Source organism: Ixodes scapularis, unplaced genomic scaffold, assembly GCF_016920785.2.
Source record: "Ixodes scapularis isolate PalLabHiFi unplaced genomic scaffold, ASM1692078v2 PGA_scaffold2__306_contigs__length_199485367, whole genome shotgun sequence".
Classification (NCBI taxonomy): domain Eukaryota; kingdom Metazoa; phylum Arthropoda; class Arachnida; order Ixodida; family Ixodidae; genus Ixodes; species Ixodes scapularis.
This window is the reverse complement of record NW_024609857.1, coordinates 145,752,674-145,824,762: the sequence shown is the minus strand read 5'-3', so window position 1 is coordinate 145,824,762 and position 72,089 is coordinate 145,752,674. Positions and strand designations below refer to the sequence as shown.

Below are 72,089 nucleotides of genomic sequence, written 5' to 3'. Positions count from 1 at the left end.
TTGACGGCGGTAGAGGTGACAGAGGAAAACTCACTCGATGAGTCACCGGAGGGCGTGTCACTTGGGGCCAGTGGACGATCCCGCAGACGGATGGAGGTGTCCAAATTGTCACCGAGCTCCTCAGAAACAGGGGGGCTCTTGCCTGCGGCACCCTGCGATGGCTGGTGGGGTCGAGAGGCTCCCGCTGGGTGGGCCACAGCGGCGTATGACCTACGCTGGGTACAGTCCGCTGTTGCGTGGGCGTGACCGCACCGCAAACAAGGGGCGGTGCAGCCCGCTGTTGGATGCCCGAAAACGGCGCAACGTTCGCAGCGTGCGGTCTTGCAGGCTGGCCCGATGTGCCCTTCCTGTCCGCAACGGCTGCACACACGTCGCAGTCCACGATAATCCACCATTACACGGTGCCCTTGGATGGTGATGAAGTTTGGTATGGGCTTCGCCATTTCCACCTTGACCACCCTCGTTCCTGTGAGAATGTCGGGACGGTCTCGGTACGACACGTACGTGATGGACTTTACTTTTCCGAACGGGGCGATGGCTTGCACGACGGCTTCCTCCGTGACATACGGCGGGAGACGATAAATGGAGACATGAAGGACGTGGACGCCGACTGCTTCGAGTGGCACCGCAACGTCACGGAGCACCAAGTTCCCTTGGGCTACAGGGCGGTTCGCTGCACCGATGCTGGTCACCGACGACATAAACCTTGTTCCACCTTGGTGTTGCAGGAACTTCAAACCTCCGGAACCGGCGGTTACTTGGAAAGCGTCCATAATCTCGTCGACGGCGGTGTCGGCAGGGACGCTGAACGAGAAACACATACCCTTGGCTGGTAGTACCGTGGACGCCATGGTTGGAAAACCGACAACCCCGGGGACCACGAACAAACGCGGTCCCGGGGATGCAGCAGAGGGCGACGAACTGGGCGAAACCGCGAGGCGGCGAGACAGCGAGACAGCGAGGCAGCGAGGCAGCGAGACAGCCAAAAGGCCGAGACACATACGATCTTAGCCAAAAGGCCGAGAAGCGATACAGCGGTAGAGGTTACAGGAGTGCCACTCCCGTCTCCCCAGCGGACGCGCCGCGTTCAACTACCGAAGTTAAAATGCACCTAGAGCAGCAGGCGCTACCTGAAAGGCCCGCTGAGGCATGGTTGTATAAAAACAATATTAATTGTGCCGCAAGACCCTGCAAACTAAAGATTTTAAAAACATAACGCGCCCCTCTTTTTGTACTAAACTCCAATAAATTTCATACAAAAAGAGTCTTTTTCGTTTGTTTTTACGCAAAAACAGGCTTTCAAGAAGCTCAAGGTGACCACAGTACAGACAAATGGTAAAGAGTGGCGCTGTTGTCGCATTTAGCTCGGTCTCGGTGGACGCCAGCGGTCCAGGTTTCGACGGCGAGTTTCCCAACTGAGTGTTTCATAGCATTTTCGATCAACTCGCACCGGAATCGCCCTGAAACCAGCACAGTGCACAGCGCTCCTCGGTCGTGCAGCGCGATGTTGGTGCAACATCGAGGACAAACTGCGCCGCGCCGGTGCACCGCGGCAAGCTCCATCTTGCGTCACTTCGCGTTTTGTTCGTTTTTTCTTGCGTAGGTCAGCGCACGGTGCCCGTCTCCTGTCAATTTCTTCTATTTTTTTTACTCGCGGATTTGACGGTCCCACTGAAATAAACATCGTGGACGTGATTGTCGATGGGGTCACGAAGCGGGTGACAATTCCACATGTATATGTTGGCCATCATTATTGGTTCAAGAAAACGAAACACCAGATAATAGCCGTACCTCGCTGTCATCGAAACGCCTCGCGCCGCTTTCCACGAAGTTCGTGCTTTTCGGGCGCTCCTTGCCACCGCAGCAATCGCCAGTAATCGCGGCGATGGTGAGAAGCTCGTCGTCTCGCCGTCAGAAGACCCGAGGAAATTATCTAGTGCAGCTGCGAGGCGTGTTCGTTTTTGCAAGATCGCCATCTCGATAGTCTGCGCGTCTGCTACTCCCGCCATCTTCTCGATTCCCGCTTCTGGCCGCAATGCCTGATGGGACTGCCCCCCGGCGCACCGCCGATTTTCTTGGTGCGCGTTGGGGCAACGAAAAGCCGCACCGGGAGGGTGCGCTTCGTTGATCGAGGACGTCCGGTGCGCACCGGTGCACTTGACCGAAGATGAAGGGGCGCACCTCAGTGCCCCGGTGCGCACCGGTGCGGATGATCGAGGATGCTATTAGTAACGTTGGCGTGTGGTAATCGCAAACCACGTGATCGAGGGCCTTGTGTGAATAAAAATACATTTTAGAACTAAAATCATTACATATTACTCACACAATATAAATTATATTGATAACCTAATAATTAAAAAAGAGCGAAAGTTCCTTAAACAATTATTTAAACTCGTAAAAGCGTCCTCTCACCACGGATGGGGTAACTAACCACATTTTATGCTTCGTTTTTATTGTTTTGCTTTTCAAGATGGCGGCCCCCATGGCATTTTGTGTACCCGGTTCTCGCGTCCGCTTGCGTTGCGCTTTCGCTTTATTGTGACGTGCGCACCACTGGACGACAATCACAGGTAATTTATTCACACGAGTTATTTCAAGCAGGCAAATGTTTATTTTCGCTCTACATAGTACAATTTATAAGAAAATGTTACAAACAGCACGTGCAATGATGCGGTTGCAGGCGGGTATTATCGAACATACACGGTAGTACAAACAGTTTGAATGTTAGCCTTCAAGCTATGTGCATAAACAATGATAAACCTAAGATCAACAAACAGTCTAAACACGTAGAAGTAAAGTCGCGGTAAAGGTATTTCAAAACAGCTATTCATAAGCCATGCAAAAAAAAAAAAAAACTGCACAGACGCGACAGTTTTACATAACGAGTGCGATTACAAACCAGTTGCTTTAACAGTAACTACAGGCTAATGTGGTAAAGAATAAACCTGTGCTTGGAGGTGCATTTGACCTGCCTGTCCTTTCCCCCCAAGATGAATGTTCAACACACCTGGGGGCTATGTTCGACGACAAATGTTTCGTTTCTCCTAAAAAGAAATGGAAGTGATGGAAGTGAAGATATTGCGTCTGATTGGTTAGAGGCTCAAATGATGAAAGTTCCCGCTTTCGTCATTTGAGCCTCTAACTAATCAGACGCGATATCGTCGCTTCCATCACTTCCCTTTCTTCTTAGGAGAAACAAGACATTTGTCGAACATTGCCCCCCTGGTCAGTTTTCTATGAGATATGTTGGATCTAGCTAGTCAATTTTTTCAGCACAATGTTTAGCTGTTAGGTTCGATGACAGCGCGCCTTTACAACTCTCCGTCTCCTGATCTGCCTAACGGGGCTACTGGCCCTTCGACAAAAATATCACCTATCATCGACAAACCGTAAGCACCTAGAATGCCACTTTCTGACTGCAGCATCACCATTGACCATTGTCGTCCATGGAAGCAACCTCCTGGCTCAGCATTCTTCACTTATCGCCCTCGCCAACCTCGCCTAATCTCGTTATTGCTGATCACTGGTGAAGCACACCCGCCGGCAATATGAAAGTGAACACCTTACCTGGATTCTTGCCCGTTTTACGGCTCTCTAAAGCTATATTAACTCTCAACGTCTCAAATAGTATGTGGCTTGGGGTCTAAACTTTGCGTTCTAGCCCTCTTCTGGAACAGAGCTTGTTCCAAAACTTGCAGGAGCGTCAAAAACAAGAAGAGGGCTGTTCACCTTCATATCGCTCACGGGTGTATCTTCAAACTCCGGCTCACGTCCCACCTGCCCCTGCTGCTTCCTGTCTGTCGACAATGTCGCCACTCTCCAATGCGAACATTTATGATTTGTGGTTCCACCAGAAATGTGAAAATGTATCTCTCGCTTTGTAATAGACGCCTCTCGTGATTATCAACCGAGTGGCTCTGTGCGGCGTGCCAGCTCCCACCCCTGGCCGATGACCTCTTTCCATCCCCTAAGTAGCACGGAGCCCCTGTGTACCCCACCATCATCGCCAACTCTACCAAGTAGTTCTCCGACCGGCCTCCGGCGAGCGACATCGGCAGCATTCACCGTTCGCATGACAACTCCGCGTTTGGCATAGTTGTCGTGTGAAAAGTGCGCGATCGGAGTCTACAGACTCCAATCCCGTTTGGTTTTCCAACATTTGCTTCCTAAAAAACAACCTTCCTGACTTTAAAGCGCTGAAGTAATCTTCCCGAATACAATATTCGCTGTGTGCGAGACATGGCTGGACGCCTGTCTTTGGTGGGCAATTAATGGGGAATTAATCAATCTCGCACAATTCTCTTTATTCCAGCAAAACGGCCCCTCCTTGGGGCGAAGGAGTCCGTCCTCGCCATGCCATAACACCTGCCCTGCCAACGTCTCGACAACCTAACCCCTCCGGGTCTAGAAGCCATCATTGTCGAGGTATTTTGTAAACATGGAAAGCTTCTTCTGGAGTCTACCTACTGCCCACCCTCCCTCCGTGAAAAATCGTACGCCCTCCTCCAAGAGTGCCTACAGCGCGTCGACCCCAGCAAGTTCTCTGCACTATTCATCTGAGACACTTGATGACATGCTGTAAGACGTATTGGAAACTGCTGGCCTCACCCAACTTCATGATGCCTCATTCTACATTTCTCAAAACAGCAACGCTACATTCCTCGACCTCGTGTGCACCAATAATCCCAGCTTATCCTACCGCTGCACAGTGAAATCCAGCCTACCAGGCAGTCCTCACCAATATCCATTGCCCTAAGCAAGGTCATCAAGCCAAGAAGTTCCAGCAGTTCTAAAAAACCGATTTCCCTCAACTCAGTCAGCTCATCCACCTCGCTCCCTGGTTCATCGTGTTTCATCACCCGTCGGCTGATGAGGCCGACGACCTCTCACTCAACATATCAGCAATTCAGCACAAATGTGTTCACCCTAAGGATCAACAGGAGGCACGGCAGCCTTCCATGGATGACAAAGGAGATTGCAGTCTTAATCAGACGTAAACACCGACTATTCAAAAAAGTGCCTCTAAATCCCACTCATCTTAACTAAGCCCACCAGGCACGTACCAAAGTCAAGCATCTCATTCATATCTCCCATAACGATTACCTACCAACTAAGAGCAAAAGCAACCTGCCAGCCCAAACTCTTGGGCATGTTTTCACTATAAAAAAAAAAATGTTCCACGCGCCGGTCTTCACACGTCACGGCAGGCCCTATTCTAATCTTGACGACATAGCAGAGCTCTTCTCTTACCACTTTTCTCGGGCTGTAGCATTACTTGACCCTACTGCACCTAACCTTTGTCCCACCCAACCCACAACTCAGCCAATCAAGGCCACACCAGCAATCACACTCTCTTCCATAGTTATTCTTCAAAGTGAAACCTACGAAGCCCTCGCCTGTGTCAACTCCTCTCAACGCCCTGGACCAGACAGCCTCCACCCTGCATTGCTTAAATCCTGTGCTGGCTGTATCTCCCCCGTCCTCACTCGGCTCTTCAACGATTTTCTCTCCCACAGCTCTGTTCCTAAATCCTGGAAAGTCGAGTCAGTAACGCCTCTCAAAAAGAAACACGGTGCCCCCTCAAGTCTAACATCCACTTGTGACGGAGTGTATTACCGACTCATTCGGTGCTGTGCGTGCGGGCACGTGTGTGTGTGTGTCCCACCGTGGCGCTCGCCCCAGATTACAAAGAATCCTCGCCTCGCGGCCAGGGGAGGAAAAGAGGACAAAGAAGAGGGACAGCAAAAAAAGGGCGGTTTAGCCATCGCAAGCCTTCGGACGGAGAACGTAGTAGCAGTTGTCTGTGTCGCGAACTCAAGCCGAGTTTAGATAAAGTTATATGTGCCGGAACTAGTGCTGGGTACTGTCTCTCCTCAACGTCGGGGCCCGACGTTGAGGAGAGACAGTACCCAGGACTAGTTCCGGCACATACAACTTTATCTAAACTCGGCTTGAGTTTGCGACACAGACAACTGCTACGACGTTCTCCGTCCGAAGGCTTGCGATGGCTAAACCAAACAATGGAGCCCCCGCCAATATGGTTTCCGCCCGGCAGGAGCTGCGAATCTGCCCTTGCAGCTTTCACTTATGCACTCAGCACCAGCCTCGACAACCGAACTTCATGCGAGATCGTCCAGTTAGACTTCAGAAAGGCTTTTAACAGCGCAGACCACAGCTTGTTTCTATCCAAACTCCAACAGATGCATGAGGAATTAAAAATTTACTTTTTAACACTACCTTATTCTTCAAGGGCTGTTTTCGTGATTTAGCATAAACTGGAAACACTACTGACAGGTAGGGTGTCCACTGGGTTATGTGTGCCATTGCGTGTCAAAGGGGCTTTGAGAAAACTAATTGAAGAACACTTTGTCCAAGCTCAAGAGAAAAAATCTTGTTCTTGACCACTGGCTAACACAACATGATGGCAGCAACTGGTTATTGTTGTTTTCTTCCGGTGACTTCAGAACGAGGTCTACTGGCACGACAACCAGCTGTGGTTGTCGTGCTGACCCCTAAGACAGATCGTGATGAGGAAGAGCTAGAGCCCTCCCAGCCACTGTTTTTTCCCAGATATGCAGAACCACCTTTACTGCACTTACCCAACCATTTACGCAGTTTGTCATATGACGAGTTGCAGAATATTGTCAAGTGACCACTTGTGGCTGCGACATTCATAATTGCATAAGAGATCATAGAATAGATGCCAGAAGCCTCATGAGGAATGTTATGCCGCAATGTCAATTTCGGTGGCCCTATTACAGCTATAATCTCTTTCAGCCTAATTTTACAAAGAAAAGCACTGCCGCCCTTTGGAGCTAATCAGAGCAACGAATCAAGTTTTGTGAGAGCTCTCCGTAGGAGGGGTACACTCCCACAATATGTTGTCCCGTACCTCAGCCAAATGTTCCGGTTGTCTCGTTGGTGCCGTAGCTTTGGTAATGCCCTGTAAGCTGCAGAAGGATGAGTCAACCTAGTTCCAGTAACAGTTCACCTCACGTACGAATATGACCAGAAAATGCTCATGCCACCCAAGGATGAGGGTCGACAAATTTCCCAGCGTACGGTCTCCGATTTTCTTCTTGTGGCCCAGATGATGAGCTGCCTCTTGAGTTTTCTCACTTCATCCCCCTGGTTACTGGTGGTCCTTGTCTCTGGTGTCCGGCCCTTGCAGCTTGCCTCCACACCTTTGTCGTCCTCGTGGTATTCTCTGTGATTCTCCGAGGAACCATCGTACTGGAACAAGAAAGTAACAGCATACAGTGAATGGACGAAGTGAGACACACCTTATACTCAGGGGCAGATCCAGAACTCCGCTTGGGGGGGGGGGGGGGGGGGGGGGGAGGGCAGAAAGTTTGTAAGGATGCTATTCTCCCCTTCTTTCGTGTGCACCGGGGGGTCCAGCGATGTCAAATTGCCCTCCGAGATGGGGGGAGGGGGGGGGGGGTCGACTTTGTTTGGGGGAGGGGGGGGGGGGGGCGGCCGCCCCCGTCGCCCCTTCTTGGATCTCCCCCTTGGATCTGTCCCTGCTTATACTTCTAAATTAGATAAGTACTGTGGGTCTTACTGCATGACATGCCAAGCAGATATAAATAATGTCTGGAGCTTGACGGGGGGAGGAGGGGTCTCGACACATGCTGGAAGACAGGTGCCAGATGCTGCCATACCCACAGGGTATCCTGACGAGAGAGAGAAGACAGGTGTGAGTCCAGGAAATTGGCATGTTTGAGCAACACTTTTTTTTAGAGGTGCCTTTTGTTAATTCCCTTGAAGGGACATCCATTTGACTATTTAATTCAGAATTATGTTCAATGTGCCCAGTCAACTTGCTTAGCCTGTTTGCAAATATATAACAACTGGTAAATTCACTTTTTATAATGTTGCGTTTTTTTTTCTTTTATCTTAAGCTATGATGCCATCTTCTCTTTTATGATTTTACAGATTAGCAAAAGCAAATCCCAGGTTCGGTCCTGATCCGCGTCATTTGCCACGATATTTATATTTTTCCAGTAAAGTGGTGTGCAAGCTTCGATACGTGGAGTTTGCGCGTGAACAAGCAATGGACCTTTTCCACATACCGACGGCACCAGGTTGTGGCTGCACGAACTAAAAATCGAGGAAGCGACCTACCTGCGCTACCAATCGATAATGGGAGCTACGCTACCAGTTTGTTCGCTCTCTGAGCAGCGGCGCCTGCCCAACGCGACTTTAAAGCGGGGCATCTGTGGCGTCCACCGAAACGTCGTGTTTTCCTTTCCGTCGATGTTCTTTTTTTGTGTAACACAATTATATATATGCTGCAGTTACGTGTTCTACTCGCTGATATACAGCCTCCTTCCGAATTTCCTCGATTTTTCGTCCCGGCTTCCACCGCTTGGCATCGAGCGCTCGCGCGTGCGCAGAACGCTTCTCGGAAAAGGTCCATTCATTACGTTCGACCGTTTTACAAGTCACGTCCGACGTACATACGACTAAGAAATTAACCGAGTCACATACACTGCATTGGAGAAAAGACGATCGTGCCATGGCCTGACGCGAAGGACAGCACGAGCACTTTAAAATGTTTGCACTCACCAGCAACGAACTTGAAGCGGAATCCCGGAATCTCGAACGGCGAAGTGAGTCCCCGGCTTTATGGCTTCTTGCCTGAGAAGGCCCATTTAGAACACATTCATAGCGTGATTCGGTAACTTACGTGACATTAAAACGCCCAGCGAGGATCCAACCGAAAGGGAAATGTACTGGGAAAGAGAAATTCGCAGAACAGCGACACCGACAACGCCGACAATGCGACCGGCGACATGGCTTCGGTTAGGGCAATGAACGTTTTGAAGCTAACGGTAACTGCTCGATTTTTTCTTTCCATGTTGGTTTATCATTATTACCTAGCTTATTATGTTTTCTAAAAATATTAACATTAACGCACTCAATTTAGTCAATTGCGACTCTTTTTGATCCTGTTTTTTTTGTTTGTTTTTGTTTTACAACTTCAGTTGTGTCCATCCGGCTTGAGGAGCGCTGTGTATGCGCGATTACCGGAAGTGGCCTTGAGTGGGACCACTGGTTATGATTCCACATTCCACTGTGGGTCGGGCCGTCGAGTTGGATCTGTGTGGGTGCGTCGGCTGTTTACGCGGGATTGTGACGGCTCGAACGCTTCTACCTCACCTAGATCAGGGATACAAAGCCGGGACTGTGGAGCGTGGTAAATCGTAAGCGCTGACATCTGTGATCGTGAGAAGAACAATGACAGAAGAGCCGGAGGCAGACGCAAGGTTAGGCCTGTTCATTCTGCAGCCATGATTGTATACCTTTTTAGACTGCATTCCGCCGGCGTTTTCCCGTGAAATAAAGCAAGAAGAGATTAGGCAACGACCGTGCAAGTGGTTGTTTGTTACCTCTGTGTTTATTAAAGTCGTACCAGAAATCTGAACTCCACCGCTGGCAATCGCTGTCCATGCCCCACCGCTTCGAGGCGGCCGAAAGGTATGTGACGTTGCCGAACGCGGACGTATTCGTGATTTATGACATGGGCGCCGTGGTACGTATAATTTCGCCCGGCCTGTGTCGCGTGTTATTTCTGCAACTAAGCAGTGACATTCGTCACTGGTCATCGGAAAGGTCAATCAGTCGGTTGAGGCGTTGGTGGGCTTGTGTTGGCTTGTCAAGTTCGAGCAGCGGCCGTTTTGAACGGCGGAGGGGGAAGCCGGGAAGCGGTGGGGAGGGGTGTGGGGGAGGGGTCTAGGACATTTTGGTGCATGGACTTTTAGGTGTACGGACGTTTCGGTGCACGGACGTTTCGGTGCGCGGACTTTTCGGTGCACGGTTTTTTCTGAAACATATATTTTATAACACCTAAACGAAGCGTGCACACTTTTTCCAAGGCACCGACAGTGAATTGGTCAAAATCGTTTCAAGCCATTAGCAACTTTGAACCCTTAAGGCTCGTTCATACTCTTGCGATCGAGTACGACCGAGAGAGACCAGACCGGTTTTTAAGCCTCTTACGATCTCTTAGGAACGGATGCGCTGCAGCGGGGCTGGTCCTAAGAGATCGCAAGAGGCTTAAAAACCGGTCTGGTCTCTTTCGGTCGTACTCGGTTGCAAGAGTGTGAACGGGCCTTTACACTAGGGAACACAGAAGGGCAAAATCCTTTCAAGTCACTGGAAAGTTTCAAGAATTAAACTAGGAAACAAAAAAGAAGGGCAACGGGGACACACAAAGGACAATAAGGATCATGTTTCTAAACTACCCGAGACTAGTGTGAAATAGAGTGGGTTGAAATTAAAGCCGAGAAGATAAGGTAGTAAAACAGTGACGTGTCGATCACAGCTACCTCGTTTGTTTTTCCGAACATTATGCAGTTACAGAAACAGTGATAAGCACGAATCTTTTGTTCACTTCTAAGTACATCGTACCAACCCCAAACTACACACTTTTGTTATCTACAAGGTCGTCTTAGAAAAAATAGCCTTCACAAAAACCCTTAGAAGTAGCACTAAATCCATAAACTAAAGATACACCCGGAACACAATCTTTTGTTCCCTTCCAAGAACCTCACACCAACCCCAAACCACAGACTTCGTTATCTAGAACGTCCGCTTAGAAAGAAAACCTACTGGTGCCGCAGGAACGTTGGTACAGCGCTAACTACTGTCCAAAAACAAAGATAAAAGCGCGGCATCTGCATGTCATCGTCCTATTTCATTTGATGTTGGTTGAGTCGAGGTGGTAGCTTTAGTATGGCGGTCTACTTGCGAAGTAAACGTGGAGGGTCCAAACTTCTGCACGAAGGGTTCGAATACGACAAGGAGCTATGCTTCGAAAGAAGCTGAGTGCTGTTGCCTAAAGCATTAAATAGCGATATGTTTCCAAATGTGTAAGAAAGACTGCAAAGCCAATCAATTTGTTTAGCTTATTTTAGCGTATTTTGTGGCCTAATCGTATATGGAATAGAATAATATCACTATGATGGGATATGACTCTTAGTTAATTATTAATGAAGAAAACTGAAGCGGTTTTGTATTTGAGGGAAAACACATAAATCGTCTTCATTTCGCCTCCAGGATCACAAATATCGAGATTCTTTTTCAATGTGGTTCATGGAGGCTGCAGAAATTATTTCTTAAAGTACGACTGAAGCCCCCCTTCCCGGGGCGTGGCGTCATATTAGGAGATTTCGGAACCTCCGCTCTCGCGTATCTACAGCGCCTGTCAAAGCTATGCACGCGCACTCTTGTTATATATTTTTTTTAAGTCAGAAAGAGACGTCATGACTGGTATCAGTGCGGGGAATGTACCTGGCAAGCTTGCAATGGCACACGCTGCCCACACGAGCGACACGCGCTTGGCTGCCAAAATATCCTAGTATGACGTCACGACTGGTCGGCGGTTTTTCGTGTTTTCTCGCGTTTAGTTACATCTTTAGTTACAAAGAAAAATGTTGTGGGAGAGTGCCAGAAACGATAAAGATAAAGGCGCCCGTGTTTATCTATTTAATGATAAGCTTCACGTGAATGACGATGTATTTGTATGGGACGAAAACAAAAATACACGCGCAAGTATTTCAACCCAGATGAAAACCACCCGTTCTGACTGACTTGTACCTAATCGTAAACAGTTTCGACTTTTGAACTTAAATGCACAAAGTGTCGTCAACAAATCACACGCACTTGAATCTATCCTTCTTACGCATGACCCGCATGTTTGTGTTATAACCGAAACCTGGCTTACTGATTACATTAGTGACGGAGAGGTATTTCCGGATCAGTACAATGTATTTCGCAGGGATCGTGATGGAAGGGGTGGCGGACTGGCTGTTTTACTTAAACCAGGCATTGAAGCGGTCCTGGAAACCCAAATAGAAAATCATGAAAGCTTGTTTCTACGCCTTAACTGTTGGGGCAACACTGTTATCCTTGGAACTGTTTATCGACCCCCCTCTGCTACTCCTGACTACTTGTGCAGGTTATTTGACCACTTGTTTAAATTTAGCAGCCATAAAATAATCCTGGCTGGTGACTTTAATACCCCGTCCGTTGACTGGCCGAATATGTGTGGTTCTTCTTCTGCAACTGAAATTATTTTTGATATGATGTTCGCCTTTGATCTGACGCAGTTAGTTCAGGATCCAACCAGAGTACATGGTACAAGTCACTCAATTCTTGATCTTGTTTTCGTAAACAATTCGCTTAGTGATTGCACCATATCTGTTGAACAGGGTATATCTGATCACTATTTGGTCCTCTTGACTTGTTTACTTGAGCGCTTTTCAGCTACAAAAAGAGTTATATATTCACCTTTCAAAGACTACTCGCGAGCTGACGATACTAGCATACTCGATTATCTTGACATAAATCTTGATAATTTCACTGATACAAATGTTGATACCCTTTGGCTAAAATTTAAGAACTTATGTGAATACTGCCTTGACAAATTTGTACCTACAAAATACAAGCGTATTAATCGTAATAATCCGTGGATTAACAGAAAAATCATACATCTCAAACGCAGGATAAAACGAGCGAAGAAATCAAGGTCAGTTAACTGTGATGTCACCAATCAGCAGAGCGATCTTCGTAGCCTAATTGCAGTGGCTAGAAACAACTACTTCTCCGGTACGCTTCTAAACTATCTTAAACATGACCCCCAAAAGTTTTGGCGCTACTTGACTGAAACAAATAAGCCTGTTGAGCAAATCGTGGTGAATGACACTGTCTCAACTGATCCTGGTGTTATAGCGTGCCATTTCAATGAGTATTTTCAGTCGGTTTTTTCCGATATCCGTAACCATGATTATGTGATTTCCACCACATCAAACTATCACTCTGAGTTCATAACTTATTACGGCATAGTTTCTTTGCTGTTGTCACTGAAAACGAAAACAAGTGCTGGTCCCGATAAGATTCCAAACACGTTTTTACGACGGTACGCTGAGTCCCTAGCCCATTATCTTCTCATTATTTTTCGTGCATCATACTCAAACAGCTCGCTGCCAGATGATTGGCGAACTGCCATAGTGGTACCTGTGCACAAAAAAGGGGACCGCCTAGCAGTTGAGAACTACCGTCCAATTTCCTTGACTTCTTCTTCGTGTAAATTAATAGAGCATATCATCTGCAGCCAAATCAATGAACTGCTGGACAGTCGTAATTTTCTAACAGAATTTCAACATGGCTTTCGCAAAGGCTTGTCAACTACGACCCAACTCGTCACTACCATCCATGAGTTTGCGCAAATCCTCGATAGGGGAGGTCAAATCGATGTGCTTTTCCTGGACTTCAGCAAAGCTTTCGATAAGGTGCCTCATGAACAACTGCTTTATAAACTTGAACAGCTTGGTCTTCCACATGGTTTTGTTAACTGGATTGCTGCATACTTGTCACATCGCACACAGTCTGTTTCCGTCGGAGGTTGCATCTCTCCAGTTCTGCCTGTAACGTCAGGGGTCCCCCAAGGGAGCGTTTTAGGTCCTCTTTTGTTCTTGGTGTACATAAATGATATTGTTTCAATCATTGACGCAGGTGTCCATATACGTCTTTTTGCCGACGATTGCATTATTTTTAAAGAAATAACTTCGAGCTCGGATCAGTTATTGCTAGATCATAGTTTGCATTCCGTTGTATCATGGTGCGATACGTGGAAAATGAAGCTTAACTCTGCTAAATCAACACTTTTACGTATTACAAAAAAGAAGCAACCCTTTGAATACGTTTATAATATCGCGGACACCCCGGTTACTGTGGAGCGAGAATGTAAATATCTTGGTTTAATTATATCGGACACACTTTCTTGGTCTCCTCATATAAAACATATCTGTACTTCGGCATCCAGGAAGTTGGGTTTCATTAAAAGAAAGTTGAACGACGCTCCGATTCAGGTTAAGCTACATGCGTATTATTCATTAGTCAGATCCAACTTGGAGTATGCAAATATCGTTTGGGATCCATTCACTCAGAAAGATATCCGGAAGTTGGAGATGGTGCAACGTCGAGCGGTTCGGTTTATTTACGGAAAGTATAGAAGGCTGGATTCACCATCTCAACTTATGCAGGCTAACGGAATACAGACTCTTCAGGCCAGAAGGAAACTAGCGCGGTTGAAATTCTTGTTTCATCTTCAGCAAGGACAGACTCGCATAGACCCATTGCAATATATTTCCCCTTTAGCGTCAAGAGCTACGCGGCACAGACATCAGTTTTCACTAACACCCATTTTTGCGCGTACTAATATGTTTAAGTTTAGCTTTTTCCCTCGCACTATTAGCGACTGGAACGGTTTACCTCTCGAACTATTTATCGACACCAACTTTGTAGAAGGTCTCGAGCGTCTTGATAACTAACATGTTTTGCTTTGTACATTGCTGCACCTTCATCTTTTTCGCATGGACATTAGGATTGTATAAACCTTCATACTACATCTGGATAGGTCATTTTGTATTAGTGCATGATGGAATTACATACTGCTTGATGCTTGCTTTCCCCCCCTCCCCTTTTTTTTAAATAATATATCCTGTATATTTGCTAGTTAGTTGTAAACCTTTTAATGTCGTGTTATTTGCTTTCGTTTTATGTGTGAATGTATATGTTGTATCCCACACCTACTTGGGCCTTCGATGGCTTGTAGTATCCTCTAAATAAAATAAAAATCTTCGGAAACAAACGAACCTGATATTCAGATTCAAGGGATAAAGATACGCCAAATTTCACATCTCACTCTTTTTTTTTTCTCTTAGGAAGTGTTTCAGCTTAAGGCTGATTCACACTGCCCCATTTTTTTACGTTAAGTTACGTTACGACCGAAACATTCCTGCCTCAAATGTCGCGTGTCACGCTTTCTCCTTCAACTGGTAGCCTCACTTAATATGAAGCACAGAAGTCCCGGTGACTTCAACGTAATATTTTGTAACGTAACTTAACGTAAGAAAATGGGGCAGTGTGGACGGTCCTTAAGGGTGAAGCTTTAAACGACTTCGATTTAATTCACCTTTTATTCCTCGCAGACATATTGGAAATGCAGCAGGAAGCTCGAATGCAAGGCAAGAGCACATACCATTGATGGAGAAGTCGTGCAACTCATCAACGAACATACTCATGCCACCTGCCAAATGAAACAAGAAGCCAAGTTGGCTTACTCCTCGATGAAGGAGAGGGCCAAAACAACAGAAGAATGCAACCAAGCCGTTGTCGGACACCTCATCACCGAGATGACGCCGGAAGCGTGTAGCTACCTGCCACCTCAAGATACCATAAGGAGAACATTGAGGTAAGCATTTAGGCTACTATAATTGCTAGCCAGTTTGCAAATATAGACCTTAATAATATATTTTGGGAGGAGAAAGTTTAGAAGAGGTATGGAAAATGGCAGTGGGAAAATACTTACTATACTTTCGTTATTGTTACAGTTAAAAAAGGTATTTAAACGCGTCCCTGTGCAAACGACTAGGAAAATAAGAGGGGAACAGGAAAGGGCGCTTAAATGCATGGCGCTCCGCATAAAAAATAGAATAAGTAACAAGGCGCGCGCTACAGTTCACGACTATGAGCAGTCTAGACCCCCTCTTACTTCCCTAGTAGTTTGCTATTTTTATTTCACAGTCCAGAGGTGTTTAGGGCGTAGCCCCTCGTAGTGTTTAAAATCGTACATTGCACACATTTCTGATTCACATGTGTCACTGTTTTGAACCGTGATGCCAACGATATCCCAACTTTTTTACATGCAGGAGAGTTCGTGCAAAGGAGCAAAGGCCCATACCCCTACCCTTGAGGTTAGAAGACGTTGCCATTCCAGCTAACTACGCGTCAAAGAAAGACGGCTCGACAGATGATTGAAGTTCTTCAAACACCCAAGAAATGGATTGCCGACGGTACATTCAAAGTTGCACCAGAACTGTTTTTTCAAGTCTACAGCCTACATTGTGAAGTTGGCGGATCTGTTCTGCCCGCGGCTTGTATGCTGCTAACCCGTAAAAACTGTCCTACGTACACGCGAGCTCTGAGCGCCCTTATTGGCGAGTGTGGATCGAGGGGTCTGCGAGCCAAGCACTATAATAGTAGACTACGAACTTGCAGCCATTAACGCTTTCAAGACGGTCTTGCCAACATCCGACGTGCGTGGGTGCTTCTTTCATCTATCGCAGTGGGTTTATCGCAAGGTTCAATCTGAAGGACTGCAAGAACTATGTGCCTGTGATACTCAAATCAACTTGGAGTCCCGCATGATACCTGCTCTTTCCATGGTACCCCGGAGTGATGTGGAGGATATCTTCACCGAACTGGCGTCCAGCGTACACTCAGATCTGCAACCAGTGATGAATTACTTTGAAAATACCATCATAGGACGGCCAACGGCTGGGGGAAGGCGAGTCGCAGTTTCCTGTGGAACTCTGGAATCACCATCGTGCTCCACTGCGACTCCAAGACCACCAACTCGGTGGAGGCATGGCACAGGGGCCTCCAGGCTCATGTGCAGTGCTCTCACCCGTCACTTTGGAAGTTCCTGGAGGTTCTACAAAGAGAGGACTGCATGTAGCTTCACCAGCTCACGCAACTTGAAATGGGGCAGCGATTCAAGCCGGCAACAAAATATGTGAAGGTTTCCCAGCGCCTGCAGACACTCGCTAGAGAGTATGACCGCAACCATGCTCTTCGATTTCTCAGAGGTGTTGCTCGTAACGTACCCTTCTAAATTTTTGATTGCACGTGTTTTTGAATAAACGATGTTTCAAGTTAAAATCTTGGGTCTGGCCTCAGATGTTATGCTTGCTTCCGTCACCGAAAAGTCAGTGCACCGAAAAGACCGTGCACCGAAAAGTCTGTGCACCGAAAAATCTGTGCACCGAAAAGTCCGTGCACCGAAAAGTCCGTGCACCGCGAAAAGTCCGTGCACCGAAAAGTCCGTACACCGAAAAGTCCGTGCACCGAAACGTCCGTGCACCGAAAAGTCCGCACCGAAAAGTCCTACACCGAAACGCCCTGCACGAAATGTCCGGATCCCCGTCGAATGTCGTGTACTTATTCGAGTGTACGGTATGCAAAATGCAATACATAGGGCAGACTAGAACGGCATTTAGACTGCGCTTTAATAATCACAAATCTCACGCCATAAATCTTCCGACACTGCCTCTATCCAAACATCTAGCTCTCCCAGAACACTCGTTTGATAAATTGTCAGTGACGCTCCTAGAATCTGGATTTAAATCAAATCGCGAACGTGAACAGCGTGAATCCTACGTAATTTACCGATTCAACGCTATTAAACGAGAGCCCCGGTACTCTGGAATCGATTAAAATGCTAACAGACGAATAGAAACAGCGATCAGGGGACATATTTTCGAATCCCGGACAAAAGCTCACCGGACAAAAGCTCACCCATTTTTTCACAGACCCGGACAAAAGCTCACTCATATTTTCACAGACCCGGACAAAAGCTCACCACGAGAAAATTTCATGTTGGTCTTAACACCAGTGCGGACAACTTAGGTGCATGCGTGCGACACAAAAAGGCAACGATAAATTAAATCTGACAGGCATATGGTTTTTTGATTTTAGTAGAAACGAGTTTATTTATCGATTGGTTAGAAGCGAATTCAGTCCCCCACTAGCTCCAGCAGTCTTGGTAGATCTCGATGTACATGCAAGCCCTCGCAAATATTTCTAAAACGATTCTGCAGGTGCAGAGTAATTTTTCGCACCCGCTTTACGGTGGGCTCACCTCTCCGGGCTTTTGTCAATGCCGTGGCAACGACCGCCTGATTTTGCTGTAGGCATTCAATCAGCCTCAAGAAGCTTGGATGGGCGTGGCCGACGAGCTTCTGGAACCCGGTACTCTATCTTTCGCAGGTGTTGCTCATCCGGTCTTTATCTTGAAGAGTGGTGTCGTACACATTCCACCGTACCGGGGGAAACTCCGGTCGCCATCGGCGGAGAGTCAGGCGAAGGGAAGAATTCGCTCTGGGTGCCGCCGCAGATGGAACAGAAGCATAACGGAAGCGGCCGTTGAAATACGTGCAATCAAAATAGTCCAGCAGGCAGCCGATGTCACCGGTAGACTTTTCCCTAGTGGTTAGTTCTTGTGGAACAAGCTGTGGTGGAAGGAACCCGAGCTTATCTAAAATCCCGCACAATTTTTTTTTAAATTGGTCATCTTCTTGTACTTTTTCAGAAGGCCGAACTCCCGCTCTTTCAAAGTATTTTTTTAAAAAAAATTGCAACTGAATGGTGGATGAGGTATAAGTTCTCCTAAAAATGGTCCAATGTCCATGCGTCCGCACTTTATTTCAGCCCGTGTTTCGCCCGGGTAGGAAAAAAAAAAAATCCAGGTGAGCTTTTGCCCGGGTCTGTCAAAAAAAAGGGGTGAGCTTTTGTCCGGGTCTGTCAAAAAACGGGTGAGCTTTTGTCCGGTTACCGTTTTGGGGAGAGCTACCTTTTTTCACAACCGCACCAAGGTAAAGGAACGAAAGGGACTGACCCGTTTGAATTTCCCACCCCAACCCGGACAACTATTTTTGGAGAGGACTGAGAATTCTACGCGGATTATCTGTACGAGGGGGGAGAACAATGTTCGCAAAATCGCGTCGAGGGTCGTTGGACGTCCTTCACCTCCTTCGTTTCCCGTGAATGTAAAGCTGAAAAACTTGAACGGCAGGCACTTACCAGCCTTATTTCTCACAATGGAAGATAACACAGGAAGGGTACGCAGCACGCATAAAAAAAATTAAGTGGAAACTTTAAAGAGGGGCGAGAAAACGTCGAATGCAAAACCGCAAAAACGTAGGTAGAGAACCGCGCTGAGCAGGTCTTCACAGTCCAAAATGCCCTCCCCCTCTCACCCGCTTGTCGTCTGCTCCGCCGAATGGGCAGTACCTAGCATACGGCTGGCGTACAAACTCTGTTTAAAATCGCGTCATTTTGCAAATTTCAAGCGCAGATGCGCAGATTTTGGTATGCCAGTTGTCGTGTATTACTATGCTAGATAAAAAGACTAACAGAGTCCAATTGCGCTGTTATCTGCGTGCAAATAAAAAAAAGATAGGGAAATCTGTGTCTGACTGGCCGGTCTCTCCGGCGAAAAGTGAATCCGGTGGCTGAACCTTTTTTACTATACAGAGTTCATACTAGTGTAGGCCTTTAGCGACCATCAGTGGATGTCTGAAATAATAAATAAAAACGTGCTCGCCTGCCGCAATACACGCAGTAGTTGAGGGTAGTACTGCCGGCTGACTCAACTGCCATTTAAGTAACGGAAAAGAGATATGTCAGTTGATCATTTACCGAAGTAGAACAACAGAGAGCTCTAGGCTGATTTTGGAGTAGCCATAACTATTCTAAGAACGCGAACCACTTCACAACGGCAGCCACGAGCGAAGGTTCGATGTTCCGTACAGCCCGCCGATACAGCCCAAAGATGGAAAATGGCAACCTCCCGTTTTGTCGTCTGCTAGCGGAGTCGGGCGCGTGCCCTCTCTCTCGTTTTACCCCGCCGAACCCGCCGAATTTCCCGGATGTATGGAGAGGGCGCTGCTGTCGAATAAAATGGTGCCGCCCAGAGAGCGCTAAATGGAATGGTCTATAGCGTCAACGCGTTACAGCCGAGCCGTTCGAAGTACCCGTGGGGTGACGAGCGTGTGTCTGGCCCAAGGAGCACGTAGCTTCCACAACACTGTCAGGTATGGGCTCAACGGGGTGGGGAAAGCAACTATTGTTCACCTTTCGAGCGACGGGCTAATCGGGGAGAATGGCTGAGTCTGGTGGCGCGAACGAGGGTCCGAGAACGAGGGGAGTCCTTTCTTTCCGTTTTCTTGGACCGTTTGGTACAATGCGCGATTTGTGAGTTGAGCTAGGAGCAAAGCTAAGAAGGCAAATGATGATATTCCAAAAAGCGGCGCTGCTCCGAAGGACTCTGCTACGTCATGATTATGTAGGAAGTTCTCCAACGTTGGTAGACTACCTCCCAAATACGCTCCACATGCATCCACCAGGTGCACATTGAAAGATCATTTATTTAGCTTTAAAATTCGTTTTCTTGTTCCTTTGAACGGAAGACTGGTGTTTTTGAGGTTAGGGTGCAACATGCAACACATTCAAGCTAGAAAATGAGCGCTGGAATTTTGTTTCCCTACCCCAAGGTTCCGAATAAACGGAAGAAACAAATACCTCAATTAAACCATCACTTGAGGAATCTAAAGGTTAATCGATGTCGTGGTCCCGATATGTTTTAGGTGAGGGCGGAGGGTGATCGGAAAATCTCGTGAGAGTCGCTAGCCCTCATTAATTAAAGGGTGTCGCTGCGGCGGATGCCGTCTGTGTCGTGGTGCAAGTTGTTTGTTGGAGTTACAGAGTCTACTATGTTTGCATAGAAGATTATTTCGCCAGAAATTTACAATATTAGCCTCTTAACATCCGCGGCCCTCATGGAGAAAATAGAAGCGGGTGAACTCACAATACCAAGAAAAACATCTAATAACACGCACGCTGCTGCGATGCTCAGTTACTCTCGTGTGTGCCACTCACGGCAGGTATATTAGGATAGTTTGTTTTTCTTTTCTGTTGTCCTGTCAATGAACCGTTTCCGGATCGTGACTAGTGGAGGCACATCTCTCCACATTGCAACGTGGTAGAATTGTCTCGACTCCGAAAACGTACCCACTCCATGGCACAGACATTGGCTGCCGTGTAACTCAATAGCACGGTAATTTACAATACAACACAAACTTCTCCTAATGCTAAATATTTGTAGTACTGCAAAAACTAAAAATTACAAAAAACAAACATGGATAGAACCTGCGATTTCGGAGCCCACAGTACCTCTATTATGTTATCCGGGTTAAAATTCATTGCTTTGTTGAATTCCCACGCTGGTGAACCAGTCCATGCCTTTTTAAAAGATACAAATATTCAACATAAATAGTGCAGTCTTCCCGGAGACAGGCATCCGTTATGGTGATCCATACTTCCCAACGTCTGCACAGAGCAGATGATGCATTTACACAAGCGATTGTTTAAATTTAGGGCCGTACGTTGGTAACACGATTCAATCTTCACTGAAGCACCGGACAGTGCCGCACCATTTTCCGCTAAAATTGTTTTCTTACCAATAATATGTGACAGAATAAACGCAATAATCCACACCGTCTCGCGCGCGTGCGTGGAGAGCCTATGGGGCGGCCATGCTTCTTTCCCCGCTTTGATGATGATGGTAGTGCGACCGTATCGCCACCTCTAGCATTCTCACTCATGAGTGCGATCACTCACGATCACTCACGATCACCGTCAGATTTGAGGTGATCGTGAGTGAGGCCGCGAGTCTCAAAAAATTGTGAGTGTGAGTGTGAGCGTGATCGTGAGTTACGTGAACTCATGAGTGTGAGTGTGAGTCCTCTGAACTCATGAGCGCTGAGTTTGATCGTGAGTGTGATCGTGAGGTTTGAAAACTCTTGAGTGTAAGTTTGAGTCCTGAGAACTCATGACTTTGAGTGTGAGCTCTGAAAACTGATGAGCGTGAGTGCGAGCGTGAGTTTTGAGGACTCACGAGTGTGAGTGTGAGCTTGAGCTCTGAGTGAAGTACTCATGAGTGTGAGTCTTGAGATCTCTTGAGTATGATTGTGAGTTTCGAGGCTCATGAGCATGAGCCTGAATCAAGACGTGAGTCGTTGGGTGGATCTGAGTCCGGTCATTGCATTAGTCTGCGTGATGACGTGGATCTGAGGACCATGGCCATGATGAGTCGCCGTGAGTGTTGGTATTGTGTTAGATCGGTTGATCACGTGAGCTCCTGGGCCATCTTAGTGGGCGAGGAGTCTCTCGCTTCGCAACTAGTACGTGAAGTTCAGGGTTGGTTTGGGTGTCGCTCGCCTGCTCCTCCGCCATGTAAACGCACTGGGTCCTGTGGAGGGCGGAGGAGGAGTGTGTATGTGTGTGTGTGTTGGGGGGGGGGGGGTTGTTCTTGCAGGCTCCTCCTTATCAGCGCCCTCCGCAATGCCTCAACCTGCTGTGGAGGGCAGAGGGAGTATAGGGGGCTCAACCGTCCTCTTCTTCTCCCAACGCCTCCACGCACTAGAATAAAATGTGGGTAATTAGAACCAATCTCTGCATGCTGTACACAAGCCTTGTGTAGAAAGGCGACATGCAACAAAGTGTACGTGTGAGAAGAATATTTACGCTTCGCATGAGCTTTTTTTTAAAGAAAAACTTTTGCATCCTGTTTTCTGCACGCCGTCACATTTGTTACCAGACTCAGCATTAAATTTAGTAGCCAACGGGCTAACAAAAATTTGTTCTTCGAAAATCTACTATTTGAAAACTCGCAGGCTTGGAAGGTTCTGGTTGCGACCGCGGGTGCCGAACGGCACGCGCAATCGCAACAAAATGCACGCTTACAACAAGCGAGTGCCGGAACGGGCCGACGGGCATCTCGCTTGAAGACCTGATCGCCTGATTCTCGACGTCCCTGCGAAGCAACAATCGACCCGATTTTTCCTACCGTATTTTTCTACGTGGCTGTCTGAGAGACTCGTAAAACAACTTGTATAATAGGTTATTTTGCCGAGTAGCTTGCAAAGCGAGTTTGTCAGACCACTTTCCGAACCTGCACATTCATTTGTGTTCACTTCAAGAATTAATGTAAAATTCCCTTACTTGATGCGTCGCACTGCAGTAATCCGCTTTGTCGCCGTGTCGCTTCCCAAGATCTTGAAGGGAAGCGGTAACGTTTGACGCTTGAGTCACCTTCGTGACTGTGGCAGTTTTTCACGCAGCAGTGGCGATGTTTATTTTTGTATGAAACTCTACAAGTAGGCGAGATGTCACACGAACCCGGTGAGGTCAAGAGACGTGAAGTTGAGGCTTACTTTTACGAAAAACGGTTCCAAAAAGGCTCACGCCGGTCCGAAATGCCACGCTCACACGTGGTTTCTAAATGCGGGGACTGTGGTTTCCACAGTCCCCGCGACCCGGGCCGCCCAGGCCTACCCAATTCGTTTTTTTACGGCCGCTAGATGGGGCAACGTGTAATTCCAAACTGCATTGCTGAAACCCGTTTCAGTATGACTTAGCAAACTGTGGAAGCTACGACTCAGTGGGCCAATTAGAGCGTCGCATAAAGAGAGGTGGCATATCTAGAATGGACGCCTGTGAGACGCTGGCACGTGTCTCATTGAAATACTATCCGAATCCAGCAAAGGTGTATATAAAAAAATGTTCCTTACTTCTTTGCTTTGTCCCTGTACCTGCATTCTCGCACTTGTGATTCTCTCTTTATAGCCCATACTATATTTAACATGTTGCTGGAGCAGCAAGCAGCTTTGCTGCTTCGGCGTTTTTTTTAAAAACATAGATAAAAAAAACGAAATAACATACATAACCTGTTAATTCATTCACACCATCAGCAGCATTGATTGTGTGAGATCTAAATATATAGTGATGCTCCTGCAATTCTGGCCATATTTTTTCATTTTCATATACCAGCTGCGATTTATGCGTTGCCTGCCCTGTCAACAGTGCCTGACATGTTGGTTGAAGTTTCGCCTACAGATGTAGGCCATACCTCCATAAAGCCACATTACAAAATTTACGCGTCCTACGAAAAACGCGCACAAAAAATTAAACAGAAACGAGCGCGCCGACAGCTAACGTCGTCACTGCCTCCACAGGGCGAACGGGTTGAGTCGGGGTAAAATTCCGTCCTCGCCGTGACGTCACTCCAGTTCGCCGTAAGGGGGCGCCACGCAAACTTCTCATGGCTGGATATCAGGGGTGCCTATGACAATGTGAACCAAAGGAACCTGCGGGACATAGTGGAGAGCTTAGACTTAGATAAAGGGCTAACAGCAATATTAAGGAACATTTACAAAGATAATAAGGTGATTATAACATGGGAAGGAAAGGCGACGGGGAAAATAGAGATAAGACGAGGCATTAGGCAGGGGTGCCCGTTATCGCCTTTGTTGTTTATGTTGTATCTGATAGGACAGGAGGATAGACTAGAAAGAGTGGGCTTGGATTCGACCTTTCGTACAGTAAGCTAGGCCAAAAAATTCAGCAATCCTTACCGGGATTGATGTATGCGGATGATATTGCCGCGCGCCAAGTAGGCAGCGCGGCCGTAGCCTAGACATTCCACTTCCGGACGCGATAGCGAACGGACGTGTCATCATGTGCTCCGTCGGAGCGGTATCAGCGGCCAACGGCCGCGGTAACAGGAACACGGAATTTGATGCCCAGGAGTATCAAGTTATTTTGCCACAACTTCCTACAGGTACGACAGTTTTGAATACCGTTTTTTTACACGCTGACGTGAGAGGAAGGCCCTACCACCTGGAACATTTCCGCGACGCCCTGGATGGTGTGGGGCTGTTTTCCGAGGTAATTGCCCTGGGGGCCTACCAATACAACCATGTGTGGGCGGTCACCTTCAGGAATGTCGAAGGGAAAAAGAAGCTGCTCGCTGCAGGTGAGCTCCGCGTCAAGGAGGGCCGGTGCATCGTGGTCGACCCGAGCAACCAGGATACACGACTGAAGCTCCACTGGCTGCTTCACTTCGTTCCTGACGACGAGGTGCATTTGGCCCTGGCGCCCTATGGAAAGGTCACAGAAGTCACCAGGGACCGGTGGCGCGCTCAAGGTTGCGCCGGCGTGTCGTCGACGACGCGGTCGGTGTCTCTGAGGCTCAAGGCAGGAGTCACGGTGGACGCCCTCCCTCACCAACTGCGAGTCGCCGGGGACCTGGCTCTTGTGGTAGTTCCGGGCAGGGCGCCGCTTTGTCTACGGTGCCGTGGTAAAGGCCACATACGGCGTGAGTGTCGTGTGCCGCGCTGTGCACTCTGCCGACGATTTGGCCACGAGGAAAGTCAGTGCGTCAGGACTTACGCGACCGTTACGGGGCCCGTGGAGAATGAGGACGCGTCCGAGCACCTGATGGACGCGACCGAGTCCGAAGACGCTGCCGACGGAGCTGGGGGACCACCACTCCCAGAGGCACTGACCCCGCACAGTGCCGAGGACAGGAATGGCATCCGGAGCGTCGTCGAGAACCGTCCTCTACCTCAAGCGCGGGCTGCGGGTGACGTGTCTGCAGCGGAAGACGTATCCATGACCAACAGCTCGGTTCCTGTGGCGACGCCCAACAAGGAGCCGGAGGACTGGAGCGGCGACGAGGCAAGATCCAGCGGCGCAGTCGCCAAGCGGGCTCGCGAGGAAGGCGTCTTCAAAGGACTGAACACCAACGCGGTTCTCCCCGAGGAGCCACCTCCAAAAGCGGCGTCGGTGCGACGAGTGAGCTTCAAGCCCAAACCGAACATTCCGACAGAGCGACGTCCAACGGCGACATCACCACCTTAGATGTGATGGCCCGGGCTCCGAGCGGCAACTCGTTTCGAGCTCGAGACGGACGGCACTGGAGAGGACGAGAGCCTCGAGTTTGTTCGTTGAGGACCTGGCAGAAGCGGTCGGTGGGTTCTTTGGGATATCCTGACTACCGGCGAGTCACCCGGTTCATTAGTACTTCGTCTTTGCAGCAAAGCCAAGTTAGGCACCATGCGGCCCGTTTGATCTAATTCATGGCAGTAAGGCTTGAAACAGCTCTTCGTGTAGCCACGCTGAACGTGAGAGGTCTGTCAGCAAGGCGCCGACAGTATCAACTCAGTCGCCTCCTCCTGGAAGACGACTTGGACGTAGTTGCTGTTCAAGAAACAAAGGTGGAAAGCCAAGAGCAAACGGACCGCATGGTGCAACCTTTCAAATCACGATACAATGTATGTGTATGCCACGCGGTTGGGACATCTGGGGGTTGCGCTCTTTTTCTCCGTTATTCTTTAGGCATATTAGTAGAAACCGTCGTTGTTTGCGATACGGGACGTTTAATTGTTTGTGACTTTTCGTTTTCTGGCTACCGATGGCGGGTAGTCTGCGTGTACGCGCCAAATCGGGAGTGTGATCGAAGATTTTTTTTTGAGCGCGTTGCTTCTTACCTACATACTGAAAGAATTGTTACATTGTTGGGGGATTTTAATTGTGTATGCGCCGCTGAAGATAGAGTGCGTAATTTGCCTGTGCGGGATCAGAGCGCTCTTTTGTTGAATTCTCTAGTACAAGAGTGCGGCCTGGAAGACGTCGGCCTTTTTTTGTCTAGTTCTTTTGTTCCCCAATTCACGCATTTTCAACGAGATAGTCACGCGCGATTAGATAGAGCGTATGTTTCAGCGGGCCTGGTTCCTCTGTGTGAGAACTACGAGGTCAAGCACCTATCTTTTAGTGACCACAGTTTAGTTGCTTTCACAATTGGGAGAAAAGAAACAAAATCGCGGTTTAACTGGGAACTGTGGAAACTCAATGACAAGATGCTGAAAGATGAAACTTTCGTTGACGGAGTAAAGAAGAGTCTTAGAAACCTGCTTGCTGTCGAGTCGAGAGGTTTTGGCGAACTATGGGAGAATTTTAAAGATGAAGTTAAAATCAACGCGATTGAAAGATCATGTATTTTACGCCGTCTGGAAAAAGAAAAGGAAAAGGAACTACAGTGTAAGCTAGATTTTCTTGTAAGCGTAGAAAGTGCGCGACCCGGTGCGTTTATTAAAGAAATAAAAGAAGTAAAGAGTAAATTAGAGCTTATCGACATCGAAAGATACAGAGGGGCTGCGATAAGGGCCCGCGCTGAACGAATCTTTTTAGGAGAATCGCCGACTAAGCGCTCGCTTGGCGACGAAAAGAGGTATGCGACGCAAAACGAAATAAACGAGATACAGTACGGGACCACGGTTACTCGGGACCGAAAGATAATCGAGCGTGCTTTCGTAGATTACTATCGGGACCTGGTGGGACGTCGGAGACAAAGAGACAGAGGATTTGATAACGTTTTTTTAAACCTCATGCCAAAGTTAGACGACGACGTTAAAGGTCGCCTGGAAGCACCGATCAGTGTGAGGGAAATAGAAAGGGCAATTGACGAGCTAGGCTCGGGAAAATCGCCTGGTCCTGATGGATTAGGTGCAGCTTTCTACAAGGCTTTCAAAGTCGATGTGGCCGAAGCTCTGCACCGCGTGATAATGGAAGCATACGAAAGAAAAGTATTGCCCCCATCTTTTCGCCAAACGCATATAGTACTAATTCCAAAGAGTGATGACCCCGCGAAACTGCTATCTGTTAAGTCGTATCGACCAATTAGCCTTACAAATGTGGACTATAAAATCTTTATGAAAGTCTTAGCGAGAAGACTGCAAGGCGTAATAACCTCCATCGTTGGGACTCATCAAACATGTGGCATTAAGGGGAGAACGAGTGTTACCAACATACACATTGCAAGAAGCATCTTAGAATGTTGCGATGCATTTGAAAAACGCGTGGCTATGATGCAGCTTGACTTAGACAAAGCTTTTGATAGGGTAGCACACGATGTTCTTTTTTGCATTTTAGATCAAGTAAACGTTGGCTGTGTACTCTTAGAAGGAGTTAAAATGTCTTACGCTGAGTGTTTCGCGAGCATTATTGTAAATAAGCGCGTTAGTGAAAGTTTTCAAGTTCTCTCCTCTGTCAGGCAAGGGTGTCCTTTATCACCCTTGTTGTTCGCTCTTTATCTGGAACCCTTTTGTTTAAAGCTGTTATTCAACGAGAAAATCCGCGGCTTTAGGCTGTTGAACAGCGAAGTAAAGGTCCTTTCGTACGCAGATGATATCGCTGTGTTCTGCGACGATAAGGAAAGCATAAATGAAGTGGTTAAGGACGCCCTTGAATTTTGTAAATTTTCTGGGAGTCTCATCAATTGGGACAAATGTGTGGGCTTCTGGCATGGTAGTTGGGATACCATACCGGCTGGGTTCGAAAGAATGCACTGGACTTGTTCGCCGGTTAAGTACCTCGGAGTGCCTCTTCAGCATTACAAAGATACGACTGAGTATTGGAGAGAAGAAGTTGAGCAGGTTCGCGCTAAAACGCTTAAGTGGGGAGGCTTGAATCTCTCAATTTTTGCTCGTTCTACTGTGTGTAACATTTTCCTTGTGGCTAAAGTGTGGTATGTTCTCCAGGCACTGTGGATGTCTAGGGCCAATATTCAAAAGTTGCATAGAGTATTCGCGGTTTTTGTCTGGGGCTCGGGATGGGAGCGAACCAGTCGCACAAACTTATTTCGCTCTGTGAAAAGTGGGGGGCTTGGTTTGGTTCATTTGTTTCTTAGGCAGATTGTGTCTCGATTTCTTTTTCTACGGGACCAGAGAGATGAATTTTTGCGGACTATGTTACAAGTTAGATTGTGTGATACAGTGCCTGAATTTGTTGTCTCAGCGAGCAGCATAAGGTGCCGGAGTGCGCGGGGTTTTTTGCTTGAAGTTATTAGATCTTTTCAGTTTCTGAAGGTACGCTTCTCGCTTCAGTATCTAAGCGAGGTCACAAAGAAGCGCTTGTATAAAGATCTTGTCGATAGTGTTTTGCCAGTGCCCTTGTACCGTTCCATATACCGTGAGGGCCACGGCCAAGATGTGCTCAAAAGGGTAAAAAAGATGCCAGTACGTCCAGCGGTGAAATCCTTCTTTTTTCAACTTCATAGTGGGACGCTACCCGTTAAGCCCTGGCTTCAAGATAGAGGTACATTTGTGCCCTGGTCGGTTGATTGTCTTTTGTGCAGGAAGCCCGAAACTGTAGACCATATTTTCCTCGACTGCTGGGACGCAGTGTTTCACTGGGATATCATGCAGCGTACTTTGAAAAAGAGCCTCCCAGTGTCGGCGTATGGTATCCGGTTTCTTTGTGTCGAACGGGACGGGGGTGTGCCCTATGACACGATAATGGTCTTGGCCCTGCATAGTATTTGGAAATCGAGGATGGCAGTTCGCCATGCTGACGTGGACGCTCGTCCAGTTCGCGACTACTTTATTGAGAGTATTGTTCACCTACGGGAAGTGTACAGAGCGCAGAGCGAGCAGCCTGACTGGCTGTCAGCTCTGGACGGATTGGTCGCACTGAAGGAATTTTAACCTAATCGCGCCGGGAAAGCGCTTGCCGGACGCTTTTAATCGTTAATCCCCGTCCAGTATTGTATGTTTTACTGCCAAACCGGTAATAAAAAAAAAAAAAAAAAAGCGGCCGTAGCCTAATGGTTATCGCGCTTGACTCCCACGCGAAGGGCCAGGGTTCAATTCCTGGCCGCGACTATGCATTTTTGTTAACACTGTAATGTGATGTTCTGGTGAAATCGAGAACCGCCTAGCTGATTCGAGGTCAGAATGTCCTACGCGTCGAACCTTCTACGTCGAATGCTCCAGAAGCCAACGTGTGTACAAAAGCGGCTCCGCGGGCAAGCCGGAGCCAGTCTCGCCCCAGCGTTCGACTCTGCTGCCACGCCGACTTCGACGCCCGCGACGCTCTATTATTATCTTTTGTACTCTTTTATTTTTGGCACAAGTTCGCCACATTAAACGTTTATTTCCTCCTGTTTATTTATTGTTTTTTAGTCACCACCCGTGACATTTTGGTGGAGGTGCGGGGTACCGCAAGTCCGTGCAGCGCAGCCCTCCGAGTTCCCGCAGTGCAAGTCCAAACCCAAGCTCCCGAGGACCCAACGAAGACCAGATCGAGACTCAAACAAGTCGCCGCACCCAAGGGCTACACCCGGAATACGGACTTTTACCACCCAGGACCAGGCAGCAGACGATGGCCAACCAGTCGCAGACCCCCGCCGCTCCTACCGTCGTCTACCTACCCGTCGCTCCTCGGACACCGGCTCCATTCCACGGCGAGCAGCACGAAGGCGTCGAGGACTGGCTTCAACAGTACGAGCGGGTGGCCCAGCACAACCGATGGACGGACGACCAGCGCCTGCAGAACCTTTACTTCGCGCTCGAAGGAACGGCCAGGCACTGGTTCGAGAATCGAGAGACTTCGTTGATCTCGGGGACGGCCTGCAAGAATGAGTTGAGGCGAACTTTCACTAACCAGTATCGACGGGAGAGGGCGGAGGACCTTCGAATGAGAACCCAGGGCGCAAACGAGACCATCACCAGTTTCGTCGAGGATGTCCTGCGCCTGGTCACTCGCGCCGACCCCGAGGCGTACGAGATGACATCTTCGGAGGCCTCGTCCGCAACCTGCCGACCACCGTCGAAACGTTTGTAACAGAGGCGACCAACATTGAACGGGCCCTGCAAGCACGAGCCGCTCACTTCCATGGAGCTCCTGCCGTCGCTGCACCCACGCCGTCAAGCTGCACCCTCAGCCCCAATATTCCGGGGATCCGAGAAATAGTCCGGGACATCGTCCGTGAAGAACTGAAGAAGCTGATACCTGCCGCCGAACGTCCAGCTTCACTCTCGATCGCCGAGATAGTTCGAGAAGAGGTCCAGCAAGCGCTCCAGCCAAACGTTCTCGCCGACGCCGCACCGGAACCACCAGCTGTGACCTATGCCGCCGTTGTTCGTCGTCCGCAGCCTCCTATTGCTCGGCAGTACCCATCTGCACCCCAACGAGAAGTCTCTTCGCCGCAGTACGCCCCGCGCCAAGAGCAGCGTGGACTTCGAAAGACCGACGTGTGGCGCACGGATGACGGACGCCCGGTGTGCTTCCACTGCGGGGAGGCTGACCACGTTTACCGGAGGTGCCCCTACCGCCAGCTCGGCCTGCGAGGATTCACTCCAAACGACCGTCGACCTCGTTTTGGAGAACGACCAAGGGACATCGAGGAATACCTCCGTCGCCCTCCGTCACCAGCGCCCACCGCACGAGGTTCCCGTTCTCCATCTCCCCGACGTTCCGCGTCGCCTTTCCGTCGGTCGCGTCGTGACAGCCTGTCCCCCCTATCTCGTCGGGAAAACTAAGTGCGGCAACGCCTGGAGGTGCCGTTGCCGAAGACGACCCGAGTAAAGAGCCTCCAAGAACGCCGGAGCGCTCCCACTCTCCCGACGCCACGCATCGCTACGACGCGCCTGCAACGGTGTCCAACAACCTAAACGTCGTCATCGACGGCCACAACGCATCGGCACTCGTGGACACCGGAGCAGACTACTCAGTCTTGAGTGGGAGGCTCTCCCGCCGCCTTCGAAAAGTCATGACGCCGTGGGAAGGACCCCAAATACGAACCGCCGGAGGACATCTCATCACACCGGTCGGGAGATGCACTGCTCGCGTCGAGATCCACGGTGAAACGTGCCCTGTCAAGTTCGTCGTTCTGCAAGACTGTTCGAGGGACGTTATCCTCGTAATGGACTTTCTCTGCGAGTATGGCGCCGTCATCGACCTCGGAACAAACCGGCTGACGCTACGAAAACCTGCTCCACCAGCGGAGGAACCCCAAGCGACGTCACCCACGGTCCGAGTCCTCGCAAACCACGTAACCCTGCCACCGCGGTCGAGTGTTTTCGCACTTGTCGGGATCGATGAAGCTTCCTGTGGCGAAGTTCTTCTCGAGGGAAGCCTCCAATTGCTCCTGGGAAGAGGCATAGGCGTCGCAAGGGGAGTAGCTGAACTTCAGGATGGGCGGACTGTCGCCCTCGTGACGAACTTCCGAAACGAAACACAACACCTCACGAAAGGTGCAGCCGTGGGCCACGTCGAGAAACTCCGAAACCCCGCCGAAATCACCGCGATTACTGACGAATCCTCGCCGCCCCAGCAAAACAGCACGTCGCCAGCGCAGCTCGACATTGACCCTAAGCTTCCGGACCCTAAACGGCGTCAGCTGGTTAACCTCCTCGCCGAATACCGCGACTGCTTTGCGACGTCGTCGAAGGTGCGCCAGACCGCGGTTGCCAAGCACCGCATCGTTACCGAGGACGACGCGCGCCCTGTGCATCGATCGCCGTACAGAGTCTGCGCTAAGGAAAGGGAGGTGATCCATCAGCAAGTTCAAGAGATGCTGAATGACGACATAATTCAACCTTCAAGCAGTCCATGGGCCTCTCCAGTCGTGCTGGTTAAGAAAAAGGACGGAACTCTTCGGTTCTGCGTGGACTACCGGCAGCTCAACACGGTTACGAAGAAAGACGTCTACCCACTCCCCCGCATCGACGACACTCTAGACCGGCTGCGCCACTCTCGATACTTTTCATCGATGGACCTGAAGAGCGGCTACTGGCAAATCGAGGTCGACGAACGGGACCGAGAGAAGACAGCCTTCGGCACGCCGGATGGACTGTACGAGTTCAAGGTGATGTCCTTCGGACTATGCACGGCGCCAGCAACTTTCCAGCGTGTCATGGACACCGTACTGGCAGGGCTGAAGTGGCAGAGTTGTCTCGTCTACCTTGACGACGTCGTAGTATTTTCAGCTGACTTCGACGAGCACTTGAGACGACTCCGAGCTGTTCTTCAAGCCAATCAGACCGCCGGACTCACACTCAAGCCGTCAAACTGCCGGTTCGCCTATGACGAACTGAAGTTCCTTGGCCACGTGGTTAGTAACGAAGGCGTCCGCCCAGACCCCAAGAAGACTCGCGCCGTCGCGGCATTTCCAGCGCCGACAGATAAGAAGGCCGTGCGAAGATTGCTTGAACTTTGTGCCTATTATCGACGCTTCGTTCGGGATTTCGCAAGGATTTCCGCACCACTTACGAATCTCACGAAAGACGCCGAGAAGTTCAAATGGGCCGAGGAGCAACAGCAGGCATTCGACGAACTGAAACGACGACTCCAGACTCCTCCTGTGCTTGGACATTTCGACCAGGATGCGGAAACAGAAACTCACACGGACGCAAGTAACGTGGGACTGGGCGCAGTACTAGTCCAAGTGCAAGAAGGCATCGAGCGAGTCATCGCCTACGCAAGTCGGACATTGTCCAAGGCGGAGAAAAATTACTCCACGACTGAGAAAGAATGCCTTGCGGTCGTCTGGGCAATAACGAAGTTTCGTCCGTACTTGTACGGGAGCCCGTTCCGTGTAGTCACGGACCAGCACTCGCTCTGCTGGCTTGCGAACCTGAAGGACCCGCCAGGACGCCTCGCTCGATGGAGTCTTCGACTACAAGAGTTCAACATGACAGTGGTCTATAAGTCAGGCCGCAAGCACAGCGACGCCGACTGCCTGTCCAGAGCCCCCGTCGAGACCCCTTCCGTCTGCAGCGACGACAATGACGACGAGTGCTTCCTAGGAGCAGTGAACACCGACGATATGGCACGACGTCAACGGGACGATCCTGAGCTGCGCGCATTAATCGAGCACCTGGAAGGGGGCAGGAGTACCGTGCCACGTGTCTTCTCACGAGTACTGCCGACCTTTGCCATCCGACAAGGTGTACTCTACAAAGAGAACTTCGGCGACAACAACACACCGTGGTTGCTGGTAATCCCGAGTGACCTTCGAGAGGAGATCTTCCAAGCCTGCCACGACGACCCGACATCCGGACACCTTGGTTACAGCCGGACACTGGCCCGTATCCGTAAAAAGTATTACTGGCCGAAGCTCCCCAAGACCGTCCACCTATACACACGATCATGCCACGAGTGCCAGCGACGCAAGAAACCGCCGACGAGGCCGGCCGGACTTCTGCAGCCCATTTCTCCTCCAACTACACCCTTCCAGCAGATCGGAATGGATCTACTTGGTAATTTTCCGCCTTCGATGTTGGGGAACCGCTGGATCATCGTCGCCACAGATTACCTCACGCGGTATGCCGAAACGAAAGCTCTTCCTTCAGGAACTGCTGTATAAGTCGCCAAGTTTTTCATAGAGTCCATCGTCCTCCGGCACGGCGCTCCCGAAGTTCTGATTACAGATCGCGGATCTTCGTTCATGGCCCAGCTGACGCAAGAGATCCTTCGTCTCAGTGGCACCGGCCATCGTCGAACCACTGCATACCACCCGCAGACCAACGGGCTGACCGAGCGACTCAACAAGACAATCGCCGATATGATCTCTATGTACGTCGACGTAGAGCACAAGACGTGGGACAAGGTGTTGCCCTACGTCACGTTTGCCTACAATACGGCGGTTCAGGAGACCACTGGATTCACCCCTCTCCGGCTGGTACATGGTCGGAATGTAACGACCATGCTGGACGCAATGCTGCCCCATGAGCCATCTCACAATGAGAGCGACGACGCCCAGGCGGTTGCTCAACGCGCCGAAGAAGTCCGCCAGCTCGCCCGACTCATGATTCAAGACCAGCAACGCGTCGACGCGGGCCGCTACAACCTTCGTCGCAGGGACGTTCACTTCCAGCCCGGAGACAGGGTGTGGGTGTGGACGCCCATCCGTCGCCGCGGCCTCAGTGAAAAACTGCTGAAACGGTACTTTGGACCATACAAGGTACTTCGTCGCCTCGGCGAGCTGAACTACGAGGTGATGCCCGACGGAACAAGAACATCATCACGCCGCCCACCACGACCTGAAGTCGTCCACGTCGTGCGCCTGAAGCCGTACTACGCTCGATAGGACTGTGGATCTTATATGCTTCAAGTGACTCTTTAGTTTGCCGTTGTTTTTATGTGCTTTGTTTTGTTTTGGGATGCATCGGGGCGATGCACTTTTTAAGGGGGGAGTAATGCCGCGCGCCAAGTAGGCAGCGCGGCCGTAGCCTAATGGTTATCGCGCTTGCCTCCCACGCGAAGGGCCAGGGTTCGATTCCTGGTCGCGACTATGCATTTTTGTTAACACTGTAATGTGATGTTCTGGTGAAATCGAGAACCGCCTAGCTGATTCGAGGTCAGAATGTTCTACGCGTCGAACCTTTTACGTCGAATGCTCCAGAAGCCAACGTGTGTACAAAAGCGGCTCCGCGGGCAAGCCGGAGCCAGTCTCGCCCCAGCGTTCGACTCTGCTGCCACGCCGACTTCGACGCCCGCGACGCTCTATTATTATCTTTTGTACTCTTTTATTTTTGGCACAAGTTCGCCACATTAAACGTTTATTTCCTCCTGTTTATTTATTGTTTTTTAGTCACCACCCGTGACAATATCGTACCAATGGCTAACAACAGGACCGAGTGCGGGAAGTAATGAGCATCAGTGGTAGGGAAGGTAAGGAATTAGGTTTAGAATTCAGTAGTGAAAAATCAGCAGTCATGATTTTTAACAGAGATGAAGTTGAGGGGCTGAATATACAGGATATTACAGTTGAGAGAGCTATAAACACAACTATCTAGGAGTATGGATATCTGATGGTGCGAAATATCTCAGGGAGCGTGAAAAGTATATAATAGGTAAGGGCAACAGAAATGCAGCTGCAATGAAAACTAGAGCACTTTGGAATTACAACAGGTATGAGGTGGTGAGAGAGATTTGGAAAGGGGTCATGGTGCCTGGCTTGACTTTTGGAAACGCAGTGCTATGCACGAAATCTGATGTGCATGCAAGACTAGAAATAAAACAGCGTGGAGTTAGTAGGCTGGCTTTGGGGGCACATTGCAAAACGCCAAACCAGGGAGTACAAGGAGTCATGGGATGGGCGTCATTTGAGGTCAGGAAAGCTGTGAGCAAGATAGAATTGGAGGATCGGTTGAGGCAAATGGATGGAAAGCAATAGACACGAAAGGTTTTCAGCTATTTATACACGAGGAGTATAGACACAAAGTGGAGACAGCGCACCAGAAAATTAAGAGGAAAGTTTTTAGGTTACAGTGGAGTTACGGAAGAGCAGGTCTCAGTTAAGAAGAAAGTTAAAGGGAAGCTGAAGCGGTTTTAAATACGAGAAAAAACAGCTGAGCCTAGTTAATGAAACCTCAGCCATCACGAATATCGTATTCGTTTGGTCATTTTCTGCGCGGATTAACCGGAACAGCGCTTTCAAAGTAGCGCCGAAGCCACGCCTCTCCGAAGCAGAGCGAAAGGGGAGAGAGGAGGAAGCCCGTCAGCCGGCGTCACAAAAGGACCGGGTGGGGGACCCCGCCGCGGCTGGCCGCGCTTTCCACGTAGGCTGCTCTAGTGTCTTTTCGAGCCGTTGTTGTTCTGCCGCTGCATAGCGCTTGCTTTTATCCGTTGACCGGTCATGCTATGGACTCGATCGCTTTACGTGCTAATTGTTCTCTTGTTTGTTCACGTATTCGCAGAATTTTCGTGGCACCGAAGCAACTGACTCGTGCTGTTGCACGGTGCCGTACTCGTGTAGCCGCCAGCTTTCATGAACAGCGCTCGTCGCAGTTGTTCTTCCCGCTTACTGTCTTTTCCACTTCGTCACCGAGATTTTAAGGGGGTAGGTTGGTTTGAGCAAGCACACCGTTTTTTGTTCGAAACGGGTTTCGGACGGCGCATATGAAAACTATGTACGTATGGGTTTGGGTCTGAAGAAGGTTCGCTTGAACCCGACGCTCTGCCAACCATTTTTGAAAGTAAGAAGGCAATTCAGCGCATTAAAAGTCACAAGCAAAGTGGAAACGTAGCTGGGTAGAAATTGTAGGTCGACTGTTCTAGAAAAAAGCTGTTAAGTTATTAGAATTGTGCAGTGTGCTAGAAAAGCCGCGATCATTTAGCCGAACAGCGGGTTTCTACTGGCTCTCTTGTGTTAACCGCCTTATTAGTGTGTTAGTGTTGGTTTCTTATATTGTTGAAGTGACCATATTTTCCGGATCGACTCCGGCCGGGGAAGTCTGGGAAACAAAAAAAAAACAAACAATTTTGGGTAGCCCAAGATTATTTTCTTTTGCTTTTATTCTACTCGGCTACCCAGTCCCTTGGGAGAGGAGGGCCTGCTCTAATAAGTAGTCATGCAATTCATAATGCTACTTTCACGGTGCAACTTGTTTTAACATCAACTTTTTTTTTACAGTTGCTGACATTATTTGAGGCCACATATTTTTTAAACGTAAACATAAATTTGGTTAAATTTTTCTTCCAAAAGTTCATATACTCTTCAGGAGAGCTTTGTGGAAATACAAAGCATGTGACCTTCTGTTCTGAATTGAGTTCTTTTTTTACAAGTTACGCAGTGTTTTCCGTATAAAGTTTGTGTAATGCAACAATTCTTTGTGCCGTAGAAATGCGATCGGACGATGATAATGCCTGGTGGCGGTGTGATGCAGTAAAAAAAGCTTGGTAGAAGTATGCGAATGTAGAGACCCAGGAAGCTTTCATGAATTCGACATCAAATTAAGGGGTGCCGGGCACACATCTCCGCTTTTTCTAAAGCTACAATGGCGCAATAGTTTGTGGCAAACAAACTAAACGCAGCAGAGGGTACCGCTATCACAAGGATGCAACTTCTGCGCAGTTATTCGCATAGTGCGCAAGGACATGGAGGTGGCAGAACGGCGACCCTATCTTATCACCCGTCTCATCTCAGGGGAAGCTGTCCCGTCGCCCGAAGCCGATTATACTATTCCTTCAAACAACTTCAGCCTTGATAAACAATGCAGCCTGCACGCTCACGCGTCCAGCAGCTGGCAAGCACGAAGGCCGATGTGTGCAGAATTCTTTTCCTCTGACGACCGTTTTGGAGAGGCTCACGCTAATCCGGCTTTAGGTGTCCCGTCAATAGCACTCCGTTTATTGTCAACATTTTAGGTTACAATAAGTAGCAGTAAGTACGTTCCTGAAGGTACAAAGCCAGCCATCTCGCGTCCGCGCAAGCGGCTCCACGTCTGTGTTTATTACTGCGGGGGTCATTTTCCTACCTTGCCAACGGCTGGAACGCGTACTTTGTCACGTCGAGGGTCGTCTGGACACATTCCTCTTTCGGATCCACCGAAAGATTTCGAAAAATCAGAAGCCGAACCCGATTTACGAGAGCAGAAGACCCGGCGCGCGGCTACTTCCGCAAGCGACGGAGCAAGCGAGAATCGAGATGGTCCTTTTATGACGTAGCGGCGCGTCACGCGTGGCTAGCCAATGGCGTGCCGCTGCGGCGATCGCTTCTGATTTCTTCGCTTTTTTTCGCGTTTAGGGATTATTTTGGGACAAATGGTTGTGATATTTGGACTCAGCAGGCACAAACACGTCAGAATCAACCATTAACTCATTTTTTTCGAAAAGCTCTTCAGCCTCCCTTTAAGGCCACAGAAAGAGATCGGTGGCTAGAGGGAATGCAGACAAAAGACGGCTCTGTAAAGCTATAGATTACGCAACACAGTTATTGCCAAATAAAGTATTTATGACAATTCTAGTGGAAGCTCATTGCTGTTTGAGGCAAGGACAGGTGTTTTGCGAACTAGAACATACAGAGCGAAGTACCAGGAAATGAATACAGTGTGCGCCGCCTGTCGAGAGGAGGACGAGACGGCTCAGCACTTGATACTCTCCGTAAAGGGCTTCACCCTATGCCTACCGAAGACAACATAGATTTAATAAAGTTATTGGGTCTTAGAGACAGCGAAGGAAAAAATGATTTCAAGACAGTAGATCTCACCAAGCAAAGATTAAGTGAATGGTGGCACAAAGCGAGAGAAAACTAGGTATTTTCTTATTAATTAATGGCAATGGCGTTTTATAGCCTCACTTTCTTTTCAGTGCCAAGTGAATATAGTTTTCACATTGAAATATTCTAAGCTTAAATGGTAAAACAAAATGGCTAGGTGGCGTAAGCTACCGCCCGATCCAAAGGGCTCAGCTGGATTCATCCATCCATCCATCCAAAAACCGCGTCAAGTGGAGCCACTGCGCACGCGCCCTGCCGACAGCAGCGCCACCGCAGTGGAATGACGTTAGCACGGCGTCGCTCATCTATCTTCTACAAAAATTTATGCAGCATAGTATCTTTATTTCACCCAATTTTTCATTCCTCCAATCTTCAGAAAATTCAAATACGCGCCGAAACCAAGAAAGCAATGCAGAACAACAAAGTATGTGCGCTTTCGGTTACTTTTTTTGAATAGACCGTTGGTTCTAGCGCAGACGGAAACACCCGAGTTACTGTTATACTTATGCGTGCTTTATTTCCAGATAAACATAACATAATTTATTATTGCCCACTTCTCTCCGATGTACTCTTCATTTGGATGCCGCGGAGCAGGTTGAAAAATTGTTTGCGAGTACACAAGAAAAAAAAATTCTCATATTTAAATTCATATTCGTTATTTATATAAATATCGTGTATGTATTCGCAGGTTGGCCCTGTCATTCTTTCTTCTTGTCATCGCCGAAGTAAAAAAGAAACCAGTTGTTTCATTACCAAAAGTTTGAATGTATGTTGTAATATATGTTATCCCGGTGTGTCTCAAGTACTTTTTTGGGATAATTTATTAGCATAATGTGCTGTTTGGTGAAATTTGTGCTTGCTCTTATTCTTCTTGCATTGTAAATAACTATAGGAGGTTTCCAGGTGATTTGGAAGCTAAGAAGATGCAAAAATTATATCACATCATAGCTATATAGAAATATATATATATATTTTATATGATCTACACGCTAAAAAATTGAATATGCAACTCAGAAAGCTAGAATCACTTCATACACTAACACCATTTCGAAATCACAAGCCTTTTTGTACTTGAAGTCGTGAAATTTAGAGTTTTTCAGACCTTTTCTCGAAGTTTTGAGTTTGTAAAAATTGCCTAATCATTTGATCGCAAAAAAAAAGAAGAAAAACTAAAGATGCAGTTACGCTTTATATATCTCCTGCAATGAAAGAAAGCACAGAGCAATCATTTCCCAGCACCTTCCTTTACAATATCCCGTGCTCCAACGTGGAATGTTGCAATCTATTATTTCCCATCCCGTACGCATTCCTTCTCAAACTTTGACGCGATGAAGCCCTAACAGCGAATGGCGAAAGGATGTCGACCGGTTCGTGCTCCGACCACAGAGGAACTCGGCAAGAAAGACGCAGCCTGCGGCAGCCAGCATGACCAGCCACATCTTGACGACGTCCGTGAAGTCCGCAAAGGTCAGCGTCCCGTCGCTGATTGTCTGGCCACAGCCTTCCCAGCTGCCCGAAGAGTCCTTCCACCATTTTGCCACCAGTCCAGAGTCCCGAAGCCACAGGATCCTCGAAATGCACGAAATCAAAATAATAATGCAAACATTATTTTTTTTTTTGCTTTTTTAATTGAGTGACCAAGTGGATAAAAATGCTATTTTATCGTAGTGGGAATATTTTGTATAATCCCTGAGAGCTTACCAAACGCAAAAAGCGGCCTATTATGTTCCCGCCTGTAGCTACGCGATTGGTTCCCCGGCGTTCTTGTCGGCCAGTCACGCAACCTTACCGGCTGAGGAACGAAAACAAAATGCTCGGGGTTTTCAGGACGGGGCTTCAAGAAGAGCAGGTGGCGCACCACGTGCTCTGCGCTTCTTAGGCTCATAGACTGGGGGAGAAAGCTGGCCGCTGGTGTTCACACTTTGAATGTCTGTGCAACGGACGCGGTAAAAGCTTACAAATATCACGCCGCACGTAGGACCAACACCGTAAGACCCTGCGGGCTCATCGATAAATAATAAATCTGCAGCTAGGGCGTGGAGCACCTGACGCAACACCATTTAGCGTGGGAGATCATTTCTATTTACTCTCCGTTACCGCAGCTAAAATATCAGCAGCGCGGACTGGAGACTCAGCGACGATACATCAACAGCGGTGAGTATAAAAACACGAAGTGACTTCACTTCAACTTAAATAATAAATGTTCTCTACATAGTGTAAACTGCAGTATGTTTAACCGGAGGCCGGTCAAAATGCGTCTGCGAACACTACGCGGGGAAAAAATAGTTCGTATTAGTCACTGTCAAGGAGCATATTTCACGATGTGCAACATTTACGATAATTAGGTGTTCGCGAATATTTGCCTAATTAAAATGTAATTTTTGAAAATTGCGGTAAAGCATCCGTTGGCAGAAGGAGAGCGGCAGGGAGGAGTTTCAGTTGTCACGCCTCCAGCGCTCTAACTTCGAGGCTGGTTCACAAACTTGCGGTGTTTTGTAATCGATTGCGCCGAATTATCTTGTAACAGTTTAGCACTATACTCGGCGACAACTTTTCTTGGCGATGCAGAGGAAGTTGACGATAGCCCACGCACAGCCTTATCCAGCGCTCAAAATTGGATAGAAAACACGTGCCTGTACCCTTCACTGCATTGCCAAGAAAAGTTGTCGCCGAGTATAGAGAGCCTGTTGTTCAGAGAACTTCCAACTGCTCCATCGGGGTCGCGTGGTTCATGGGTAGCGTTTGCAATACGAGCTGCGTGGTGGTGCCGGAAGTGTTGATCGTCGGCAAACGTCTCCGCGTTTCCGCCTGCTTCCCTCCTCGCCACGCGAAAACGCAGCGCGTGCGCACTCGCGATCAAACTCCGCAAGGCGACTGCCAGCAAATTGCAAACCCTCCCCATGGTTGGAGATGGACTCCCTCTTCGATCTAGGCTCTCGTACTGAACACACCGGCACACTGGCACACCACCTATCGGGTTGCCCTAGAAGACTGCAGGCCTGGGTATAACTAAACTGAAACGATTCACACTATTTGGGAGATAACATTTACCGACTGTATGGGAAGTAGTAGCTTATGACGTTGTCAGAAATATTTCATGCTGACGATGAAAACAACTTGTGCGTAACAAATTCAACAAGAGTTTTCGTTCAATAGAGATTGTTTTGAGTATTCCTTTTTTCCTCGTACGGTGCGGGACTGGAATCTGTTGCCAAAAAATGTTGTTTCTTCCACCGATCTTGAATTATTCCTTTTCCACCTGGACGCAACCTAACTATTGTATATTCTTGATTAGCATTATTGTTTTGGTGTTCCTTGCATTGTGCTTTGTTGCCGTGTTGCTTTACCTGTTGCTTTTACAAGTATAACTCGTTGCCACTCCTGTCAAAGTCCTAATCAGGACAGTATGTCAAATAAATAAATTATACAAATAATGAATCCATGGTTTGTTAAATGGTTACTCACACCACATTAGTGGGGGGGGGGGGGGGCGGTTGCGCTGTGGCATGCCCCTTTTGAGAAAAACGACTAGTTAAAAAGGTCTAGCATACCCAGCCAAGCCATACTTGCTATGGGGTGCTACCAGCCCCCTTGTTGGGCTCGGTGGTGGGAGGTGCGCCACGGTTTCTGAAATCCTCCCTATTTTCATGGGTTCCAAGTCAAACCAACCTGACCGGCCTTCCAAAAGGGTCTGCACCGAAGTTTTCATCCCAGACAAGACTCCATGTATCCATTCCAATTACCCAAAGTTTTTGGTTATTCACTCCGAAAGTGACAAACAGCTCTCAAAATTATCGCCCTTCCTCGTTGCAAAAGTACTTGAAAGTGTTGTGGGAAAAAGCTTCAAAGCCGAAAAATGTCTTCTGGCGACCGTCTGGTGGAAATTGAAACCAGTGAGCAGAGTACGGCGCTCCTTGCACTGCGTTCAGCGTCCAACCAGGAGGTGTCAGTCACGCCACATCACACACTGAATACGATACAGGGAGCAATCTCTGAGGAGGACCTTCTAGAGACAACAGACAATGAAATTGCTGGAGGTCTTTCTGACCAAGCAGTCGTGGCTGCAAGGCGTATCTGCATGCGACGAGACGGGCAGGAATTAAGAACAAAACACATCGTTCTAACGTTTGAAGCCACCACACTTCCTGAAACCGCCAAGGCTGGATACCTCCACTGTAGGGTTCGACCATATATCCCTAATCCCCGGAGATGTTTCAAGTGTCAGAGGTAGGGACATGGCTCCCAGAACTGTAGCGGGAAAGCTACATGTGTGAAATGCAGTAAAACTGACAATAAGACAGATCCCTGCACAAACAGCGCACACTGCACAAACTGCAACAAGGCTCACCCAGCATACTCCAGATCATGTAGAGTATGGAAAGATGAAAAAGAAGTACTGACTCTAAAAGTAAAAGAAAACTTGTCATACCTAGAGGCACGCCATCGTTTTGCTTTCTTGCGAAAGGGCGGCTACGCGCAGGCGGTGCAGCGGGAACATGCACCACTGAAGGTTGCAGTGGCTACCCAGACGTCCTTTCTGGACTATGGGAAGCCACAGCAATCCCCCACGCCCAACCTTAAAATCGAGCTGCCCGGGCGTGCGGTATCGGCTGGGGGGTCTACTGCCTCCTCCAGCCAGACGACCACCCCTCCCGCCCTCACGGGGCAGCAGTCATTCCTAGTTAGCGTGGAGGGAGCTTCAGACGGCATCCCCTTCACAGGATTAGTCGGCAACGGCCAAGCCTGTCCGTAGCCCGCGGTCCCCTTCAAGGGAGAGGGGCCCACGCTCTCAGGAGAGGAAATCCTCATCCAAGGAACAGCATAGTTCCTGTGCCACTCCAATACCCAAGGTGGAGGAACGGGAAGTCTCTGGCGCCTCCCTGCCTGGCACCTCCGCTGCCTCTTTGGTTGGAGGTGGTCGTGGCCGAGGCCGGGCTCCTCGTGGCCAGCGTCTTTCCATACCTTCTGGGAAGGCCTCGCCACAGGACCCAGAACCTATGGATGAGAGTACCCAGGCCTCCTCTCATGCGTCTGCCACAGACGACACGGAGAGGCAGACTCCCAAGGCCCACCATAAAAGTAAAAAAAAAATAACACCCCGAAGTAAGAGTCTCCAACACATGGCTGCAACCTTTCTTCAATGGAATTGCAGGGGATTACTTACTAACCTTGACGGCGTTGAGTATCTTTTGCAGGAACACCAACCTGCAGCCCTGTGTTTACAAGAAACACATTTAATTGCCACGCACACAAACTTTCTCCGAAATTTTATTGTCTTCCGGAAGGACCGCCTGGATGCTTCCATTTCATCTGGAGGAGTAGCGATAGTAGTTCCAACGCTGGCTGCTTTTACAGCTATACCCTTACACACTCCTTTAGAAGCAGTGGCAGTGCGTGTTCTAGTGCACAAAGCCAATTCGGTTTGTCCACTATATTTATCACCCTGACAAGCTATAACAAGTGCAGAACTTCACTCTGTTTTAGATCAACTTCCAAAGCCCTTTCTTTTGATGGGGGATTTTAATGCCCACAATACCCTTTGGGGTGGGAATCGAACTGATGTTCGTGGAACAATACTCGAATCAGTTTTAACTTCTCGAAGCCTTTGTCTTTTTAATACTGGTACTCCAACTTATTTTAGCGTTTCATCCTCGTCATCGACTCCCATCGACCTCTCCATTGGTTGTGCTTCGTTGCTGCCTAACTTTTCGTGGAGTGTAAACCAGACTCCCTATGGCAGCGACCCCTTTCCCATTGTTCTGCGAAACACGGTCTCCTTTGAGTCATTACAAACTCGAACTCCGCGTTGGAAGTTGGAAAAGGCTGACTGGGTCACTTTTAAAAAGGAGTCGGAGTTGCACTCAGACACACTTGCTAGCTTAGATGTTGATGAAGCCTGTGAAGTACTGACTAATGTAAATGTCCAAGCGGCACAGCACTCTATTCCAAGAACGTCAGGACGTTTACCATTAAAACCAAAGCATTGGTGGAATGAGGAGGGTAGCCTAGCTCGTAAGCAGCAAAACTCTGCATGGACAATTGTGCGCCACTACCCAACTGTTGAAAATGTCATTAAGTTTAAAAAGCTACGTGCTAAGGCTCGCAATGTAAGACGCCAATCTAAAAAAACGACGTGGATGTCGTATGCTTCCTCAGTCAACAGTTCCACAGGCATAAAAGTCGTATGGGACAGGGTTCATAGAATTAGAGGGGATTACCGTGCATTTACTCTCCCTCTATTCACATAGATGGCACCAGTGTTACCACACTGGAACAGCAGGCGAATATTCTAGGTGAACACTTCCAGTGTGTCTTGGGATCTGACCATTATTCAGGCACCTTTCTAAAATACAGGCTGCCAAAGAGAAATTACCAATAAAATGCACCGGTGGTTCTAACAGCGCTTATAATCATCCATTTACCCCTGTGGAACTGACGATCGCCCTTGACAAGGGAAAGAACTCGTCACCGGGGCCAGACCTTATTCATTACAGTATGCTTCAGCATTTAAATCCTGCAGCATTAGACACCATCCTATTGTTTTTAACTGTGTGTGGAGCAGTGGAACTTATCCCATTCTCTGGAAAAGGCCAATTGTGACTCTCTTGCTAAAGCCTGGAAAGGATCCATCGTTACCCTCCAGCTACAGACCCATTGCATTTGCCAGTTCCCTGGGAAAAACGTTTGAACGAATGGTGACCTCTAGATTGGTGTATTTTTTAGAGCAGAGCAGAGAAACGTTTTCGAAACATTTCAATGTGGGTATCGGACAGGGCGATCAACTGTTGATCACCTCGTTTGCCTAGAAAAAACGGTCAGGGATGCCTTCGTTAAAAAACAGAATTGTGTATCGGTATTTTCGATATGGAGAAGGCATACTATGCCACATGGCGGTACGGAATTTTAAGGGATTTACTTTCAGCTGGAATTCGTGGGAAAATGATAGCTCTTATCAAGAGCTTCCTTGAAAAACGCTCGTTCAGAGTGAGGCAGGGTACAACTCTTTTGAAAAATTTGCCTGGGAGAATGGTGTTCCCCAAGGTTCGGTGCTGAGTGTTATTCTGTACTTGATCAAAATGAACTCTCTTAAACAGGCTCTTCCCCGATCTCTCTCCTATGCACTCTATGTAGATGATGTACGAATTTTCTGCTCTTCGTGTAATGTAGCTATTTGTGAACGCCAAGTCCAACTAGGTATTAATGGAATGACACGTTGGGCCGATGAGAATGGTTTTCGTTTTCCAGCAAAGAAAATTGTCTGTGTTCTGTTCTCTCCTCGAAGAGGCATCACTACAAAACCCACTTTAATTCTGGGAGGTCAGACCCTGAATGTTCACTCCGAGCATAAATTCTTAAGGGTTATTTTTGATAAGAAACTTAGCTTCCGCAGTCACATCTTGCAACTCAAAGAGAAATGCCTACTAGCATCGAATATTTTAAAAGTTCTTTTGCACAAGTCCTGGGGTAGTGACAGAAGGTGCCTGCTGCGTTTGTATCAGTGCCTTGTTCGATCAAAATTAGATTATGGTTGCATGGTGTACGGCTCGGCTCGGCCGTCTCTTCTTTGCATCTTAGATCCTGTCCACCACCTAGGATTACGACATGCAACGGGGGCTTTCCGGACCTCTCCAATTTCAAGCCTCTACGCTGAATCTAATGAATACTCTCTTGAAACAAGACGTCTCTTCCTGGGCCTTCAGTATCACTTAAGAGTTCGTTCTATGCCCCGACATCCTGCACTCGAAGTGTTTCTTTACACTCGGTATGAAAGGACATACCAGAACAAACCCTCTGATGTACCTCCTTTTCCCCTGCGCCCTAAATCTGAGGCCGAGACTTTTGCAATAGTCTCATCGAGTCCGGTAGCAGCGTTGCCCAGCCCAGTTGCACCCTGGAACATCACACCTATTCCAGTCAATTTTTTTCTTTCCAAGTATGACAAGAAGAATGTACCAGCGAAAGATCTTAGGCAAGAGTTCTTCCAAATCGCCGAAAACTGCAAGAACCTTGTACAGTTTTACACGGATGGATCGAAGGGGAGCAGTAGTGTTGGATGTGCTGTAGTCGGGCCGTCATGCAGTATTGTAAAGCGGCTCAACAACGAAGCCATATCTTTTCGGCAGAATCATATGCCCTACTGGTAGCTGTGGATACTCTCATCAAAAAGAATATCAAGGCCGCCGTAATTTTCTCAGACTCTCTCAGTGCTTTCTGTGCGCTTGCATCCCTAGATAGATCAAAAAATGCTTTTATTCTGCAAATACGTACCAAAATTGTAGCTGCCATAAACTGAAACATCACCATTAATTTTTGTTGGGTCCCTAGCCACGTCGGTGTAGTCGGAAATGAGGAGGCCGATAAAGCTGCTAGAACATGTCAGCACATGGACACAGAGGTTACCTGCATCCCATACTTGGATTACAGGTCATTATTGAAAAATTCAATTAAAAAGAAATAGAAGGAGGAATAGGATACTGAAGTCCATAATGAACTCCATCGCGCGAAACCTATTTTTTCTGAATGGGCTGCTGCCTACATCATGAGCGTTTTTATGAAGTTTTTTTCTGTCGCCTAAGAAGTGGTCACACTCACCTCACGCATGGCTTCCTTCTGCGAGCAGAGGATGCTCCAATGAGTGAAGAATGTGCTGAAACACTCTCCGTCTCGCACATTCTCATTTCAATGTCCGAAATATCATGATGAGCGTCGCACCAACTTCTCACGGTTTTTAGAGAACCGATCCCATTCCACCCTGCCTTTTTGCTGGGAGAGGAGCTTTTTGTTCCGCATACCCAAGTTTTTAACTTCCTAAATAGCATTGGCCCACTATAACATAGCACACTTAAGTTAGTGGATTTTCTTTGTATTGTCTGCATTTCATGAAAGGTTTTAAACTCTCATAGCATGCCTCACCTTTAACTAAATAGCACCGCAGTTTTTTCTTCTACCATTGTTCTGGCGCACTATGGCCTTAGCAGCCGCTGCGCCATTAAAACCCAAAATCATATCAAATCAGACAAGATCCCCGTATGGTCGTCATATTGGTTCATGGAATGAGCAGTGTGTTCTTTACTTCTCCAATCTTGGTGACCCAGTCTAAATTTGTTGGAGACGGGTAGCTTTATAAAGACGTTCCTTGAATAACGAGATTTTGTTATCCACACATCGGCTAAACAAGCGCACATATTCGCACCACCACCATATGCAGTGCCGCTGCTTCGCGGCCTTGAGACATAATTTTCCTGTCATTAAATATGTAAGAACAATAATACTTCTGGAAGCGATCTGTGGGTATGAACAAAGTTGATAAGTGGATTGCATACACAGAGTCAAAGACACTTAAACTGGCGAAGAACGCTTTTAGTACGATGATGCACGCTGCATAGCAATTTTGGCGCGACGGGCTCAGAACGACCCTTTCGAAGCTTTGAAGAATCGAATAGACCGAAATGGCGATTGCCATGACAACGGTTAGCCGAAACGCCGTTCGACCGTAGCAAGTCGTGCCATCATGAAGCGCATCCTTGTGGCCCACGTCCACAAATTGACACGCATGTCACAGGGGCCCCACTCCTGCTGCCGGCTGGATGTGCTCGGCCACAACGCCTACGGTTCACTCCGTGTTCACAGCGGCATTTGAGGTTCCTGTTGACCACATCATCAACACCCTGGATGTCGTTATCGCCGCCGTGAACCCAGGGGAGAAGGCATAGAAGTTGAGAGCTCAGGGCACCCTGCCGCTTGGTAACGTCGCGGTCCCACAGAAACAGGTGGGGCACCGCACGGTTTATGTGCCGGTGCTCCAACTTTCAGCAGTACCGCCCAATTCTCGGGCCGTACGGTGAGATCCTCCGTGTCTCGCACCCGGCGCATAAAGGCCGCCCCACTATGTACACTGGAACGAGGGTCGTACGTACCGTGGCAAAAAAGGCGGTGCCCAACTTCATTTATGTCTCTGGGCACCGCGTTATGTGCGAGTATCAGGGCATGAAGAGGGTGTGTTCCCGCTATGTGTTCCCGCGGAGAGACGTGCAGAACACCTCGCTTCTCCTGGTGTGGAGTCTTCGGCCACAACACCGACGGCTGCACCTTACCGTACAAGAGGTGCGGTCATGACCATGTTACAAGGAACTGCACAAAGCGTCGAAGTTACTCGGTGGTGATCCAGGCCGTCAGTTCACCGGACCCCGGCGTGGCTCCGGCGAGTTGACCCGGCTCGCCCAACAACACCCACGGCAAATACGATATAGCTTCGCCAATACTGGAAACTCCTCCGAAAACACATAGGAGCGGCGGCGAACGTGACAGTGGCGCCTCTAGCGGACTCGGAGTCTACGGAAGCAGTCGTCGCAATGGAAAAGTATAGGCTCCGCGACGTCCTCGAGCTTTACAAGCCCCGTATCGTCACCCTAACAGCAGAAACAATTTATTGCGGTCAGTTCGCTTTCAAAGCGGAATCCACTGATCGCAACTGCAACGACAATCGAATAACAACGCGCGCATAAACAAAGATAGAGCAGTTTATTTAGCGGTCTCAAACGCCTCTCAGGGGATCACACGCGTTTGAAACGCGTCTGGGAAGCGGAAAAAAGGCGTTTAGCTACTCGAACTACGTCGTAATCGTTAAAACATGCAAAAACGACATGTTAATATTACCAGAGCAAGCGCACGAGCTGCTGGAGCATAAAAACAAAACAAAAAGTAAGGATAAAAATGAACGTGCAAACACTTACCGAACTTTGCAGAAAAAGTGGTGTCGCCATTCCCGACGAAAATAAGAAGAAACGGGAAAGAGAAGCGAACAACGGCGAATAAAACAAAGAAGCTAACAAAAAACTATTTCAACTTCGGACGACGATCGTTGCGGCGCTTATAGAAAAAAAGAAAGAAAAATGGAAAGCAGCAAATGAATAGCTGGTGGTCGCCACCGGTGTTGAGTTCACGACAAACAAAGCGGAAGCAACAGACGAAACTAATGAAAAAAGAAGAAAGCGACCCTTTTTTTTTTTTTCAGCTGCTTTTTGTACATTTCTTTATTTGCTTTCGCGGCGTAGGTACGAACTAAAAACAAAACAGGGGAAATAAATAACGTAGTGCAGCTCACACTGCCCGGTAAAAAAGAGTCGCAGAAATGTGTTGGTCGCAGGCAGCAATCTTCTATATGTGCTAGCAGTGAGTAACCTTTTTTTGCTTTCGAATTTCTTTTTCCAGTGACTTCGGCGGGTTGTTCGTTCGCTCGCTTGACGAAGCAGTTTAAAAGTGCATTCAAGTACTTGTTGACGTAGGTGTCCGTAGGTTGACGCAGGAAGCAGAAGAAAGATTTTCCACCACATCGCACAAACTTGTTCTTGCAATGGTAGGCACCACATCGCACAAACTTGTTCTTGAATGCGACCGGTTGATCAACAAGCGATGACCCGTAGCAGACGTGCCGGCCGGAGTACACAAATAAAATTCGAATAAAAATGGGTAACGAGCTTACACTTTTTAATATATTTAATAAATATCAAAAAGCACGTATGACGATTTTGGATTAGAAACTCAATCGAAGGCGAAAATAGGAGGTTATCGCAGACGACAGTGGAAGAAAACAACAACAACAGCAAAGTTGCAGACGGCCCTCAAAATGCCCGGACCTAGCGCAGACGAACCGGGGGTAGTGAGCGCCGAAGCGAAGGAAAGGGAGTAAAAACTAAGCCAAACAAAGCAAGGATACGCGATTGTTTACACGTCGGCAAAAAAAAAAAAAAAAAAAGGCAAAAAACAAACAAAAAATATACGCAGCAACATATAAGCAGGAGGAAGAAATAACGCGGCAGAGTGGCGTCGCCTCAAAAATATAAAAGAAAGAAGACTCAAAAATGGAACGAGTGGAAACGGTTCAACGGGTGTCGGCCTTTATCGTAGAAGTAAAGAAGCAGCGAAGCAGAAGATGTTGGTCGTCCCCGCGCTAACAATCGGAATTTGTGCACTGTAAATAGCCTGACTGAAATCATATTTTTTTTGCGGGGCTACGACGCTCTCCCCTTCTTTCTTTGCAAGCGCGAGAAGTCTGCTTTTTTCGTAACTCCGCTTTTGTTAATCTATAATCGCGTCAGATTTGCGTATGCACAACGCCTTCTTTCGGAGCATACTGACATCGCCGTAACGTACGTGGTTCGAAATTGACTTCTGCTTCTTCATCCGGAGACGATCTTAACGGGATTAGCCAGCTCGCCTGTTCGACGAAACGGTTATAAGCAAGACACTCATGAGAAATGGGAATTGCAACGACAAAACAAATTGACTGATAAGAACAATAAATTGGAAACGAAGCAATGTTCTGAAATGTTAGTACATTTCCCTTTTTCACGAAACAGCGCGAAGGCATACATTCGTGTTTTGCTTGGCTTACATAAGTTGTGACAGAATGTTTTCTTCGGGAGAACTCCGAAATTGCACCCAGAAAGCTGTAACATCTTTCCCACGCGAAGAGAATGTCATTCACTCATGAGCTGGCACCCATTTTTTAACTTTGAAAGCAGCGAATGTCCGTGACAATTTTTTTTCGTTGGTCACCTCGCACGGAGATAGGCAAAACCAATGCATTTCGGAGAATTTGTCTGCCAGCGGAGACTCCGAGCTCGCCAGGGGCGCTGCAATCACTTTTCGCCCGTTTTCCGCGGGAGTTGCCAGTATTGGCTTCCACGGTATTTGCCCACGGCGTCATTCCCTTCGCGCGCGTGGTGAGTGTACTGGGTGTCCTTTTTTTGAAAGATGGAATAGCGCCTCGTACCTGGGAAAAAGTGTTTTAGCATATAAGGCAGCAAGTGCAACTGGCCCAAGCGTTCAAACTCTCTTTCGGTGACAAAGCGTTTTAATAAAATTGGTCATTTGAGCGACGCTGTGGTACACGGCTCAAAATTTCGGTTCCGCCACAAGCAATGACACGTAGAACTACTTTCCTCGTGATTGCGCTTTTTTTAAGACCAGTAAACCGAACTTGTTGCCTCGGCGCCAGCCTCGTGATGTGGTGGCTGGAGCATACCGTGTGTAGTAACTTTTGGAAAGTTGCTTGCCTTACAGGATGATGTGGGCGGTCCAGGCCGCGCCCTCGTTTCGTACTTGTCGGGCATTTACGCAGAGTCCTTGTTGCTCAGGGGCTAAGGAATGCCTGTCCTGCCGCAGGGACTTTTTTGTGTTTTACTACGCCATGGTTGTCGCAATGCAATGCCGGGGAACGGAAGTGTTGCCCGACGTCAGTGCCCAAGAGACACCAGCAGTATCACGTATGTGTGAAGCCCTTTGCGCGTCTGGCGTCTTTTCCCGGCGCCAAACTCAAACTTCACGAGTGTGCATAAAAATATGTTAGCTTGGGACGTACCAGGGCAAGTGGCCGACATCGGCTGGAAATATGAGTGGGATGTTCTACCCACCAGAGACATGTCAGCACATTGGGGAGTGCCCGCGACTGACGGTTTCCCACAGTGTGCCTCCCCAGAGACAAATCAACTTGTATTCGCTACAGATCTGCAGTGGCGCGCACGTTTTGACCAGTGGTGTTGCAGATGTTTTGGGACCCACTTCTACTCCCAAACGCGTGTGCGCAGTCATTTCGCCAAGCTCGTAGTAATTCTAACCCACGAAATTTTTGTGGCAGCATAGAAATAAGGCCATTGTTCAACGCCGGCGTTTTAAGCCACCCCTTCCAATGCTGCGAACGCTGCTAGAAAATATGGCCGACCACCTGTAAAATATACTTTGAAGCCTAGGTGAGCAGTACATCGTCAGGCGTTGGCACTCAGTTTTTTCGTGTGAGTGGCAACAAGGTCCGCATGCACCCCACAACTGTTTCGCGATTGGATGTAAAAATAGTAGCTGTGGCCCAGCACCGCTGAATTTGTAGATATCTAAATAAAAGTTTCTTTATCAGCCAATCAACTTGCGACGTTTGGTCGTCTCTTTGATAGTTATCAGCTTGCTTCCAGCTTGCAGACAGGGCAGGCAATGGCGCTACTTTTCCAGTATCCAGTGACTTTAGATCAACAATCCCAGGAAAATCAATTCTGCAATCTCTTACGCAGTGTTGTAGGCGTTACCGAAAAAAAGTAACAAAATGTGTTACTCCTTACTTGCAAATAAAAGGAACGCGTTACCGTCCTACGTTACTTCAAAATAAAAGGACCGCGTTACCGTTACAGCTGCTGATAGAAAGTAACGCACGTTACTTTTGCGTTACTTTTTTTAAATTCTGAATTAACACGTTTTACTGTTTTGACGTTATAGTATGCCTGAGCGCCATATTTCAACAAACATTATGTCCATGCAGAAACTGAACATAATTACTTTATATTTTCTACGGTTCCAGCTAAATCCTTAAAAAGAAAAGAACGCAAAGAAAAATGTAAAAATTTCTAAAATCCACATGGCTTGGCGCCTAGAAACATTAAATAAATAGAACTGTAACTTTTTTTTTGAAAGTTTAGGGTCGAAAAAGTAACGAGTAGCGTAACTCCGTTGCAATTTACTCGAAAAAGTAACGTAAGTACGTTACTCGTTACTGTTTTGATAAAGTACTGACTACGTTGCACGTTACGGAAAAAAGTAACGCGTCAAGATAATACCGTTACTTGGAACGCGTTAGTGCAAACAGTAAACTCTTAAGGCCCCCCCCCCCCCCCCCCCCCCGCCTCGAAGAAAAATAAAACAAGGAATTAAATGATCAATGTTACCGCTATACGGTTTGCTCACAGCACGCATCTTCGGTCCGCGGCCGACATATTTGTGTGCTAGGAGACACCAAGCGTAATTCCTGTTGTTTTTGCTGTGGCTGAGCGGTGTTCACTACGTCAACCTTGTTCAGCTAGTGAATATCAGGGGAGCAAAATTTTAAGGGGCGGAACGTTGTTCCCCTATTTAAAAATCTAATTTGTATGAGAAGTTTCTGTGTCCAATAAACACATATGAGTCATACAAGATATATAAGAACTACATAAGAACTATTTAAGAACTAAATAAGATATGTAAGAACATGTAGGTACCATATAAGGAACTTGTGAGTAGTTTCTTATATGTTCCTATATACCTTATATAGTTTTTATATAGTTCTCATATAGTTCTTATATAGTTGTTATGTAGTTCTTATAAGTTCTTATATATCTTGTATGATTAATATGTGTTTATTGGACACATGAAAATACTCATACAAATTGATTTTTTAATCGGGTCGCTGATGTTTTGAGGCAAGAGCGATCGTAGAGTTTGATAAGGACGCTAGGGTGATCCAAACGACGATCTCCTTTAGCAATGGTGCTGGACCCCCACTACACGTCGTCGCATCAAGAAAAAATAAAGTTTTGTGCGTTATTCAGACACTGCGCGAAGTAGTTATTAAAATATTTTGTTGTCCGGGAAACAAACCATTCATTTGGCGTTTTAAATGTATACGTATTGATAAGCTAATATATAGTTCATCTAAAATGCACCTACATGTAGCCTAATTCACCACATAAAGAAAAAAAAAGCAATCCACAAAAAAAAAATTGTTTTTATTTTTTTTTATATAGGGTTTTGAGGTGAAAACCAGTATAGACAGTTTCACTCGTGGGACCTTTAAAGAGAAACTGAATCGGTTCTGTATTTGAGAAAAAAACACTTTAATGGCCTTCATTCTACCTCCAGGATCAGAAATATCGAGATTATTTTTCAATTTGGTGCAAGGAGGCTTCAGAAATTAATTTGGAAAGTTCCGCCGAATCCCCTCCTTCCCGGGGCGTGACGTCACACTAGGAGTGTTCGAAGTCTCTGCTCTCGCGCATTTTTTCGTCATGACTGCCGTCAGTGCGGAAAAAAATATAGCTGGCAAGCTTGCCATTGCACGCGCTGCCCATACGAGCGACACGCAATGGCGGCCCAAAGATCCTAGTCTGACGTCACGACTTGTGGAAGGTTTTTCGCGTTTTCTCGCATTTAGTTGCATCTTCAGGGAAATCGAATGTGATATTCAGATTCACGGGTTAAAAATACGCCAGAATTCACCTCTAACTCGTTTTTTTAAAGAAGTGTTTCACCTCCCCTTTAATGCTGCATGTACTAAATTCACGAAGAAACGCTCACCTGCTGTTAATGGCCCGTTGACGTGCGAGGGGCATCCTCTTGTTTAGGTAAAACACAGAGTTGAAGTTGAACATGGCCTCCTTGCCGACGTAGTATTCCCCCGCGTCAGAGTTGGCGCAGGCGGTCGTGGCCCGGGCGGCCAGCGCGGCTCGACTCATGATGAGCACAGCCTTTCCTTGAACCACCTCGCGCATTGTGCCATCGGACAGGACGACCCCCGGAGGCTGGTCGGACTTGTGTCTCTGCATCATGCGCCATACCTTCTGGTACGACGGGTCCTTGGAGTCCTGGTAGGACATGATTGGAATCGCGTCAAAAAGGAAGAAACCCCTTTCCAAAAAACGATGGTATCCAGTGTGAAATGCACGAACAAATTATGAAAAAAAATATCCCCAGAACGCCTACCACACAGAAGAATAGTATTACTCGAATCGAGCAATTCTAGACAGGGGTGAGTAAGACAAAGTTGGGCAATTACACTTCTATCAACAATGTGCAGCACTCAGCTGCTGCTTCGACGGTAGCACGTGCCTCTGACTTTTTGAAGCAAATACAGTCCAGGTCAAGAATGTTAAACAAAACCTTTTTTCACCTAATTCGGGAAGGATGACTGACGGGTTTGGTACGTTATCCTAACCGAGAGCTGAAGTAGAGTGAATGGCTTTCCGTAATGTAAAGACCTTGCGTAAAGAGGAAAACGTCTATCAATATGTCCGAAGTCCTGACGTAAACTGGCGCGCTGATTGACAAGCCGATTGCTCCTTGCGATATCGAGATATGTCATCGCGTACCTGCAGGCAATTTATCGCCAGGTCAGCTTATCATTGCGCGATTTAATCTTCGCTCAAAAGGGGATTCTGTAATCGAGAATGCGTGGAAGAATCGGTTGTCAACCTCAGATTTAGGCCGCGGTACACGTGCCTCAGTCTACTGCAATGAACACTAGTGTCCAGAACTAAAAAAAGCTGCTTGGCATGACAGTGGTAAAGAAGGGTAGAAATTTGCGTGGACGAGAGGCGGAAACATATAGGTGCGAAAATCAGAGCAGTCACGGGCTGTCTCTTTTCCTTGCATCAACAAGTTAGCCAAGATTGTGTAAGAACATTATGTTTTCCCTCAAGTTATGTTTTTTGCCATTAATGTTTGAGCACATCTCATGGCGAATGAAGTCGCCACTCTTTTTAAATTTGCAAAAGAGAAATATCTATTTTTTGTTTCCATCAAACCTTTGTTCTGCTCGTAATAAGGAGGACGAGCTAAGTGCTCTGTTTCAAAAATTTGTTTTTTCTTTCGACGTAATCATGGTCACCGAAATATGCAATCAAGACGACCTGAAGGTGCTGCCAGTGGATAAATATAATTTTAACCCCTTGTTCAAAAGGTACGGGGGAAGATATATATGGTGTACGAGATAGTTTTGATTGTGAACTCATGACCGATTTTTTTTATTTATTTGTAGTGATTTTGAAATAATGACGTTGAAGTGCGGGCAAAATATTTTTTATCTTGGTGTATAGGCTACCAAGTGGAAAATTAAAGAATTTGAGGCCATTTTGGTAAGTTCTTGAATTATTTAAATGTCAACCGGCACGAACCTTTTATCGGTGGAAATTTTAATATTAACACGTTAATAGCCTCCAATGCGCAATATTCACTCGTAAGTGTTGCTGAATCGAACAATCGAATTAACATATTTAGTTCACCCACACATGCTACCGGTGTTTCATCTACGCTTATTTATCTTTTTGTCATGAATAATGATGTACGCAATAAGTTTGGTGGGGTGGGGGGGGGGGGGGGGGCATTGCCGTCCAAATAGGCCATCACTTGTCGTTATTCATGTTGACAAACAACACCACTGACAATCACAGTAATGCAGCCATAAACACGCGTATGTAAAGAAACTTAAATTCTCTAGTAAGGTAGATAATTACTGGACAGGCACACACTCCCACCTATATGATTTACTAGAAGAAAACGTTTGTGTGCGTTTTTTTTGTTTTCGTCTAATAAATCATATGATTCTGAGTCAGCGCCTGTCCAGTCGTGTGTTTCTTCTCTTTGTCTTTGCCTTACAGGCTGTTTTTTTTTCCAATCATGTATACATTTTCACACACTTGAAGTGTTGACGTCCCATATTAGTGACGTAAACTCAAATCTAGTTTACAATTCTTTTTCCGTTGATAAAGTGTATGTCTGCTTGTTAGCACTTTTTCTTGGTATTTAGCTACATCATCCAATATAGACCAGTTCATAAAAAAAAAACAAAAAAAACGCGGATAAACCGTTGGTGACTGAAGAATGTTACAAAATGGTACGAAAAGAAAAACATGCTAGACCGTACGTTCTTAACTACACGGGACACTGACCATTTAAAAATAATTGAAGACATATAGAAACCTACTGACTAAAATTATCAGAAAAGCAAAGGGAAAGTATTTGAACTCATCATTTAATGAAGGAACAATGTCGAGAGCAGACCAGACTTTGTACATTATTAATCAACTTTTAGATCGATCATGTGGAAACAATACCATCACAGAATTGCAAATATGTGACACAACATTTCGTGGAAAAGACCTGGCTAACTCATTTAACAACTATTTCGCGTACATTACCCACATCAGTGACAACCCACTGTGGACGAGGTACCTAGAAACCCCTCATAAAAATAGCGTGTTTTTTCACCCAACAGACCAACACGAGGTTTTTAACAAATTTCATTATATATACTTTAGTAAATGTAGTGACATGGACGACATACAAATTAAGCCCGTTAATTACGTTTTGAACATATTAGCACCTGTATTGCCGTTCATTTTTAATATTTCTATTGCCACAGAAAGCTTTCCTCGCCGTGTACAAATTTCCAAAGTCATTCTTTCCATAAGTGGAAACAAAAAGGAGCACTCAAGCTATAGGCCCCTTTTCATTTTACCGGTGTTTTCGAAATGTCTTGAAAAAATCTTAAGAAGAAGAATAACTTTTTTTCATCAATTCTTGATTCTTACATTCTCAAAATACGGTTTTCGCTAGGGACGATCACTGAACTTGCCCTACTAATACAAAAATGAATTATCTTGAAATCATTTAAAGAAAAGCATATTACTCTTGGGGGTTTTATGGACTTTTCCAAAGTTTGGATCGCATAAATCGTATCACTCCACTAAAAAAAAGAAAACCTTGAGTTCCATGGTTTTTATGTTATAACACTCGAACTGATAGCTTCATACTTACAATTTTGTCAACAGTCTGTGATCATCAGTAGTCAGTGTTCCAGCTTACTACCTATAACTGTCGGTGTTCCTCGGGGAAGCAATTTGGGTCCATTTATTTGAAATATTGACATCATTGACATCGTTCACATAAGTAACGATGCAACCATTGTGATTTATGCCGATGATACTTTTTTTTTGCACTTGACAACGATACGCTTGCTCAAGTCGCAAACCGCACTTATGAATCACTGTACACATGGAGTAACGTAAATTCACTGCGAATTACCAGATCTAAAACTAAGGCCGTGCTGTTGAAACCGAATATTGAATATTTTATTATCGACTGTAACCTCGTGATAGGTCCATCTTTTAATGAAATAGTTCATCTTGAGGGGGGGGGGCTAAAACTTTAGGCGTAATTTTTCATTTAATTTTGTTATGGGATTGTCACGTTGAAACTATTATTGGTAAGATTTCTAAAGCTGTAGGTCTTCTTAAGAAGTTTTGTTTCGAGCTCCCAGTGGCCATTAAATTACTCATATACAACTCTCTCCTCGCTCCATATCTAAATTATGGTCATCGTTTTTGGGGTACCACTACAGCAACTAACATAAACAAACTCCATGTTCTTAAAAAAAGGCCGTTACGTCTATCAATCATGTATCATATGACACCCGTACATAACCTCTTTGAAAAGCACTGCATCTCATTCCAGTTATCCGTCTCTATGATTGCACCCTAATTTGAATATTCACCTCATCAAACAAAAGAAAATTGAATGTTCACCTCATCAAACAAAAAGTTGATTTAACGCGACTTTCAAACTTTTATACCGTTCCTAATACCGACGCTTGCAAAATACCATACTGCAGAACAAATTACGGAACCCAGACGCTAAGACATAACCACTCATCATTACAAAATAATTTATTAAGAAACAACGTCACAGTTGAGACGCCATCACCCCATTTCATCAAAATTATGTTCATGTAACATTGAGACGTGTGTAGATTGTAATAATGAGTTTTTTTATATTTACGAGTTTTATGTTTACTTTATATTGTTATTTAGTAGTTCTATAACGTGTGTTTCAGTTTTTTTTTTCTTTGCATCGTCTGTTTGCCTCTGCCGAGGAAACGGGGGCGGGCCTCGTCAAGCCAACATATGTTGGCTTTTTGCCCACACCTCCGTCGCCTGTACAAATGCATAGACAAAAATAAAGTGAAATTGTATCTGTACTTAATGTTTCTCCTTTTGAAACTCAGTACCTCCGGCAGGGGTTCGCTCGCTAACCAGAATGGTAAAAGATTTCCAAGAAAGCCACACGAACGCAGCCTTTGATTTATGTGCTACACTAAGAATGAGACTGCCACCGAAATAGCGTGTTTTGTTTTTCTTGGCGCCATTATTACAATTTCAAAATCTGATATTAGCCCATGAGGGCGTTTGATTGAAAAACGTAATGTATTAAAAACAATTCTTATAATTTTACTCTTAAATTATACCCTCTGATTACAATGGCCTTGTTTAAGCGGGTCGTACTGGCAGAATGTTATTGGGAAAATAACAAATCTGTTTGTTCATTTAGCCATCCACTAGAAATTGCTGTTATTTTCTACTCAATACATGCAACACCGCTCTGAGGTGGGGATTTTTCGGAAACGATAAAATATTTAGTATTTGCCTGTCTCCAGCAGCCATTTTATCCTTGTGGCTTTTATAAAACAAATTGTTTGCAAAAACGATATTGTTCAGTATAGTGTTTAGGCTGCAGCATACAAGCAAACCTTGAACAATGAACGTAAGCCGATCTCACTCTTGCGCCTTTAGTTAAGAGTCACGTAGCTTACATGGTTCCCTAAGTCTTCCAGCGTTATTACGCCCTCGTCACTACGCCTCAGGCCACGATAAATGTGCTCGAGATATTCGTGTTTAACCACAACTCTGACAATGTTTGTTGACCTGAAATTGCTTGGCGTAGGTTTTGATAGCTTTCGACAGGATGTACGGCTGGGCAGGACCACGATACATTCAATATCTTAGAGGTACTTTCGGGTGTCTGTATTTCTGTGTCAAGATGCACTCGAAAAATATATTTGTATCTCCGTAGTAAAATAAATTTACGATGTATCGCTTGTATTGCGATACTCTGCCTTGGCTTAGGTATCTCGTTACATTTGTTGTCTAAAATTAACTGTCGGGTTTTTCACAATAAATTGAGAACCGCTTTCGGAGGCGTGAGGGACCCCAAACTTTATATGAATCAACTATTTAACTCTCTCTGCAAGGAAAATACTTGATAGAAAGCACGATATATCGTGAACAGTCACAAAAATACGAGCGCTGCCATTTGCATTCACCACCAACAGCTCCCGCCGCAGGTACCACGTTTTAAGAAAAAAAAAAAAAAACGTATTTCTGGATGTACCTGCTTCTATATACCGGTATATTTGTTTTCTTTTTTTTCATAAGTATGTCGGGGACGTTTCGTTACATATAAGAGACATGTATTCGAGTATATATATATATATATATATATATATATATATATATATATATATATATATATATATATATATATATATATATATATATATATATATTGGCCTTAAAGTTCATGCATCTCAGTTTTTGTATTCCGGAATACTTTGAGCATCTCTGCGGATTGAATTCTGCCATTTCTCTTCACCTTTTTTACCAACCGAAGCAAAATATGTAAGCTCGAACAGATGTCATTAAAAGGTAATTCCGCTGCGTTCGCACACGTGTAACAAGGATTCTTAAATACATTTCTGCGTAAAAAAATCTTGGAGAACGCATTTCTGCGTAACACACTCCATACTGAGTTTCTGCGCAGGAAAATCAACAACAAATTCATGTGGCGATGTAGTTCGAGACATCCCGGTTGGTCTCTGGGCTTTGATTCCCTTTAAAGGGATACTTCAACGAAATTTTAAATATATCCGTGGTGTTCAAAAACAGGTTCAATATAATCCACAATATCCGTAAATGACAATCGCACGTTGGTATTTTGAGCCTGGTGGCTGTATTTTTTCTTATAAACGGCCCACTCTAGCAAGCGTTCGGAGAAGTCCCAGCTTAGAGCACATGACATCCAACGCAATCGTGACGTAGGTCGTCTTGGGACGAGCAAAGCTATGGCGAGGCTGACGTCGAGGGGATGGCCTAGTCCTTCCAGCCACCGAAGCGGCTGCTTTTGTACGAAGTTTGAGTGGCGGGTTAATCTTCTATAATCTTGTAGGGGGACAACAGCTACTTCTGGAACACACAAGAGGGATTCTCGGGAAGACGGCAGTTCCTCCTTCCCCTCTTCTCTCGTCGTGGCCGGAGGCGAGACACTCACCGTCACTAGCTGTCAAGGTTCCTAGACGGGCATTACAAACGAGGCGTTAGCGACATCCACAAGTGCTCTTAGCTAATCGTTTAATTCGTCTTAAAAATTCTTTTCGTGTTTTTTAACAAGATATTGGTTTGTTCGATGTGATACTGCTCCTTTGAACGCACATAGACCATAAAAAAAGGCCGAAATTTTGTTGCACTATCCCTTTAAGTCAGAGCGCAGCCGATGTCGTGTTGTCGGTGCGGCTAGAGCTGCCCAATGAGCAAGGCTTGAGAGTTATCCAGCCATCTCGGTCTATACACAATCATTGGTGCCAGTTGTCAAAACCGATATATGAAATCGCAGGAATCGGTTCTTCGTCTTTTATGAATATTAAACAGGTACTCGACAGAGCAAAATCTATATTTCCTGAGCTGCCGGACGCCGTATCTCAAGCTCAGAAAGGCGCACTTTAGAACCTAAACGGCCCGTTCAAGCTTGCAAGTCGCAGCTGTCGCGCGACTTTTGTCGCGAAAGCGACATTCGCTAATCCCGAATGCGATTGTTTTGGACCAGTTACTTCCAGACGAAATTTTTGCGACCGATCGCCGAGTCGCCCGGCGGCTGTACCAATCAGCAGCGCCTCGGAAGTGGCGTGTGCTGGGCCTCGCGATTTTTTACATCCGGCACGTCGAACTTACGTGGGAGTAGCAAGGGAGAAGCAACCGACCTATCCATCTCACGCCTCGGTTCGTGATAGCGGTCATGGATACAGAGCCACGTAGGTCTCTGCGGTGGCACTGGTCAGCGCCCTTAAAAAATAGTCATTTTTGGTTTTATAAAAGGAGCACTTTGATTCGAACGAGTGCTAAAAAATAACTTGGCCTAGCAGCGAATCCGCGCCACGAGCGAGTTCACGCCGATATACCGAATGTGCTTCATTGTACGCTTCCGAAGGACCAAGGTCAACATCACGAGTCTTTTTTTATCAGGAAATAACGACGCATATGTAGCGGTCAGACAACGAAGATGGGAAATCTGCGAAACGCAAACCCAAGCTGTGGCGGGGAGGACGGAATGAACGGCGGCTCAGTGCACCTGAGAAGCGACTCGCCGGTACAGGCCATGAATACAGAGACACGGAGGCGTCTACGGCGGCTCTCATCAGAGTGCCAATTTATAACAAGCATTCTAATGAGAGCCCAAAAAAAAAACTCTGCCTGCGAGCAAATCTCTTGTTTTCGGTTGAACAGGTCAGCGGAAGCTCGAGTGAGTGCACGTCAGTGTAGCGATTGTGCTTTTATTATAGGGTACAGGCTAATAACACTAATCTTTCTTTCGTGGTGGAAACTACGGAGGTAAAACCAAAAATTGAAAGCAGTGAAACCGGACGGAATCGAAGATGGCTCCCTAAAATTCGGAGAAGCGACTCTCCGATCGTCCGCATTGTGAACGTCGGTGGTCGCTTGTCACATGTCGCTAGCCACTTGTGTGACTCAAGAGTTGCAAGTGTGAAGGCGCCTTAACGTTAGCTCGTTGTGCTCGCCCTACACTAAAAATGGTCACAAGATAATCTGGGAATCAAGTGGGGATAACCTAAGCGTATCTCAGTTGATGACTCTAGATAGCGCCAATCGCGCAATGCCAAAAACGCTACGCAGCTTTTGTAGTTTTTTTTCCTAGGTTATCAGCCTACGACCGTCATGTTCATACATGCGCAGTGACTTTGCACTTTTAGTATGTTGATGTGTGCCCTCTATTCTTGCACGTATACACTCTGACTTGATGTGAAACGAAGTATAGAAGAGTATCGGCTGCGAGAAAATCACTCTGTACTTCGTTTTTTCTAAGTCGGAGCGAAGCGGACTTTGCGGTCTGATGAAGCCAATCACGGTCCGATGAAACAACCACACAAAGGTTACGGGCGCCGTTACGATTCCCTGTGGCGCTCATTGATTGGCTCCATCGGACTGCAGAGTCGACTGACCGCAAATTTAGTGAAAAAATAAAAAATCAAGGCTTTGAAAAAAAAAATAAGTATTCAGTATTGAGACTCTGAACCTTCTTAGCATCAAGCGTTGTTCTCACTTCATATATTTCTCTCCTAGATAATACATGAAATATGACCTAATTTATTTATGCATAGAGTCTGTGGATATTAAATTATTATTCATCAGAGGGTATTATTCATCAGAACTGTGTTTACAGCAGCTGTTATTCTATAATGTACCTCTCCTTTTAAGGCTGTCGGAGTACGAAATTGAAACGGCAGTTAACTATGAGCAGAATAAAGCTACATATCAGTTAAAACCCTCACATCATGAACACGCTTCAAATTTAAGTACACGATTATATAGACATCTCACGAAATGTATTTAGCAGTTGTCTTTTGTCGTACTGAGGCTTGTGTTCCACGTACAGGTCTCCGGTAAACATTTTATAGCGCTTTGATATATATACTTGTGCCCTTTCATATAATTTTAAATGCATTACATATTTAGTAGTATACCGGTGTTTTGGGGATGTATAATGTGCATTGCCTTCTAGATAATTTTTCACACTCACACGGACTGAAGACACTCCAGCGCTTCCAGCTACCGTGTAAGGCTTCATTTCAGGCTTGAGCGACAGGTCTTTCATGTTGTCGATGCGTCCCGACTCTTCCTTTATCATCATCATGGCTTTCATCTGGCCGGCAAACACAGTGGTCAGGATGATGACGGCCAGCCAGAAGGTTGCCACCACAATCCGTGCCGAGACACGTCTAGGAGTGTGCGAAGACGCTGAGATGAGACGGAAATATATTTTAGAGTCGCTTACGAAACCTCGGCCCCAGCAAATGAGCGACGGAGACATCCCACGAATCTGTGAGGCTTCCGTCATCACCCGGTGTGTCCAGCAATATATAAAACACTGCCCCCCCCCCCCCCCCCCCCCCCAAGAATCACTCCAAGAATTGTGTTGCACCTCCTAGATTGACAATCCTGGATATCTTGAGATTATATCTAGTAACGATATACACGATGTTGGTCGAAACGCGAGCCAATTTGTTCCTGCCAAAAGTATGGATCACACAGAAAAAAAAGATTGAAATGCTATTGTTTTAAGCCGAAGGGTTGATATGCTATTTTGTTCAGCGAAAGGAAAGATATTGACGTTTGGTATGATTAGGCTTCGAATCAATTTTGAGTAATTAACTTCTTAATTCGTAAATTTAAACGTAAGATCTAAATTAAACTTGCTTGGCATCGTTGGAGACCAGTAAATCAGCGCGACCTGCAAAACAACAAGTCATGCACATCCTTTTGCAATTCTGAAATAAAAGCCAATTGGACAAGCCGCCGCATAACGAAACTGGCACACTTTGCATTGTGCCTTTGATAATGTCACCTTTAAATAAAGTAATGAAACACAATTGTGTACAAACGCTATTCTTTCAGAATACAGCACTAGTTTGGTTCAAAATACGTTAATTTTATCTAGGTACCTTTCTGCTTAGCATTTAAACTCAGTTTTCATTTAGAAGCAATTATCATCTTCTTTTTCCTCTCTTTTATTATTTTCCCTTTCTTTCTTTTCTTAGGGAACGTCAGTGACTGTGCGCAGAATATTTCCTCACACTTTTGCTCTCCTCGTCAAACGGCGCGACCCCATTTTGGCCTTTTTGAGAATTTTTTCTGCTCCAGTCACCGCTTTGTTTTCGTAGTAATAGATCCATAGACTCAACGGTAAGCCTTTCCCGTAGTTCCGCTGAAACCATATGGTCAATGAGTTGCAACTTGCCTTGTCTTTTATTTTATTTAGATTACTGTTCTAGTCTCTTTTGTACACATGAGTTTTTGTTTCATCTTTGGGGCATGTTGTTATCAATATAGAGCGAGCGTGTTGATGTGAGGATGTTCCAAAAGCAAAGGTTCCTACATCCTACGCAGAAACTGTTGCAAGTGTTACCAATTTACCGTCCCTTAAAACTAGCATGAGTGCAGACGACACTTTCCACCAAGGATAAAGGTAAATTTCTTGGATGGTATGACAGCAGCATCAAAGGTACCATCACACATTATCAGGGTAAGAAAAGTAATTTGCAAGGCCAGTGTAAGCTTTTATACTTTTAGTTTTAGTGGTAGACAGTCTAGTTTTATCAATTATACAGTCGTCTGAGAAGAGAGCAGCATGTAGTCTCTACAAGGGTTTATGTCAAGCTCATAGTTTTATATTCGCTGCGAGTGAGAGACGGAAATTTAGACGTAAAGCTCCAATCTGGTAAGCACATACACTTATATCATTCCAGTCCGTCACCTGTATATGTTACTCTAGCCTGTTAATACAGAAACATCGGCTGCTAGAAAAAGTACGTGAAGCGTTAACAAAGGCGCCCGTTGTTTAAGTGTTACTGCAAAATATTTTGTTGTCTTCATAGTGCGCGCATGGAAAGCATTCGCCAAAGACACGCACTCGCTTTTATCTCTCAGTCAGCATTTTATAGACAATATGAGACGGGGTATGCCTCAGCAGGACTACATGCACATCTCCAAATGAACCTTAAACCTTGGGCATGCTTAGAGAAAAACTCATCTGCTGGCAAAACGTTAATTACTGTGGCCAAATTAAGTTCAGTGTTTGGTGTGCGCGCCTCCTCTGCGGCAGTCATATAAATTACGCTCAGTTGATGTTTTTTCAGCCCATGGTTTAGTTGTTTATGATCAATATTAATATTAGCAGATTGAAAAGGTTGCCAAAATTTCCACACCTTTTCCGTGGTCGCTCTCTGAAATCTTTTGAGGCGAGAATACAATTTATGGCCGGTTGGGCAGGGGATGAAGAAAATAAATTAAAGTAACGAACAGAAGTAACGTTACGGTCAGATGTAACGTGACGGATGGAGTGTACATATTTTTTGTGCTAAATTAGCCAGAAAGTTAACTGAGACATTCTTCCTTCACGGGAGTTTGGCGGGTGCCTGCAAGTCTGCGCACTCCGAAGCTTCACTTTGCACGAATTGTTACATTTTCTCTTCTGGGGTTGCTGGATTCGTTGTTGAAAAGCCATTTAATGCAGACAAAACCTCTCTTTTCTCCTTACTTTTAATTCGTCTGCATGTTTATTTATTTCAAATATCCTCAAGGTAATACATTGAATAGGGGAGTGGACGTCAAAATATAATTACAATATGCACATGTTAGTTAGAGCCCTCCTAAACAAAACAATATCAGCCATGTTAGCTATTGAGGTGGGAAGGTGGTTCCGATCCAACGATGTTCGGGCAATAAAAGAATATTGAAACAACGAAGTTTTAAAATTTGGCATACTGACTTTATGACTATGATCAATACGAGCAGAGATGTAGAATGGTGGGATAATTAGTTTATGACGAAGGTCAGCATTTGGTGAACTATTTTATGGAAAAGACACATACGAAATACTTGACGGCGATGCGTTAGTGATGGCAGGCCTAAAGAGGTTTTCATGGTAGAAACGCTGGCAGTGCGGTGATAGTTTCACATAATAAAACGGAATGAACACTTTTGGACAGATTCAATAAGGGAAATTAGTGAAGAGTTGCGCCTCTTGTGCGCAGGTAGATTGTTTGTGAAGGAAGAGATCGCATCGGGTGTTAAGAAGAAACAAGAAGTGTGTTTTGCTTCTAAAAAATGAAAATAAATTATGTGTAACCAACATGCCCTCTTGAATTTACCTATGTTTAACTAAACTATGCACATGTGAACTTTTAGAAATTGCCTACATACTGGGGCAATTTCAAGAGCCCTGTTAGTTTTTAACTAACCAATTTCGCGGACAGACATTTCCGCCGTGGTATTCAAGCCCTGTGGTTACCTGTGGCGCAACATGTCAGCATCGCTCTAATCAAATGTGTCGAGTGCTGGAGATTTCATCTCAAAGCTCTAACGCTTCCAACACTTACTCAATATTTTGAGCGTTAGAGCCCCATGATACCGATTGCTTAGAGATCAGCTTCGTACCTTCCAAGCAGATGTTCTCAATGAAAGACCAGAGGTGATCGTGGAACACCGACATTACACGAAAGCGTGTCCTCTCGTCTCCAAAGTTAAGATGAGCGTGAACATAATCACTGGTTGTCCATAGTATTGCCGAGAGAACAATGCCACAGAGGAAGCACGTCCATGCCTGGCATGGGAAAGGTGAAAAAAAAGAACATATCATGAAAACGTGAACTAACAATATTGCTCCCTACATCAGATTGTTATTATTTACAATTCCAGAATCTCAGAATCAGAGGTTTCACTTGCAGGAATGAAACTTTGAATACCGTAAATGCATTCTAAGAAGTTCTTGTAAATGTTCCTTCTCGGCAGACTGCTGAAGCCAACTCTGAGATTGTGCAAACATTCTCTTTCTTTTTTTTGGTGGTTCATCTGACGCAGGTAAGAAATTAAAGCACAGGTTAAGATTATCTGTTGCAGCTATCTTATGGCCTTTTTTAGACAAACAGCGGTTATTTAAAAAATTGGCAGTTTAAATTTTATCTTAATTAATGCCGCGAGAAATTGCTACTGCCTCGCCAAGTAACCAGCACAATGTTTTGCGGGGTAAATAGAGACGGTGTTACGTTGCCACTTTCTATATGTTAGTATGGTCTAGTCTGTTTTATACCCCTATATTAGGGGCACCAAAAGTTCTTCAGAGCAAACTCCTTAAAAAATTCGGCAAATCGGCCCGAGATTTCGACTCTGCATGTGCCAGTCGGCGTCAGCTGGTTTGCAGAGGTCTTCAAATTAATTTTTGTAGGCCATTTGAGTGCCGGTATAACAGGAGTTTCCTACCCCTGTCACAAGGCAAAGTTAGCTCAGTTACATCAAATCACATTTGACCGAACGATCAATCACAGTTCGCCACTCTTAGTGTGGCGCGTTCCACGCGCAATGCTCATGACCAAGACCGCGAGTCGATTCGCCGGTCACCTAATGTGATACGATGGAAATCACATTAAAGTGTTTTACAGTAAGGGACCCCAGCAGGTCCCCAGAGCAGCTCAGGACGTCGTACGGCGCATACGTAGTGTGACACCTCAAGCTGCTAGGGGGACCCAAAGCGTTGAGACCCTCTATGCTAAAACTCAGTATTATGTTATTAACTATGCCGTGTGGCAGGGATGATATTACGTTAAAGCATGACTACCTCGCATATGCCGTTACTTACTCTCACGACCCATTTGGCCGGTTGGCTTGTACTCCCGTCAGGTTTTTCCGTACCGTGCTTCGCCTAATTGTCGTGCTCATGCGGATACCAATCGAACGAACACGTACCTACATAGAGTCCAGTAAGTAATGGGCCGGCTTACCTCCCATGGGAAGATTTTCACGAATCCGGAGATGTGACTTTGATGACGAGACAGTCGACCTGCCAGGATCATAAGTTCTATGGGAAGGATGGTCTCCGTGGCCACCGCCACGTCTGTCTTTTGGCTCGTTGGGTTGATGACAGACAGGGCCAAATCCGAGTCCTGAAATTCTCAAAGAAACTTCGTATTCAAACTTATCGAAACTTCTAGCAATAATGGTTAAAGCTCTCCGTTCAAAAACCTTTCCTTCTGGTGAAGTAAATGCTCGACAAACTAAATACCTTACTTCAGTGAAGCTCTGATACTAAAGTCTGCGCGAATCGACGACAACGTAAACTGTGTTTTAGCACGACGTGCGAGAGCTCAGCGATAACTATATCTTACCGAAGCAAGCAAAGATGCTTAGCGGCCTTTCATGCGGTTTCATGAGACCTATTTCACTACTCAAAGCACGCTCCCAGCCATTGTTTTGTACCCTCGCTTTAATAACCACCAAACTTGTTACGTTTTCGTTCTTTTTTCTTTTTTTTCTTCCTCTTTTTTTTTGAGTGTGTGTGTGGGGGGGGGGGGGGGGGGGAGGGGGGGGGGTGCATGAACCGTTGGAGTTTCTGTTTAAACGGACTCCGTCTATTTTATAGTGATGACTTCATTTCTTACCTCGAGTGCCACAGGCGTGGTTGTAATACATATTGTAAGAGAATCGTCAGACGTTTATAAAATAGCATGGTCCTTATAAAGGGACATAAACAAATCATATTGCTTTAAACATTTTCGTATCACAACCGCCTAACGTGCATCATCTTGGCATTTAATTCACTTTCAAAAGGTTTACTGCGCCTGCCAGGGGTCAAACCTTTCATCTTCCGCGTGTTAGGCGGATGTGATAACCAAACCACTACACAACAAGCACCGCTGGACAAACGTGCCGAAAAACTCTGCGCCTACACATAAAGCGAGGTAAAATATTCATGACAGCAGTACTGTAGCGGCGGAATTTACTTTTACTTGAATAGCATCCATGACATTTTCATTGCCGAGTATGGTGAGCGTGACCCACGGGCAACTCGTTCGTCTCAATTTTAGCCCGTCGTTAAGAATCTCAAGGATGTTCTAATTTTGCACAAGAACAAAGCGATGCGTTAAAATTTTTTAACAAAATGACTACGACTTAAACATTCCTTCGATAAAAAATGAAATGTTTTATGTGCCGCTGCAGTTTTTTCTGCAAGTTTTACAAAGAACTCCTTTAGTTATGCTACTATTGGTACAGTAATTATTTTTATAAAATATTTTGCTTTTGTTTCGATTGCTTTTCCTGAATAAGCAATCGAACCTTGTCAAGCCCACATCTGTCGTTTTTTTGTTTTTGCCTTCAGTGCCTGTATTATTGTACAGATGCAAATAAAAAATAATTGATTGATTGACTGATTGATTGATTGATTGATTGGTTTACCCGGTAACTTTCTCCGGGATACGTTTTTATTGCTTCGGATAGACAGAAAAACAATCACCTGACTACGGTCCAGATTTTGCATACCTTGAAAATGCGACGCGTGTGCGAAGGCCAGTGTGTTCGAAGGCTCAAGTGCTCAGAAAGGGTTCGAAATCCTTACATCTCGCTGCAGCATTCCCAGCACACCCGTCCAGTTTCCGTCGGGCTTGCGCAATCCCCAGAAGGAGTCGGCAGGAAATGATACACTGTAGCTGGTCAGTAAAATTGAATTATAATATAGTTTTGTCTCTAGCTTTTATTGCCATAAAAGTAAATGGTGCTTTTTTCTTTTCTTTTTTTTAAATGAGTGTTATTGAGTTTTATGGAGCGACTATAGGTTTAAAATAAGGGGGAAACTCAAGAATTGTATTTCATAATTAGACTTTTCCAAATTCAACACTCTAGGGCGGTGCACTTAGGTTTCTTTGCTTGACTTTATTTACTAAGCTTTTACAAAAAGAGACAGTAGTAAGTGAGAACTAAGAAAAAATAAAATCTACTCTTTATTAGTCTCTGCAAACCCGCGTTAGACACTGTTAGTTGAACTCGAAAACGAAAATTTGTACTCGTAGATTTATAACTCAGATCAAACCGCGGGTGCTCAGATCCAGCCGCCGTGAACAAGATCACGAGAAATCGCCAAGTGCTCAATGTAACAGAGGGGGGCAACTTCATGTGCAGCGAGGCCGCTCAAACCGGAAACGGGTGCCTAGAGCCGCGCTCTAAAATAAATCACATGGTTTTCTTGCTCACTTAAATAACTTACTGCATTATTTTAATACAAAATCTGTTTCATGATGATTATGAAAAAAACCAGCTGAACTAAGGAAAAGGTAGAGATAGAAAGAAAGACACCCGATCGCTGGACTACCAACTGTTTTTATATATAAACCTCCTCTTCATCCTCTTCCTCTCCTTCTGCATAATTCACTTCGTTCCCCCCTTTTCCCCTTTGTTTTACGTTTTATTTTACAAGATGTTGACCCCCTCGGAGAAATAGTTTTTCGGTGCGCAACAAGGTGATTGAAGGTGCACTAACACACCCATCTCCTTTTTCTTCTATGGCAGCAGCTTCTAACATCTCCCGCGCGAGCTGGCTTTTGTGGCGTGCTACGATGTTAACTTGCGCGAGCTTCGCCGTGCATTTGCATGCTCGGCAATGCGCAGATAGGTGCCCCGCCGCTGTCAGGTTCTTTAGGTTGGCTGCGTGCTCACGTGTACGCTCGTTGATGCAGCGTCCCGTTTGCCCAATGTAGCAGCGCCCACATGTCAGTGGTATGCTGTAAACAATCTCTTTTTCGCACGAGGCGAATTGTGTCTTGTGCCTGGTGTTACATTGACTGATCTGGTTGGTCGATGACTGGTTGATCTTCCGGCACATTGAATACGCTTTGTTGGGTGCCGAGCACACAACTTGCACGTCTTGTCGCCTGGCGATCTTTTTTAACTTGTGGGTAACCCCATGTATATATGGGACCACCACAAAAGGTTTCCGTGCATGTTTCTTTTTTGCTGTGGGGTCGTCTTTCTTCTTGATGGTGCGAATGATTTTTTCGCAAATGGAGGCCAATAAAGACTCTGGGTAACCGGCGTCCTGAAGTCTTGAAACTTGTGTATTGAAGCTTTGTTGTATTTGGTGGGGGCAAGTCTTTTTGAGGCTGGCCAGAAGGGCCGTGGCGACTATTCCTTGTTTGACGATTTTGGAATGCTGGGACTCGAAGGGAAGGAACCCTTTATTTGAGCGCGCCTGGTACCTCCAACAAACATGATCTTTTTGAAACTCCAGCACCAGGTCAAGGAACCTAATAGTTTTTTTGATGGGAAGCTCATGGGTGAAAGTGAGGCCCATGCAGCTGTTTTGGAAGTATGTCATTATGGAGTCGAGGCATCCATTTTCTTCTTCAATTGCAGTGGAGCATAAAATAAGAAAGTCATCCACATAGCGAAAAATGACTGATATTCGTGGATCTTTTATGACTTTTTGGATAGTTGTTCCACAGGCAGCGAGAAAAATTTCGCATAAAAACGGAGCCACTTGGGATCCGATGCATACCCCACTCTTCTGCACATAGTGATGTTCTTGGTGGGCCACCACCGTTGCGGACAATTAGAAGCCTAAAAGTTCCAAGAAGGTGCCCAGGCTCATCCCTGCTGCATTTTGAAACGTGGTAAGCCCTTGTTCCTCAATGGTGGTTTGAAGAACACGTAAAAGGTTATCGTGCGGAATTGAGTAGTACATATCCTGTACGTCAATCGAGAACCCAGAAACAATTAGGTTTCCTTGTTCATGAAGAAATGCGATCACGTGCTCTGAGTTAGGTATCCTGAAGGGGTCTTCTACTGGTATTTTGGAGAGTTGCTGGGCAAGA

The 72,089-nt window shown here is 46.4% G+C and overlaps 1 protein-coding gene across 2 annotated transcripts; it reads right to left on the bottom strand.

Annotated features, from left to right (window-relative positions):
* Positions 1 to 38,468: 38,468 nt before the first annotated feature.
* Positions 38,469 to 63,641, bottom strand: LOC115320788. 2 transcript variants are annotated; one of them, XM_040208159.1, is made up of 3 exons: positions 63,473 to 63,641; positions 54,350 to 54,636; positions 38,469 to 39,823 (listed from the first exon to the last, which is right to left on the bottom strand). In XM_040208159.1, the coding sequence occupies exons 1-3, from the start codon at positions 63,593 to 63,595 to the stop codon at positions 39,568 to 39,570; spliced, it is 666 nt and encodes a 221-aa protein (XP_040064093.1). In that variant the 5' UTR covers positions 63,596 to 63,641; the 3' UTR covers positions 38,469 to 39,567. The 2 variants fall into 2 exon arrangements, with proteins under 2 accessions (XP_040064093.1, XP_040064094.1); XM_040208160.3 differs by lacking the exon at positions 38,469 to 39,823 and adding an exon at positions 42,823 to 43,249.
* Between the last annotated feature and the right edge of the window lie 8,448 nt (positions 63,642 to 72,089).

Excerpts from the sequence above, each read along its gene's own strand:
- LOC115320788 (XM_040208159.1), bottom strand. The coding sequence starts at position 63,595 with ATGAAAGCCATGATGATGATAAAGGAAGAGTCGGGACGCATCGACAAC. Across the intron at positions 54,637-63,472 it reads CTGGAGTGTCTTCAGTCCGT|GACTCCAAGGACCCGTCGTA; the intron begins GTGAGTGTGAAA and ends ATGTCCTACCAG. Across the intron at positions 39,824-54,349 it reads CAACGGGCCATTAACAGCAG|GATCCTGTGGCTTCGGGACT; the intron begins GTGAGCGTTTCT and ends GTGCATTTCGAG.